Consider the following 72,089-nt stretch of genomic DNA (forward strand, 5'->3'; position numbering starts at 1 on the left):
TCTCGACTGCGAGCCCAACGCGCTAACCACTCGGCCACTGGTGCCGACTTACATCAAATAACAACGGGAAAAACTATGCGGTTGGTCAAAAGCCTTATCTATCACTTCAATCAATTTATTTCGAAAAATATATTCGTGATTGTGCATTTTAGGTTAGAAAAGGTGATAAAGACTCGGTTTTTGACCTATTTTCGCCATTTCTTGGTCAAATTTCTCAGTTCACATTTTATTTTGAAAGTCTTCTTGCATTGAACACAGAATTTCATCAATTTTGTTTTTCCGTTTCTGTGCAAACAGTATTCCATGCACTTTTTGCACTACAAAGCAATTTACGCAAATAACAAATTACCTTCCTAATTATTGTCTGCCAGCAAAGAATGACTGACATCGCCTCAGAGACCGACTCCCTACCCAGACAGCAAAATCGACGTTGAATTAATGTAAATATGACAGATTTTGCTGCCTGAGTACAGAATGGAATTTTAGCGCCGTCGCGTTATAAATGACCAGGCATGGGAGTCGATAGTGGAAAAGTAAAGAATATTCCGATATTCGATAGTGCCAAAAAAAGTAAAGAATTAACCGATTTCGATACTAGAAAAAAAAGTAAAGAATAAAGAATGTAGTAATCGATATATTCCACCACTCTTTCTGAATGCTCAAGGCAGTAATAAATTGAAAAAAAATTCAAAGAAGTGAAAAATACTTCCCACTCAAATGACTAGGAGTAACAAAACATAGTTTTAAATGCAGTCATGCAATAATAATCCTTCTGAGAAGAGTCACAAACACAGTTTTAAATGCAGTCATGTTGTAGCGATCCATTATTTCATCATGTAAGTTTTCCTTCCTTTTACTAAAGTGAACTAGTTTAACTTAAATTTATTTCCTAGTGTTTCTGTAACTTTCCATGTAAACTGCTCCCGAAGTAAATAAGAAAAAGGGAACACAAAATAAAATGGTTTGTTCGTCCTTTGACGGGAGCTCACATCAAACCAGCTCAATTTGACGACAGCTCAGTTAGACCAGTTCAGCTCTCAGAAAACATTAAATTGATTGTTTAGTTAAAAATGTAATAATTCGTAATAACGTTTCCCTGTTCTGCAATTTCACTATTCTGTAGGCTAATGTTTAAATTCAATTTGTGTTATAGACCTACAATATTATATGAACACCTTCTGATAACTTAAAATTATAATTCGAATAATAATTGTATGGAAATTAGTTCATGGAGTCAGATAGCCAAACTATATAAATTAGATAGATAGAAATTTCATCAGACAGTCAGACAGACTTAATATTAAATTCAAATCATAAACAAACACCGTTTTATAATTCAAATATAAATTATCCTTACACGTAAAATAAATATTACAACATTTTTATAAGTTAAGTAAAATAGATATTAGCCTACCACAATGTAATGTGCCTAACTGCTGAAGCAAGCATTACCATTTTCTAACTCGGTTAGTATGGCTAATCTAAAACGCTACCAGTAACTCTTAAAACCAAAAAAAACTTGACCTTAGTCTTAGCTGCAACTCTTAACCTCAATCTTTTCGATCCTACAGCATCGGCATGCTTTAACAATTACGACCCTTTCTAACAAACTGCATGAACGCCTGGACCTGGCCTAAACCAAAGAACGCAGGGTTCGAGTTGAATGCGATCAACCAGGGTTTCCCGCAAAAAAAATTTGCTCCTTCTTTCAATAGAATTTCAAAGTCTGCCTAATAAAATTGTGGAATTCGGTTAATATTTTACGTTGTTTATTTGTAAACTTTACAGAAAAGTGCCGAATATCGAATAACGGATTCAACGCACGAAAAAGTGAAGACTAGCAGCTAATCGATACTTATTTGAAAAAGAAAAGAAAACACGGATGCGATAGTGACAAAGTAAAGAATAACGCTATCGAATATCGATTCGTAATCGATAGTCCCAACCCTGTAAATGACATACACAAAATGAAAACGCACGCTAATAGTAAACTGTCAATCAAGCTATTGAATATCAGCAAATTTCTTGCATTTCATAACTGGCTGTGACAAAAGGTTCATTGTCAACTTCACAATTATCCGATACCAACATAATCGGGATTAAAAGTTGGGGCAAGAAAAAAAAGTAAAAGTCAAGAAATCTCAGGTTTCTAGCAGCACTGCTTCTATGTGAAATTGCTGAATTAGCAGAGGGTGAGACCATAGGGTCTACGCCAGTAACAGGTACGGTTAAGCTTTCAAACAAGCTTTTCCAGTCCGAGAATAATGATTCAATCAACCTTTCTTGTTAATTCTATGGTCATGCCTGATGGAAAAATAATAATGTAATGCGTATTGTCCTCTGCAACTAAAAATTTAGTAGTGTTGCCAGATGTACAAATTTGTTCCGAATTTAGGATACCTTTAAGATTGTTGAAGACCAAAATTGGGAAATTTTTGAGGTCCCAAAAAAAAATGGAATGAAAACTGAAAAACGTAGGTTACTAGAAACCTGTTTTGTAAGATTTGGCAAAAGAAAGCCTCTAATAAACGTGAAAATTTCTTTCGGAGAAAAGCGGATAAAACCAAGCAACGACACGACATTTAGTATAATTTAAAAAATAATTATAATAGAAATTGCAAACGGTTTTGGTTTTCCTGCCGAAAGCGTTTGAATTTCAACCTTTTTGTTATGCTAATGCCGTGTTGTTGCTTGATTTATCTGCTAATGGTTTAACAAGATTAGGCTACCTTTTTAGAGATTACTTTTAAGTTTACAGGATTTTATTCTATTCAATCAATCAATCGTTTATTTATCAAAAAACAAAACACAAAAGTGACATAATACAATAAAACATACAATGAGAGAGAGAGAGAAAACTTTTATTTTGTCTGTTGCAACAATAGCAAGGTAGAATTATACACAATGTTTAGGTTTTGTTATTGATATTCAGCTTTGTTTTACATTTCTGGCCCAAAAATGTAAAGAAAGATAAAGTAAACACATCAATTTGGAACCAAAAAATGTAAAAAATGACAAAAAAAGTATTATTATTGACGATTTGGGTAAAAAAATGCTAGTGAAGTTCCGATTGAGGATTTTCTAGGTAAGGCAGTTACAGTATATAGAAATTGAATTTTTAGTCTCTGGCAATACTGCAACGAATTTGTTTAGCTTTTGGATGAGCTTAGAGCTTGAATTCAGCACAGATGCAAACGCGAACCCAGTTTAGTTTGTTTTTGTTTCTAATCATCACAACAAAAACAATATACGCCAAACAAAGCAGAGGTCTAGAAAAGTAGAAAGGACAAACCATTACATTATACTGTAATGTGCTTGATACCGAAACAGAGCTACATGTTTAAAATATGGCACGGTTGCAACACCTTATCCTTTAATTTGATTTCTGAATCTTGATTTAGGAAAGGAAAGTCTTGTTTAGGAAAGTCAGTCAGAAAGATTATTTTCGGTGCGCAAAAACAGCAATCCGTTCACCATTACACTGCCCCAACTTTTTTACTAAAAAAATAAAAGACAATCCAGTTCTCATAGGTAGGCCATAGCCTACACTGTTGAAATTTGTTAGATGTTTTGCAGCACACTGTTTTCTAATCGTGTATTGGTGGAGTTCTGAGAAACGTAAGTAAACTAGATTAGCAAAATGATAGAACTTTAACAGGAAAGGCTGAAATGGTAGAATGTTGTGTGAATTTGTGAAGATTAAGTGAAGTACAGTAGAATTCGCCTATAACGGCACCTCTAGGGGATTGCAAAAACTGACGTTATAGCCGAATTGACGTTATAAACGAACTACCACAAACTATTCCAAAACTGTCTTTTAATTAAAGAAAGAGGTGTATAACCCAGTCAGGTTTACTGTGTACCACCAAACTGACAAAAGTCACGCAGAAAATACAGTAAATAAAGAAATTGTTTAAAAACCTGTTAATTTTGCTTCAGAGATCTCTTTCGACAACTGTAGGTAACTGCGGCTTCTAGTTTATACAGTAGGCTACTGCACGTACAACTGTTGCTTTGAGTTGTTTAAAGGTCAGCTGTAGAGCTGCTTTTTACACGTGATAGTTTTTCACGCGGAAAAAAGTTGATTCAGGTAATTAAAGTCCCTGCTGCGAACGACGTAGCAAAATAAAGTGAAAACATTTTGCAAGCAGCAGCGCTAACTGGATTAAAACACTGACCGTTCGTGGTGAAGGTGATGGCTTTAAGTGACGTTATAAACGAACAAAAGACGTCTGGGAACCAATAAAGGGTGCTGTTACATGCGAATTGACGTTATAGGCGATGCTGTTGTAGCCGAACTACAATGTACGTATAAGATAGGAATTCTGCCGGGACCAAGCGAAATGTGACGTAATAGGCGAATTGACGTTATAAACGAAGCCGTTATAGGCGAATTCTACTGTAGTTCAATTTCTTTGCTATTCCAAGGCTTTCACTTAGACTTAGGTAAATTTTCTTGTTTGAAAAATGCAAAATATTTAGCCTAAATGCAAAAATGGGAAAAAAGCGAACAATTTTGCAGAATCGTCCGTGCAATTTTAACTTGGGAAATTAAGCTAAATGTGCTATAAGGTACCTGTTGCAATCAAGAACAAAGATATTTAAATGCTGCTTCATCATGTAAAAGTGAAATACAGGAATTCTATGAAACAAACTTTAAATTTATAAATATCCACAGTCTTCAAACTTTTACATAAAAGAGATGCAACAATTTACTATTGCTTACAAGTGTAACATAAATCAATATCAATCAGTTATTTAGTTTTGCATAACCTATGATCAATAAGTTTGTTGATGATTCTGGACGGAAAAATAACTCGATGGATTGATTGTTGCTTCGAGGAATTTATTTCTGTGCTAAAATCAACCAACCTACTGAACTGGCAGTTTTAATACGGTAGTGGGCATTTTTTGAATAGGCTATATCTTTGTCTCTGACAAATTTTGTTTATTGATTGATGCAGTAGTAATTGCCAATCTGTATTCTGTATGTTAACTTATTTTCCTGCAAATACCCAATACTGCAGTAGAAATGATGCAGGACCAGGAACGAGTCATATGCTGGACAGGAAAAATTGGTTTGCCTGCTTCAAGACCACAAATGCTTCTTGCAGTCGTTTTAGTGTTGTGTATTGTAACATTGTGTATGTTGAATATTGAGTTGCAAGGTAAGTTAATTGGTTTTGAATTTTTATCCCCATCTAACAAAGCCTCTGATAGGTGATTCCTGATAGTTTCGTATACTTGTAGAGGCTTTGAACCACTGATGCAGGGCCAGTTACCAAGATTGATAGTGAAGCTTCCGATTGTTGTTGCTGGAATGCTGGGGAACAATTCCATCCACTAGGACTAAGTGCTGCTGAATGGAGAGCAGTCCTGAAATGCATTGCTCAAGCAAATACCTTGATAGCCGAACCAGTGCCACTTGGTCTTGAGTTGAACGCTTAACCACTGAGATAATGGAGTGGATAATCTTAGTCAAAATGCATCAGTTAATTGCAAATGTGTGTTAGCTAAATTTGCTAATCAGTAAAAGTTGCTTTGGATGAACAAAGATTAAAGGAGATGAACAAAGATTTAATTAGCCAGTACAAGTTAGTTTGAATTGAACTGTAGAAGTATCTAAAGTTAAAAATTTGTGCTACCGTACTTAAATTATTTGCAATAATTTATTCAATTGTAATTTGAAGAATTAATTTCTATATGGAGTTAATTTCTACTTTAAAGCAAGCTGGATATCAATATCAGATCTTAATCTGTTTCTCGGCAGCCGATTTGTAGCAAGAATTGACAGCGGCTGCCGAGAAACATATTGTTGATTGGATGGTCTGAATGGCTAGCGTGGAAGCTATACCGTTATAGTTAGCGAATCGCAACTGCTCGCTGTACTAGTGAGTGCTCAGCCTTGTGCTGATAGCCGGGAAGAACGCCCCTTTCTTCACAATCAGATCTTAATCATTAAGTTTTTTTGTTCACTGGCATTGCAGTGCATCAGTAAATACATACAAATGTAGAAAAATTTAGTGCTTAATAGCCTGTTTAATTATACAGTTGTTTATTATAAGCCACCCTCATAGTACAAATCTCACAAAAGTACAACAAAATTAACTGTTGATACCTGCTACATACTGATTACTGATACATACCAAACCTCTTGAGCAACAAAAATTTTATCAAAATATCAAATGCAGAAATATCTTTGGTTAATATACGGTAACTAAAAATATCAAGAACTTCAATTTTCAAGAGTTTCTCTGAGATTACTGTGAATGCTTTTATACAGCATTTAAAGTAAGTCACTCAAGAACAACAAAACAATAAGCAGTTTTGTTTTGTGCATTTGAAACTGTGTTACAAAAATATGCATTGCTATGGCAGTATGGCACCTAAATCAAAATACAAGAAAATTTAACCAAAAAAAAAATGTATAACAAAAGCAGTTCTAGTGTCCATCCACTACAAAAACTAGTTATTTAAGAATATATTAAAACATAACAAAACATAAATCAACAGTTAAGGAAAATTATTCGGAAACCAGCTTACAACTTTATTGCAGACAAAGCTTTGTTCATCATAATAGTATACTGTCGATAGTATAAAACTACCTGCAAAACTTATGCACTTGAAATAATTACAACTGAGTATGGAAAAACTACAAAACTGTTTTATTTTTCCCTGCAAATTAAAACTCAGACACTAAAATGGAGCTTTGATGTTGCAAGAACTGATTTTTGTAACTGTTTTAGAAGATAAGGTTGCAAAAAATAAAAACTGATAAATGGTTTCAGGAATCTGGAAAGCTACATTTGGTATCTCTTCTGATTAAAAGAGTTAGTTTGAAAGTGTGTGTAAGCTACTTGTTTTAAGATATTCAATTGGCTATGGGTTTATGAGATAAGGTTTTATTAGTGTTTTATCATGTTTTTAATTAAATTGTAGCCTACGTGTTGGTAGATAATGACTTATATATTTTCATTGGTTTCTTTAACTGCAGATGTGAAACAGCGCCAAGCACATATGCTTCACTTGATGAACAAAAGGATGCAGACTTTAGCCCCCAAAACCAGAACCCTTGAAAGCAAAATTCAACCAAATAAAACTAAATTGGGTAGGATTTTAAATTGAATAACAATAAATTTACTTTAAATGCGTTTCTCTAAATTATAAATAATTAATGTTACTCTGCTGTATTCTCATATGCTATCAATAGCATGCTTTCTGTTTGTATGAGCCCATCAGCATGATATCCATAATCTACTAATGAGATTTTATTAGAAAAGTAAAATCATAACAGTTCTCATGCAAAGATACAAAACAGATGCTATTTTAAGATTTGAATACTTTTTGCTAAAACCTGCGTGTACTGGATCTTTCCTAATGTAGTCTTTAATCATAATAAGACAAAGCTTGAAACATGTCTTAAATTGAATCAATAACATGCAGAGAAAGTGCATAAGCCTACTTGATGTCACACGAAAGAGAAGCGAAACTTACGTTGGTTTTGAATGATTGGTAAAACAAAATATTGTAGAACTTCTGTTTAGCGAGTAGCCGAGTACTTTGCATCAGAATTATTACACTTTTGCGTCTGTATCTAAAAGAAAAAAATCTCACTAGCGGAGATCGCTCTGATAGGTCTTTTACTACAGGAAAGCACACAATTGGTAGGGTACAGCACCCTCTATTCTCTATTGCACATTTCATAAGGCTACCTCTACCAACAGCCGTAACGTTCATCTGATGAATGCAAAACATAGGCCTGCGAGTCAGGGTTGGTTGATTTAAATCAAACAATAAAAATCAAAAAAATCAAATGATTTTTTATTTGCTAAAATAAAAATAAATACATCAACAAACGTTTCACTGCTTCTCTGTAATACAAAAGTTATATTTAAATACTTAAGGCTATGCATGTTTTGAAAGGCAACTTAGTTTACTTGGCAGTTCACAAACAGTGTTGTTCACTAAACATAGTTTTTGAGCGAGTTTTTTCCGCTTTTGGTCTGGTTCAATCAGAAGTTCGAAATCGATTGGGCACTGCAAAAGCTGGCGAGCTTGTATTTATGTACAAACTTCTCAATGCAAAATAAACTGCAATTTTGTGTCATCTGAACTTTTATTGTTTTGGTATGGTACGTCGGTAACATAATTATATTACACAGTTAAACTTTCTTTGCAAAAAGTCTGGTTGTAGGCTATGCATCAGTTGAGCAAAAAAGCAAAGTGATGTGTGCTCAAACGTAAGGAAAGATCTTAGTGTAGTGAGATGACAGTCTGAGACGTACCTCAATCTCGATATCGTCGTTAATAAGCTGAACTATCGTAAGTCCAAATTTTTCAAAATTGCATTTTTGATTGATTTGGTATTTTTATAGACTACAGTTTATTTTGTTAAAGCATCGTAACTGTATCTACTTTAGTTTTGATGATACAGAACGATGAACTACCGCAAACGGGAGTTACGATAGTTTTGCAAAAAAAAATTAATAAAATGGGACTTACGATACTCTGCTCTGAAAGTTATTTTACACGTTTCACGTTAACACTCCCTTTCCTTTTAGTTAATTTTTCTTTCAATCGGTTTTTGCATGTGATGGTTAAGGCTTAGTTATATTTCTTTCTATTTCGCATAGGCTACAACAATTTTGCTGTATTATTGTAACTACATTTCGTCAAATTTTTTTTTTGTTAAACTATCTTATGTCCATATTCATTTTTCTAACGTTCAATTTTTGCAAAAAAGAATTATCTTTTTTTTCTACAACAAAGCTCCATGAAAAGCAATGTTTAGTTTTTATGTTTTTTCGTTAGAAAACTTTTAGAAAGATCAAACAATGTACAGCAAACACAGCGTAAACTTTAAAATTCAATTTTCTCAAAACTGTATTTTTGGAGTTACGATAGTTCAGCTTATTAGCGACGATATGCACATTATGATTTAGTATAAAGCAACATATCACACCTACTTAAAAATATGTGCAATAGACAGGCTAGCCTACAATATGATGATGAAAATGATTAAACACTTGCAAAGCAAAGCCTTTCAATCAATCAAGGCGTTAAAAATAATTCTGCTATCTTACTAAAATGATCTCTTCCCCCAAGTAGACTTGACGCTTTTTTATATAAAAAAAATCTGATTTAAATCAAAAAAATCCGATTTAAATCAAAAAAATCCGATTTTTTTGATTTTATTAAAAAAATCATGATTTTTTCCAACCCTGCTGCGAGTTGTTGTTGCTTCACTGACACTTCGCACACCATGGCAAATTGGCAGTGTGCAATGTGCATCCTCACAGCCAATAAAAGGCAATAGCCTATAAGTTTCTGAAATTGAGCTCAAAGGCAAGTGAAATGTTAATTAAAAAAACTTATTGAGAATGGTAAATAAGAGATGCGAAAACAATTACCTTTTTCGTAAAATAACATAAAACTTTGAAGAATTACCTTATAATCATTCAGAGTTACCGTAGTTATTAAAGAAATGTTATTATATTCTGACAGACTCTCATTGAGATGCATAAAGTACTAGCCGAAGTATCTCATTGGTGCAGCGATAATTTGTATTACGTAAAGTTAATTTAGTACTGCTGCTTAGTGGATGTGTGGTTTCAAACCTAACATTTTTCATTTAAACTTGGTTTGATTTATCGAATCTTTATCCTCGGACTGGGAAAGCTTCTTACAGAGCTTAATCTTGGCACTTTGTGACTTTCGCATACTGTACTTGTAGAATGTAGAAGCTTTGAATCACTGACGCAGGCCAGGTCACCGAGATTGACAGAGTGAAGTTTCCGATTGTTGAAGTATTGTTGCCGGAGAATTATTCCATCCATTAGATGCCGCTGAATGGAGAGGAGAGCAGTCATTAACGTGCGTTGCTCAAGTGCACACCCCGAGAGTCGAACAAGCGCCGCTTGATGCTGAAATTTCTTCGTTCCAGAAGTCACGCGCTAACCAACGGAGCAATCGGGGCAGATTGAAGGAAGTCAGTGATTTGTATTCGTTTTAAATTTTTTTCATGCTATACGAGTAAGCCAAACAGATGTTTGAAGACGCACATCAAGTACTTCTACAGTATTCTAAAACAGTGATTTTTTTCCGGTGTTTCGCGGAACACTGTAAGATGTTTCACTGTAAGATTGGAACACTGTAAGATTGAATCTGGCAGTTTAGATTACTTTGTTTAAACCACTGACGCAGATCAGCGAGAATAGAGTAAAGTCGCTTAAATGTTGTTACCTATATTGCTCAATATCCCACTTGATACCATTGGATAGACAGCTGTCAGCCTATTTTATTTGTGTTGCTCAAGTGCACGCCATGTCCATGACAGTTAAACCACCATAGCTTGATCATGCACTCATGCAGTTCTTTCGTTTACAAAGATAATATAGTATAATATTAATAATAATAATATATGATAATATGCCAATATAGTAGCCAGAAAATAGTTGATCAGATGTAATACTAATATTTAGTCAATGCAGTGACGTTTGTGTGAAAAATAACAGCCTCTTTTTAGATTTAAAGCCAGTTGTGACAAAGTTTGAGTGCACCATTCCGTCATTTGAAGGGTATCCAGCATGTACGTCAAAGATAAAGGTATCATAACCAGAAACATCAACTTTTGACAACTTTGCGTTTTTAAAAGTATTATACTTTCCAATTAAGAATAGAATGAAAAGACTTAGTATTGCCCACAAGTTTTGTCTTTATAATTTTTACTGCAGTCTTGTTAAGTTTAAATTCCTGTGTTGTGTAGCAAGTGGCAACGGTTGATTTCTTTATTGTTTTTTTTTTCAAAATAGTGGATGGAAAAGAGATGGAGGGCAGAATCTTGCTATGCTGATTGGGGTGTTGATGGATCACAATGTTCTATTGTTAGATATTTGAGTGAAATTGAGCGTTGGTGTCCACCTGTGGTTTATCATAATTACTCTGATAGCGACTTCTTGAGAAACAAGCACGTCTCCCACAATGTACTGTACATGGTTTTGTACTAACTGCTATACTTGAAGTGTGCAAATATGTCGATTAAAGAGCTGATTTTCAGTTTGTGTTGAATTATATTCGTGAGATTGTAGCCTACTTAGCTGTGTAGTTTAATTTCTCTGAACTGTTGGTGTTTTTGTTTGTTTTTTTCTTCAATGACATCTCAAGTAGAACAAGATAAACAATGCATCAAATAGAACATTTAACTATTTTAACCCGGTTATTTTGAATGCCATTAGCAGTTGGTGGATTGCTGCAGTTCAAGTCTGAAGGAATAGTAGAACCAACTTCAGCTTCGGCCATTCTTGGTGTGTGTAAGATGAAACAATTGCTGATTATTTGGTCTGGGGTTTGTTCTTACACCTAGTTTTACATTTCTTTTCACCAGATAAGCATTCAAGATGATTTTGAGCCTTTATACAAAAAGTTCAAACATGGCATCTATTTCAAATGGATCCAACAAAGAATTGAACTTATGAAAAAGAAGTGGGTTAATGCCAGCAAAGCACTCACAGAAGAGCCCTATTACAACAAAACTTTTCACAAAAAAAGAGTAAGTGCTGTGGCCTACTTTGTAGGCCTATTTATCTATTCCAGTCATTGTTGTTTTGGGGAGTGTTACATAATTTTGTGTAAAAAGGTCTTTTTCCGTTTGGTTTGTTCAGTTTCTTTTTTAGTTCACTTGTGCACAACGTTTGTAGTTGCTCAAACAGCCTCGTGAACTGTCGTGGAAGTGTAGGATTTATTTCAATCTTTCAGTAATTTTTACGTTGTTGTAATTGTAATATAGACCTAGTAGTAGTATGTGACGAGCGCAGAAAATAATCTAAACTGAATTTTTCACGAGGATCTTTTAGATGAAAAAAATCAAAGATTATATTTTAAAATGATAAATAATTTAGCTGAATAAATCTTACACCCAAAACAAATACACTAAAAGAGTCGTCATCGCAAAGTCGTGTTTCCGCCAGGAAACCTTCCTGGTTTCCCTTCGTTAATGACATTTTCAAAGTGTGTTATCACGCTAATGAGATGTGAAACCACTTGTGTTACATTGGGTTTCATTTTTAAGGAATTTTGTTCAAAAAATGCTTTCTTCTCAGAATTTCATTGCTAAAGTATATTTTTTGCCCATCAAACGTCTCTATAACTGGGCTTTATTTTTCTAAGTCGGCCTTTCTAACTCAACTCACTCCTAAGTTGTTGGGACATGAAATTAATAACATTTAATTGTTTATTCTTAAGATTCTTTTGCACCTCAGTTTGCTAGCGGATGATAATAATCATTGGAAGATTGCTGATATGGCGTTTAAAGGAGGTCCATTGGGAGAACTAGTTCAGTGGTCAGATATAATTGCATCTCTCTACGTTCTTGGCCATGAAATTACTTTAACTGTTTCAACTGTGGATTTACGACAGTAGGTATTTTGAGATATTTTTTGTACATTACTTATGTTTGTAAATTGTAATTAGTGTTTGGTTGTAGCCTACTGATACTTTCCGTATGGGCTCCAACAAATTTTTGTTGAATTTTGATTATGTGCGTATTGAATGTATCAACAGAAGTAACCATAAATTAACAATTAAAAGAAAACATAGGCTAAATTCCACTGCAGATAGTAGAATTTTCTTCAATTGGTGATTAATTACAAGAACATTTAAGCTATTTGTTGCATTACTTTATCAAGTATAAGCTTTCAACTCGTTTGTCTAAATAGTGACAATTGATCTCGCAAAGTTTATTAGGTTACTTAATGGTATGTTTACATTAAAAGAAGTTACAATTTCGTTAAATCGTCCTTATCCTATTTGAATAAGCACCTTTTAGTGATCTCAACAGGATGGAAACAGTCGTAAAGGTTTTTAGAGACTAGTAACTGCATTTGATGTAATACGCTTTGTTTGGCTTTTTTGCTTGGCATTGAGCACTTTTTGTAGTACAGTATTGATGGATTGATTGAATCTTTATCCTCGGACTGGGAAAGCTTCTTGCAGAGCTTAATCCTGGCAGTTTTGCATAAATACTTGTAGAGGCATCTGACGCAGGGCCAGTCACTGAGATTGACAGAGTGAAGTTTGCGATTGTCTAAGTCTTGTTGCCGAGGAATTATTCCATCCATTAGATGCCGCTGATTGGACAGCAGTCCTTAACGTGCGTTGCTCAAGCGCACACCCCGAGAGTCGAACCGCCGCTTGATCTTGAAGCTTCTTCGTCCCAGAAGTCACGCGCTAACCAACTCAGCTATCCAACTGTATTAATAGTATTTATTGTTCAATTAAATTTTTATGTTTAATAAATAAATTACATGTGCTTCACCTTTGATTTACATCTGCGTTTAAATGATTTATTGCTGTACGAGTGTACGGTCATAACGAAGTTCTTTAATTTGATGCTGACTACCTACCTAGCCTCGACAAGTGAATTATAAGCCAGGCAATGTAGCCTTGGTGAATATGTTTACGATACTGTGATTGTGTTACAGGGAACTTCAAAGCTTTTTTAATTCCATGACAAGTTTCAATTGTCCGGTCCGAAACAGGCCATTTGATCTAATCTATACCGACATTCGAGGAATGAAAATTCTGAGAAGTCTATCAGCTAGCAAACTTCACTTGATAAAGTAAATTAACCGATACATCTAAAATGCAAAAATTTAATAGTTAAAATGTCGAAACTTATTTTTCTACAGTTTTTTTGTTTTTTTAAAAAAAAACCTAATATGAAAAATTGTGATCCGTCCATTTTATACAGGTGCATGCTGCGTGTTGTGGATAGCTTTGGCACCGAGCCGGCTTACAATAATGTTCGTTATGCAATACGAAGGAAATTAGCCGGAACCTGGGGGAGATGGGAACTTAACACTAAGCAGTTCTACACAATGTTTCGTAAGTTTTAAACCAATTCTACATGTGCTGATGAAATATTTCGTTTCGAAATGTGCATCTACGACTCCACCCGACATGCATTTATAAGCAAACAGTAAGCTATCTAAGTGTAGGTTTCCCGAATAGTGAGGATGGACGGTGATTTAAGCAATGAGTTCTGTCTTGCGGACACAGGAACTCTTGCTCTGTATTTTAACAATCATTTTTCTTTCAATTTGCAGCTCATACTCCAGATAACAGCTTTATTGGATTTGTAATTGACAAAATGGATGAATCTGAAATCACAAAAGTAGTTGTGAAACAACACCTAGCTGTTGTTTATGGAAAAGATGAAAATTTTTGGAAAGAAAGTATAATTATAAAATACCTTAAAAACTGATAATTTTGTATAGCCTATAATTTATTTTCTTTTATAATTTTCTATAATAAAGAACAATAGAAAGAGCAAGAGCGTTTTATTAAAACCTCTATCCTAGCAGTCAACAACTAAGGGTGACCGGTATATACCACGACGAAAATTAAAGTTTTACAAACATTATAGAAGTGAATGTTCCAGAATTTAAACATACAATTAATCAGATGAAGCACCCTGCGAAGACAACATCACCTTTAATATTATGAAAGATGCAGAAGAAACAATTTCACCACTTTTTGCCCGCCTGTTCACCGAATACATTAAAAAAAATCAAATTCCACCCCGCTGGCAAAATTCTATCATCACACTTTTACATAAAAAAGATCAAGAAAACTTCAAAAACTATCGTTCGATTAGTTTACAAGCTTTTTATCAGTGGGATAGGAGGGGAGTTAAGTTTAATGTCAACTTTAGTCTTGATTTTAGGATACAACAGTATACTCTAAGACCTCTGGCATAATTATTTTTTTTAATTTTTATCCAACAACTCCCCCACCTTAAAATTTACTTTTCGCGTGGATTTGCCTTGTATTGACGTCATTTTTTGTTTATGGCATTTAGCCTAAAGTTCAAATATTGTTAGCTACTGCACCAAAAAGGTTGCAACTGCACCAAAACGGTTGCTACTGTACTAAAACAAAAAACTGTTGAAAGGATTCGAAATCAAACAAAATACGAGATATTGTGATAACTATAGTCAAGGGCAGGTCATATAGAAAGACATCAGGACAACAAATGGGCTAACAAATCAACAACTTGGACACTCTGGAAAAAACGCAAGCGAGGAAAGCCAAAACTGAGACGGAGAAACGAGATTGACAAAGAATATGGAATAAAAACTGGTACATACAAACACGAGATCGACGATAGGCAAGAAAAGAGGAGGGCCTTCGCTCAGCAGTGGACTACCACAGGCTGAATAATGATAATGATCATTTCTTTGGTAAAAACTGAGAACGTATTTTTAAAACGATTTAATATCAACCATTAAGACGCGTTATTAATTATAATGGTGATGTTCGCACTTTGTTTTCGAAAGTGGCCAAGCAAATTTAAAGCTGTGTGGTTGGTGTGCATGGGGGCAAAGATGACTGGGTAGTAGGGTGGGTCGAAATTTGGACTTTTTCTCCGATTTCATTGCTACAAACTTTTTTTCTTGCGAATAGTCATAAAACGACATTCCTGAAAATTTGAGCTTGATCGGACATCCTCTTCATTTCTAAACATCGCGATTTATAAAGGTACCTGAAGCGATTTTTTCGAGGCTAGAAAATGCATTGTTTTTAATAGGAAGTTGTTTTCACGAGATTTGAAAACGTCATAACTTACTTAATTCTTATTGTAAAAAGATGATTTATGCGTCAACAGATTCAATATAATTAGGAGAATCCAATTCATTGTGTACTGACTCCGAAAAATGATGACGTCAGCAATGACGTCATTAAACAGTAATTTGCAAATAACGACAAAACTGATAATCCTACATGCTTCATCTCTAAGTTATTTGATAATGAATTGATGTACTTTCTAAACATAAACATCATACTGGTGATTGATGACGTCATATACATTATTAAATTACATTTCACTATGATAACTTCTGGAAAATATTGCGTGTTTCTGATAATGGATCGTTATCAATTAGTTATGATTCGCTTGATTTTAAATAACAATATTGCTCTTTAAAGATTTGTTCCACACTGCCTTTCCGGGTGTGCAAAATAGGCATTCTTTTTAACATATTTCAACGCAATGTCTCGAATTTTATCAGGCAAAAGTGAACAGCACTGCAATGATTTAAGGATATGCTTTGGTCTATTTTTGTACAATGGTTCACATTTTATATTGAACCAACATGAGGCATATTGAATGACTATATGCGCAACAATTATTTTCTAGTTTTCTGCAATGTCACTTGGCAATTTATGATCACTGATGTATAGTTTGTAGCAACGTGAAGCGAAAGTTGGCCACCACGAATGATTTAACGGACCAATCTTTTCGTACATTAGTTTAGATGAAATATAACCATTCCTAATGGCATTGGTAATCTCGTACAGATACCTTTGATCAGTCGATAGATCTTTTACTATGTGCTCCGGTAGCAAACGATTTCCTGGCCCCATATTCACAGGCACAAATAAAGGGTTGACTTCTTCAAATTCAACTCTACTTAGAAGCTTCCCTATTGGCCCTTTAAATGGTCTGTCACCACTGGTAGGTCCATCTAATGTAGCGAAGACGTGTCGAAGGGGTAACTCATTGGCTGCGACTGTGCAACATGCATAGCCTATAAACCAACTCACCACGATGACCTATAAACCAACTCACACGAAGGGCGGAAGGCGTTGTTCCAGTCCAGTTATCACACCTGATTTAAATCCAGTGTTTACATTCACGTAATCACACCCAACTACTTTGACACAATGCACCATATTATATTTTTTGATACAGTCCATGAGAGCAGTTGTAATATCTTCAGCTGTTCCTGATATTGGACTGACAACAGTTAAATACTGATTTCCAGGTTTCTGAACAACACTGTAGTGTTCTTCGCAAACAAAAATCTTGCCACCTGTTCTTGATGCTATCTTAACAGTTTCATCTTAATAAATTGGATGACGTCATCAATTACGTCATCAAGTACCAGCATGATGTTTATGTTTGGAAAGTACATCAATTCATTATCAAATAACTTAGAGATGAAGCATGTAGGATTATCAGTTTTATCGCTATTTTCAAATTACTGTTTAATGACGTCATTGATGACGTCATCATTTTTCGGAGTCAGTACACAATGAATTGGATTCTCCTAATTATATTGAATCTGTTGACGTATAAATCATCTTTTTACAATAAGAATTAAGTAAGTTATGACGTTTTCAAATCTCGTGAAAACTACTCCCTATTAAAAACAATGCATTTTTAAGCCTCGAAAAAATCGCTTCAGGTACCTTTATAAATCGCGATTTTTAGAAATGAAGAGGATGTCCGATCAAGCTCAAATTTTCAGGAATGTCGTTTTATGACTATTCGCAAGAAAAAAAGTTTGTAGCAATGAAATCGGAGAAAAAGTCCAAATTTCGACCCACCCTACTGGGTAGCCAATCTGTGCTGTAATGCTCTGTTGCATCATAGACAATAGACATATGCTATACTCACCAATAGAACGAACAATAGTATGATATTCGTGATCGGTGGGTTTCGACGAGCTCTTTCATACTGTACGTAGTTTTAGTTCAGAATCTTTTATTATTTTTTTAACTGATCATACTAGTAAATAGTTTCAAGTAAATTGTTTCTGTAGCTACTATGCTGTAGGTGGAGACTGAGGCAGGGTTCTTCTTCTTGCGCTTGAGACCGCCGCAGATCACGTTATTCTACTAGGCGCAAGAATAACTGTATTGATTGATTGTGAGAATTTTTATCATTGTAGGCTACTGAGAAAGCTTCTATTAAAGCTCAATCAGCTGGTGGTTTCACATATTTGTAGAGACTTTGAACTACTGACGCAGCCCTGGTCACCGACATTGACAGCATGAAGTTTCCACTTGATAAAGTGTTTTTAACATGATGGCTTTTAAGAAATTTTATCACCGCGGTCAGTAGTAATAAACCGTTCGCAAAGGATAAACACAAAACATCAATGTTCTAACTTTTCCCAATCTCTTTCTGGGTTGTTCGAGCTACATCTTCACTAGCACATTTTTTGTGAATAATGTGTTATTTTTTTAATATGGGCATTCTTGTCTGATGCAAATAATAACATGTAGCCTACGTGAATTCATTTTAGAACACGCTTGAAAGCAAAGTTGCTTTATTTTGTGCAGGGCAAAAAAGATTATTTAAATGCAATACAAGATCTCATTCCTTTGCATGCGACTGTCAACATCGTCAATGCTTCCAAAATACCAGATTACATTGTCAACCACGGTGTTTTGGCAGCGAACAAATACCATGACCTGCTTCGGTCTGCAAAGGTGTGTTTTGTAACTCTTATTTTTTTCTATCGACCATAATTTAAATAATGTTAGGTTACAGTACCGGTACAAAAAAAAAAAAACACAATTAGAAAAGTTTCAAATTTGTGTATTTTTATTATCAATTATAATTTGGAGTGTCTTGTGATTTTGATATTATTATCAATAACAATTCGGCCTTGTTAGCATTAATTTTCATGTTAAATTCTTTATCAACTGAATTAACATTGTCCAACCTTTGTGAAGATTTTTCTGCAATTCAGCTAACATTCTGCAGTATCATCAGCACACCGTAACATTTTATGTTTAAACCGCCAACTTTTATCCCATTTATATTTCACCAATGCGTTGAAAAATCGTTTCCTAATATAAATTAAAAAGACCTTGAGAAAGTACAAGTTCTTGGTGGACTCCACGCTGGATGTTAATTCTCCAAACAGCCACTTTATCTTGCCCAGATCTGGTCAAATCCGTACTCGATCTGGTGAAGACCTGGACCAGATAAAGTGTCTCTGTAGGGCCATTATTAGAAAAATATTTTCCATGCGAAAATGCTTTTTAATTTCACTGGGCCTGCGAAGGTTAGACTAATATCTTGCTTGTCCAAATTAACCCTATATGTGTAGTGCATTTTAAGTTTTTCTCAGTGTATAGTAAAATACTGTGATTGCCCGACTAGCACACATCCAAAATTCAACCGGCCACCTGGAAATTTCCGGTGGGCTAATCCGCCCTTGCCGAGACCAGGTCCGTATAAGGCGTCAGTCAAGTGTTGGACGGGTGTGGTGACACACGACCTATACCCCCATTCAAACAAACATATATTTCAGATATTTGTTGGCTTGGGATTTCCTTATGAGGGCCCCGCACCATTAGAAGCAATGGCAAGCGGAGCAGTTTTTCTCAATCCTGTGTTTGAAAACAGCTCTCCAATGGAACAAGATGCGAAGACTTTTTTCCGTGTACGGTTACTTTCTGTTTATCATTAATAAACCTGTCAATTCTTGGTACACTCGACTGCCAAGAAACATATGTTTTTGAAAAAGTCTTGATGGCTAGCGTGGAGGCTACACCGGTAAGGTAAGGCGAAACGCAATGCTCGCTGTTCAAAAGAGAGTTCGCTCTTGCGCTGACGCCAGGTAGATCGCTCCTAAACAAACTAGATTTTCACAAAGTATTGTAACTTTGATGAAGCAAAATTTATGTGGACGACACGTTGCTGATATGCCATAGAACTTAGTGACTGCTCTTTACAAAGGCACATTGTAATGTCTGATATGAAGTCTCCCTTTTCAGACGAAGCCAACTAGCAGAAGACTTACGTCACAGAACTCTTACGCTCAAGACTTTGTCGGCAAGTATTACTTTTTCTCAAAATTGTTGAGACGTGGAAACTTTTAGTGCTATGTGAAAAATGTTTGAAAATTAAGTGTAATACTTACTCGTGATCAAAGTTATTCTCTCTTAGATTAACTGTTTTACAATAGATTGAGTTTCGCTTTTGGCAACATGATCGTTGTTTACTTCACAAATGTAGATGCAAACGGTTGGCTGGTTTGCAAACCGCTACTACCACAGAGAACCCGCAGCATCACACTAAAACAGGTTATTTCTATCTAATTTTGCGAAGCTAACTTGTGGTTAATTGCTTGTTTTTCTTGTGATATTTAAACTGAGATTGTGATGTCACATACATCACTGTCTATCGCCACGTGTTCCATCACACCTTTTAAGAGGTACTGCTTTTGTAGGGCCTCCCCTCTCCAGAACGGTTCATTTGGACAACGTTGAGGAAGTACGACATGTGGTGAATGAAATTCTTTCCGAACCACGGGTAAGCGATACACGTTACAAAATTACCACGTGGGCTAACACACAACCGGTGTATTTTCAATTTGTGCAATGCTCATTGTTAGCTTACCCTTACAACTAACACGATTATTTCTTCACCTTTTCAGGTAGCCGGTTACATACCTTACGAATTCACTGCTTTGGGCATGCTGGAAAGAATCTTTTTCTTCGTGGAGAATCAGGAATTTTGCTTCAAAAGCGAGCCATGGCCTCCGTTGACAGCGTTACAGGTTTGGAACAACGTCATAAAAGTAGTAACAATAATTTCTGCATTTCCTGCTGCATTAAATGCAATTCATTGCTACAATATAACAATATCGTTGTCGTGTGAGCCTCTGGGGCCGAGGGTCTATCCTGTTACCACACCGGATTCACGATGTTTCCGGACTAGGCTGGAAAGCTTTTATAGAGCATCCAATCTTTGGTTTCATCATCCAAGACGCGCGGTCCTGTCACTCCATTAGGTGACTTAAAGATGGTACAGTCGTTGATGATGTGGTCTGCGGTCTGTTCCCAGCACCACGTTAAAAAAAAGGAAGAGGTCATTCCCCATTGGTGCATGGTTGACCATAAAAGCCCGACGCCTGTACGCAGACGGTTGAGGCGCACCCATGCCTGTCTTTGTAGTATCAGGCCAGTGGGACGATGTGTTGTGTAGGCATAGAAGATGAACGAATGGAGATCTGGTAGTGCTTTGACTTTTGTTGAGAGTTCCATCTATAGTCCGCCAAATTAAGCGCAGATATGTTTTGTCCATCAGCTTCGTTGAGCAGAAGTTGAGCGACTGGCACGAATGGGTGTCTTGATTTTCGTCGACGGGTTGCTCGCTTGGGGAGCAAAGATCTTGAAATGAATAAGATGGTTGGGATCCAATGCCCGTCGACCGAGAGACAGAGTGACTTCTTCGCGACGAAGCTCACCAGGTTGGATGCCAACTAGAATGGGAAGATGGTCCAATGATGTAGGACGCAAGCACCCAGTCACTGTGCGCAAAGCACTGTTGATGGCAGTGTCGATGTTGTGGCAGGGAGCACTGCGGCACCAAACAGTAGGCTACTCTGCTGAGGAATAGATAAGAGCTAGGGCAGTTATATGCAAAGTGTCAGCCCTCGTTCCCCAACTGGAGCCTGCCAAGCGTTTGATGAGCGCAGTGCGCGATGTCAGTTTCTTGTGCAGTGACACCAAATCGTTTCGCTGCGTGAGCGATCTGTCTAATACCACCGACGATAGATGCGTGGGTCCTCTGGTGGCTTGTGAGGCTTAGGAATCACAATCAATAAAGCTCTTCTTGGTGTGCTTAACATGGCGAGACAAAAAAACTACTGAATGGATTCGAAATCATACAAAATTATGGGATATTGTGATAACTATCAAAACACTAAAACGGTCATGAGCAGGTCATATAGTTAGACATCAGGACAACAGAAAAGAAAGATCTTGTCAGGACATGGATTTGAGACACCCAATATATGGCCAAACTCCAGCACACAGTTGATTGAAGTCAAGAAAAAGTTCCCTTGCTTCAGTTGTCCCATTGGGTCAAGATGTAGTTGCCGCCAATATGTGGGTCCAACTATGGTAGGAAGAGCTGGCAGCCGGGCTGACACCGCCCAATATGGAGCTTTCTTTCACAGAAAGTCTTCCTCCCGGAAATCGTGAACCCTGGAAGTATTGGCGATGCCTCAACCGCTGGTATTGGAAGATGTAAAACGTTGATGCGACATTGGGGATATTCTTTGGGAGGCACAAGTTGTAAATGTGGGCAGGAGCAAACAATGCAACATCTCCTCGAATGCTCTGCACAGGACTTAGCCGAGTTCAACGATAGACCAACAGCTTGCGTGATGCTCTGGGCTACGGCTCTGTCACACAATGAAGAAGAAGATCAGGACAACAGATGGACTAACAAATTAACAACTTGGACACCCTGGAAAAACAAACAAACAAGGAAAGCCAAAAATGAGATGGAGAGACGAGATAGACAAAGAATGTGGAACAACACACTGGTGCATAAAACACACGATTGACTGAATTGGCAAGAAAATGTGAAGGCTTTCATTCAGCACTGGGCTACCACAGGCTGAATATGATGATGATGATGAAAGCTCTTCTCCGGATTTTTGAGATTGTGAGGTAGTGCAAGCAGGAAGAAAGGAATCTACGTAGCCAGGACGTGAGGGCAGGGCCAGCATGGATCACAAACTCAGGACAGATCTTATCGGGCCCTGAAGACTTGTGTGGGTTCACTAGGCGGAAGGTAGTGGTGAACTCCTCTGAGGTGAAATCTTTGGATATTGTTTCATCTAGTTGTGCTTTTACTCGCCACAGGGCAGACACTTCCTTTGCGACAAGGCGAGATGCTCTATCCTGCACTAGCTGAGAAGCGATGGCTTCTGTAGAAACGGGCACTGGCAAAGGGAGTTTGCTAAGCGCCCAGTGAGGTTGTTGGAGCGTCCCTCGAAGCTGTTGAAGAACACTTTACGATACGTTCAATCAGCTTGTTTAACTGAGTTTCCCTATCCTGTTCTAGCAGCCTTGACATCATCACCAAATTTTCTTCATGCTTTGTTTTGTTTTCTGACTTGGGATTAAAAATAGATTTTTACACCACCAAATTATTGCACAAAGTCGCAACCATCCGGATGGCATCCAACATTGCACTAAACTGCAGAAATCTAAAAAGTGTTATTTTTTTTGAGAAGGCTCCTTTCCTGCAGATAATGACGCAAGCAAAAATTTAGCAAGGCGCGAGCACGCAACAAACTATGCCTAGAGCAGCCCAACGAGCAGATTTGACGCAGCGCTTAAAGGGATACTAAAGGAAAAACCTGACTTGGCGATTTTCCACGTTCTTTCTGTTTAACATGCTACCATAAAACGATTTTCAATAAAATTTTGCCCCATTGCGGTCTCACCACCATTGCGCGCGTGCTTTTGTCAGAGCTTTCAAAACTAGATTGGGCTTGAGCAGCGAAGCGTGCGACTGTACAGTCTGCATCACTAGAGACTAGCAATCAGCTGATCTCGCAATAATTGTTACTGCGGGCGATTTGACTGTAGGCTATGTATGTATGTACATCAAAACATCAGACAGTTTGCTCAAAACATCAGATGTGGTAACGTGGCTTTTGTTATTGCTGTCTTTTGTGACGTATTCTCGAGCAGTGTTTGCACTTTTGGTTATTTTGAAAAAAAAAAGAAAATAAATGAAACATTGAACTTTGGGCCTTGCCAGCGCCATTGAAAACATTTTGTTTTTCGGTAATTTTTCTTGAAATGTATTCTTGAATGTTCAGTTTACGCATTTTAATGCTTAATTCCCGTTTGAAATTTTCATTTCGTAGGCCTTTAAGGCAAATGAGCCTCCGGAACAATTGTTAATGTTGCTCCATGTTTTGCGGCTTGAGTGTGAGAAGTCGATGGTTTGGATGACTTCGTTCCATTGCTCAAGCTTCTTTGCATCCAGCCGCTCAAGTAATCTGGTGGCGGCGGATAATACATTTAGGTTTCATGAGCTCCTCAAAAAATATCTGTTGTAATGATAACAGCAAATTAATACAGTTTCTAACTTTCTAAAAACTTTTACAACCTGTTTCACCTTGATTGGGATAATTGTTTTATCCTTGAAAACTAGAGCTGGTGGGAAACAGTTGATTGCATTTTTGGATTCAGAGTCCCAAATATGCCCCAAACTAGGTCTAACTTTCCAGGCACCAAGTTACAGTGTATGTTCGGAATGGCCCGTTTCGGCGAGTTTCCTATTCGGCGACAGCCTTTTTCGGCGAGTTCCCTATTCGGCGATTTTTTGAAAATCCAACGACACCTTCTGTTTATTTAGAGAATTTTGTATTTTATTTCACAATATCGTTTCTTTTGCATTCTGACAAAGAAAAATAATTTAAAATGAAATTTAGCGAAAATGTTTGAACTATTAAATTAAAATGTTTGCTCACATAAAATTGACTACGTCATCCACCTTCTTTGCGTCATGTTTATGTCATTCGTCATGTCATTCATTTTTTAAATAAGCTATTTGTTGATTTTATATGATATTTCAAATATATTTTACATCAAAACAACCTTTTTCACAAAAAGATGCTCTAACTCAAAACAGTCAAAGAATTTTTGATGTCAACAAAACTTTTGAATGTAATGTAAAGGCAATTATATCGTTTTAACGTCGCCAGACGTTGAAATCGTGTACAAAAGGGAACTTTTGCTGACCAGGTATAGGTTGTACCTGAGAAACATTTACAAAAGCCATTCGATTTGTTCAAAGAACCCAATTAGCCTAACAGTTCGTATTTACATTGATTCAATGTCTGAATATTGAATAATATTCAATCGTTGGATTTACAGAAGGCGTCGTTGGATTTTCAAAAAATCGCCGAATAGTGAACTCGCCGAAAAAGGCTGTCGCCGAATAGTAGCAGACCCGTGTATGTTGGCTTATATAGGATTTATGCCACAGCAGTGGTGACACTCTGAAGTATACTTTCAACTAACATAGCTAGTTACGATTGTCATTAGTCGAAATTGCCATTTTTTGCAGATTGTTGCGGCAAATGGGTCACTTACATGCATCGACGCATGTCTGAACAAGGGTCTCATTTGTGAAAGAGAGTTTTTTCCTCAAATAAACAAACGCTCGACTTTTATCACTTTAGACGTAAAGTGTGACACCATCGAAACCCCAGTGGGACAGTTTGAAGAAATTGATTACCCGTCGTATGATGGAAATAGGTAAGATCTCAAGACGTTATTGGGCATAGGCTAATCCTTTCGTAAAAAGTTTAAAATCTGCTTGTCTTCAATCGCTATTGGTAACTAGCCTGTAGACTACACGTGGCTTTATAGTTGTGATTGAAATCCGCGCAGTCTTTGCTGTACAATAGCTCGTGTGGTATATTGAACAAGGTACCTGCATCACACTGTAAACTTAGTATAAAGTATATTTTAATAACCTATAACTATAGGCCTACCTGATTATTTGAAGTAGCAAAACGTGAAGTAGTTTTATTAGAAGTGCGAAGAATTAAAAAAGGCATCTTGACATTACATAGTACAACTGGCAAATTCATTAAATAAATTTTTGTATAACTTTTGTAACCATCGACCCGAAAAACGTATTAATCACTAACAGCCTCAGGCCTGGTTCGGTTGTATTTGCTCAAGTAGTGGTTTGCCAGACAGCCACTTTATCTGGTCCAGATCTTTACCAGATCGGGTACGGATCTGACCAGTGACCATATCTAGACCAGATAAAGTGACTGTCTGGGTTGCCTGTTTGTTTGAAAATCATTCGGCCAGTTTACTTTTTATTTTAGGTGTTATCTTCAAGGCAACCATGAACTGTTTAGTTGTACTGGTCGATATACGAATACCGTCAGAGTTTGTCCATGTAGAGACGCCGTGAAAGGACAAGTTGCTTTGTGCAAAGATTGCTATGTCACATCATGAAGGATTGCAATACGCTTCTCCATTTCTGAATGAATGATATAATTTTAGAACTCTGACTCTTCCACTTTGAGCCTTATGCCTGGAAATTGAATACTTAGGGGGCAAGAAAGCTAATCTCTGAAACCACCTTCAAGCATGTCATGAAGTGTCTTGTTAACGTACACTTACGTACGGACTTTTTTAAGTGGATGTGACGGACAATTTTCCTCAACGAAACTTTTGCCCCCCACTAGATTTGTTAAGTTACTTTAACCTGGAGTTTATAAAAAATGTTTTATTGATGACATATCGTGAAAGATGGCTTCTGACAACTGAATTATTGGATGATCTACTTCGCGTTTATTCCGACAGGCGTATTTTATACCTATAATTCACTCACCGTGGGGTGTGGCAAAATGTAGGTGGTGGAAGATGGTTAAAAACGTGATGAACTAAGTTATTGACTATACCATGTTATTGATTGATAATGTAAAGTATAAATTGCATACGGTAAATACCAGCAATTATCATGCCTTTTCGTTACTACTTGAACTTTTCGTTATGTAGCCTACTTTGCGAGGCGAAATTGTACTTTTTTTTCACTTAGACCTGTCATGTCGCTGTAGAGAATAGCCGACAACAGCTTTTTTTGTTCTAGTGATAAGTTTAACGGTCTTACGTTGTGCGTTTTGTTGCAGATATTGCGATCATTTTTCTTTTGTTAATACATTTAAGCAATATAACCGTCTTTGTTCATAAGCTGCTGACAACTGATATTGAGTGTGCTTCTTAAAAACATGTAGCCTAATACTTTTATTACACTTAGGCCCGTTCTTCATAATACGCACCAACCACTAACTGTTTATCAAAAGCACTTGATACTCAAGCGCCTGGTTGGCTTCAGCTGGGGAGCGAGGGCTGACACTTTGCGTATAGCAGCCTTATCCCTTGTCTACTCTTCAGTAGAGTACTGTGTACCTGTTTGGTGCCGCAGTGCTCACTGTCATAAACAGCGCCCTGCACACAGTGACCGGATGCCTGCGTCCCATCCCATTGGATAATCTCCCCATTGGAGCCTAACCATCTTCCCCACCACAACATCTCTGCTCTCCCAAACGAGCACCCCCGTTGACTGAAATCATGACACCCATTCGTGCCAGCCGCTCAACTTCTGATCAACGAAGCTGATGAACAAGACATCTCTGTGGCTACTTGGGCGGACCATAAATGGAGTTCTGAATGGAAGTCAAGTACCACCAGCCTCCATTGGGTCATCTCCGACGGCGACACACGCCCCATCGGCTTGACACAACACCGGCATGGGTGCGCCTCAACCGTCTCCGTATGGGCGTCGGGCTTTTCCGCTCAACCATGCACCGATTGGGAATGGGGTCTTCCTGTAAATGTGGTGCCGAGGAGCAGAACGCATACCACATCATCAATGACTGTACCATCTTCAAGCCACCTAACGGAGGATGATGAAATCAAAGACTGCCTGCTCTCTAGTAGCCTTCCAGAGTGGTCCGGGAACATCGTGAATCTGGGGTGGTAAAAGGATAGACCCTCGGCCCAAGAGGCTCACACGACGACGACAAGCTATCTATTACTTTCCTCGGGAAGGTGATATTGCTGACAATTCAAATGCAATGGTAACAATATATGTGAGCATGAACATTGAACAAGTATGATTTTTTCTGCAGTTAACATCGTATGTTAACGTGGCAATCTTTTCTATTTTGCTGTATTGATGTTAAACCTGGACGTTAAAGAAAGAAACGCAGAAGTATATAAACGTCGTTTGAGGGTGATTTCTACGTAGAATGTAACGAATATCATACCTTCAGTTCAGGCGCGGATCTAGGAGTTTTTTTTTGGGGGGGGGCCAGAAAATTTGAAAATGAATTAAAAAGTAATAAAAAGATATGAACAATCAGTGGCGTAGCCAGGAATTTGGGGGTTTTGACGGCCGTCGGGCTACCCAGCGGCGGGGGGACTCCCCCCAGGAAGTTTTGAAAAATTACTTTGAATTTGGTGCATTCTGAGAGCATCTTCAACAAAAACATATGGGTATAAATATTCCTGTAAAATGGTGCTGTCCGGTGGCATAGCAAAAAGATAAGATCATGTTTTCTTCGGCATTTTTTCGGGAATAAAGCTAAGTCTCTATGTTTTCTTGTTGCTAATTCCTGGCTGAGATGTTTGAATGTTTGGTATTGGCAAAACTCGCTCCTTTAATGCAGTTTCTTTTAAAATTAGGCAAACTTTGTTTTAGGGACATAAAGACTGATAGCATCATTCTCAATATCGTGACATCACACGCGTGCCAAATGGGGGGTTGTAAGTCCGCTGTGGGACTAATATCAGCTGTTTAGAAGCATATCAAACCATTCAACAATTTCTCACAAAATTTCGGGGGGGAGGCGGGCCCCTTGGGCCCCCCCATAGATCCGCGCCTGCCTCAGTCACAAAACCAATGAACGTGTGCTAGTTCAAAGCAGAACTTTCTGGAACAACATCATCAAACGACAGAAGTTTTTTGGCCATATCATGAGGAAGGAAAAATTAAAACAAACTGCTTTTTGTGAAAAGACCAAAGGAAAACGATGACGTGAAAAACAGCGTCTCAAGTTTCTCAATAACTTCAAGATTAACCTTCTTGTTACAACCAGAACAATTTTAATACAGTCAAATATAAAGAACTATGCAAGAATGCCTAAGCCTAAACAGGCATGTCACACGAAGAATACGTTCGTTCATTTATACTGAAAATTTTGGGTGTTCATCAGGACAATTATCGTTTCTAGCACTTGTTGTAAAGTTCATCTGATGAAAGTGAAAGCAACAACAAACAGGTTGATTTATTGCTTCACTGACGTTTCGCGCACCATGACAATGCGCATCCTCATAGTGAATAACATACAAAATAAAATTTTACAAAGTTATAGCCTATAGTCTAACTACTGCAGTGCGGTTGAAGGCAAGAAAAAATGTAACACACATCGTTTTAAGGGTTGGCCAAAAATTGGTGATCGGTTACTTTTCACGTTAAATTACGTAAAAACTTCCATTATTAAACAGTGAAGACTAACAGAAATTCGAGACAAAATTAAATTACAATACCGTCTCTAACTGTAGGCTAGGCATGAAGCCTGCGTGTCAAGACAATAAACTTTCGGTAATAGATTTTCGTCGTTCCGGTTGAGTGCATTGCATTGTTTTGACGTAATGTTGATGAAGCAACTTTCTGCCGTGGTGCGTTGATAATTATTTCATTTTTCAAAATTTTTGTTTCTGACAAGTTAATTCTATGATCTTCAGCTTGTGTGAACGAAGAGCTGACTTTTCATTTTCCATATTTTTGACAGCTCTGCTATGTTCAGTGACACGAAAATTTATGCTGCGTTCAGTTCGGCCAATATAAACTGCGCCACAATCGTTGCACGGAATTACATAAACAACACACGTTCATTGTAAAAAGGGGTTGGGTTTTTCGGTGGTGATAAAATATTGCCGATGGTTCGAAACGGTTTCATATAGCGACTTTACCTCCGGCGCGATTCAATGCTCGCCTTAAGTATCGACTCAGAAACTCCCTGTATGTATGGAATGGTGGTGAAACTGTTATAAGTTTTGCTGGTTGTTTGTTTGACGTGACGATTTGTCGAGAACGAGAAGTGAGTGTGTCATTTTGCCATTTTCTTGGGAAATCCGTTGTAAAGTGTTACAAATCTGTTTGTTTTCTCTTTATTTGTGAAGGTAACTAAGTTGTTGGCGCGGTTGTAGAGTGTTTTGGGAATAGATAATTTGTGTTGAAGTGGGTGGTGTGATGTGTAGGCTACTACATGTACCTGTAGGTGTGTGTCGGTTTTTTGTAAATCTCTGTGTCTAATTTAGCATTGGTTTGTCTAGTGAAATCAACGGTACATTAGCTACAGAGGTGTTGCAACTAGTGCTAGAAACGATTCGTTTATTTATGTTGCTGAAATCTGTAGAACAACTGTATTTATCCCTGAATTGCGTCTTATTAGTCCAATTCCTGCTTTAAGTTTTCGAAAGGTCTCCCGAAATGTTTCACAACTACAGTAGTTGTTTTTCCTTTTACCAAGAAATCAACAAAAATAAAGTCCAAAGCATCCTAAATAAAACAATGTAACAATAATTTTTCGAAATGGCTCCTGGAGCTGTCGCGCCTTCTGTTTAGTTTTTCGCAGCAATTAACTCTTTCAGTTTTGTATTCATCTGTGAGCAATCGTGGAACCTGGTAGGCAGGCAAGCCTATATTCTCCAGATATCAGAGCGTATTAAAAAGGCAGTGCTTTTTATTACATAAAAAAGTGCTCAACAGTAACGTTTAAAATAACAAACATGTTAACAATAGTGCATGTAACAAACGTCATTTTGTTAAGTCTTTTCACAATGCTCCGTGTTCAATAAAGCGATGTAACTAGGCCCACTATAGAACTATATATTTGAAATCCCGAAACTTCAGCGCTGTAGCAGATGGAGCCTGATGCACAAAGGTTAACCACTTAACCAGCTGAACTGATGTGAAGCAAGTCGCTTAGTATTGCAATCCCCCACTTACTTTACCATCGACATGAACTGCAATTTCTACCAAATGAAGTTTGTCGGAACAACATTTCCTCAAAGGTGTTAAAAAAAAGATGACACGCTACGGAGCAGTTCAAATGTCATGACACTCTTTCCTTGCCTTTTTCTTTTTTCTTCCATATGACATCAAATCTGACTTTTGCCGTCAATGTGCATAAAGCAATAAGGTCATTCCAACAAAAACGTTGTGCAATATTTGAATAGCCCATAAATAGTCACAGTGGAAACGAAAAAATAAAAATAAATTATAAAAGAAATAACTACAGAACTAAACCCGTAAATCATCTTTCATAGCAACCTTTGCACAAGGCAACTTGTCCTTTGATGAAGTTTCTGCAAGGACATAGACGATTTTTCTCTGTATATCGACCAGCACAACTGAATAGCTTGGGGTTGCCTTGCAAGTAGCACCTGAAAAATAAAAAGACTAGACATGTAAAGTTCTAAAGCTCTTCTGCCATTCTGGTGCACGCTAAAGAAAGACCAGATTCTTTTGACAGAAGGCTACAATATGTTGCAGGGGGTTCAATTACAGCCGAAATGATGATTTTATCGCACAAATTCTACTGCTGGAATATAAATAAAACTGTTTGTAAAGCAACTTGCACAAACCAACTATGTGCGTCTTAGGTCTTAAACATACCAAAAGAGCAAGGCTATTGACGGCGATAACTTTTTTTTATAATACTTGAAATTTGAGGTAACTTGTCGTCCCAAAAAAATATTTCTCCAGCTTGCGTGTTGTTTTTAAGGATATAAATTTAGCGATTACGTTTAGTCCGCTGTGAGAGATTAGCGTCTAAAATCCGCTTGAAGTAGGCCTACTTTTTTACACACATTTGATTACTGTTTGCCGCCTCCTCAGTCCAAAGTGTGAGAACTGTGATGTGAGCAGAGTTTTACTTCTCTGAGGCGCGATCATTGAATGCAAAGCTGGTTCGAATCCCAGCGGCTATTTTTTGGAAGGTTCGTGCGGACTACATGTGTTGTTTTGCAGCACCTTCAATGTTTAGAAATCAAACTTGTTAATTTGCTTTCAACTACTCACGTTGTCCCTGAGAAAGCCGGATAATCTATTTCCTCCTGTTTTCCTTCAGGCGTAACGTAGCTATTGCATTCGATATCTAATCGTAGAAAAGTCGATCGTCTGTTGATGTCGGGAAAAAAATGCGGCTCGCAGACCAGCCCTTTCTCTGTACACGCGTCAGAGCAGGTCGTAGATCCCCTGGCAATGGTGACCTGAACAACATGACATATTCTTGTAACATTGGAAAGAATCGGTTTGTCAAAACGTAAAACCTGCCACAGCATTTCCTAAGTGTTTCCTCCAAACAGTTTCTTGCTCTTCGCTTTGAACGATTGCAATGTTGCAATTGAAAGCATAACTTCTTCCATCATTAACATCGGCTGTGCCCAAAGTGGACACTATCTGGGCTATAGAGTATACAATCTTAAAGCTTAGGTCAAACTTCAAAGAGATAACTAATGAAAATTTTGCAGCGGCAGCCAAGACTCGCGAAATGCAGCATGTGTCTAAACAAAAAAAAATGGGCATTTATTGTCAAGACAACTAACTAAGGAAGTTAGGCGCGGTTTGTGCTTTAATAGCCTGCACACATCAAAAATAGACCTATATAATTTGCCAACCCTACATGAAGAGTAGATATGGGAGGCCATGCTTTTCTTTTGAAGCAAAATTCGTATTCCTCTGTGTAGAAGCCAACTCTTTCAATCATTCCCAAAGCAGTGAATTCGTGTGGCAAGTAGCCTTCCACCTGAAGCAATAGAATTTAATCCCAATATGAACATAATATCGACTAAGCAGGGTTTATCTCTGTTATAAAACACTCACCGGTGAGCTTGCAAGGATATCTTTCACTATAGCTTGGACATCCGTAATGTTTCCAATATGAACCGTTCTTACATGGGGATAGCCTGCAGAGTAAAGATTGTCATGATAGACTTCAGCATCGTACGTTGAGCCGACTCAACATAGTGTCTGTTTATAACACCACACGAAAATATTGAATTTTAATTTATTCACTTGCTTCCTCAGGATCAAAATAACTTTCAATATAGTCTAAAGCTTATGCTTTCTTGTTATTTTCGAGCAAGATGTGGCTGACCGAAAGTGTTTGTAGGCTTGGTTCATTTGACCCGATACATAACCTCGGCACATTTTGTTGCAGCAATGACGTTTCTAGATTGTTCTTACCAGGCAAAATGCAAATCATTGCAGATATACAAAAGCACTAATGAGAGACATACATTTATACACAAATATCCTAAGTGTACTGACAAGAACAACTGGTCCAAACAACTCCAACATTGACCAATGACCCACTAACTTGTGTCCATGACGTCACTTTCGCAACCTGTGCAAACCTAGTGAATTGTCAAAATTAAAAACACCAATTACACTCAAAGTATGAAAGAATTAATTACTGAACACTCCTTCTCACCGATAAACTTTTGTGCGTAAGAATTCTGCGACTCCAACCTTCTACTTGTCGGTTTGTTCTGAAAACACATGTTCGTGTAGGACCCATACAGCAAATCAGTCGTTCTTTTCATTGATTACAGACGTTGAATTAATGTAAAAAATGACTGATTTGCTGTATGGGGACTTGCCCGACTAGCAAAATTTATTTTTTACATTGTTTCAACGTGAAAAAGACAACTCTCCTGCGTGGGTAATTGCAAGATTTAAACCATTGACTGAAAATCTTACATGAACTAACCATATGCCAAACAACAATTAATCACCATTAAATAACATTTCCTTGCTTTTACCAGGCTACATAATTTAGGTAGAATCCAATTATGACAAAAGCTGTTGAAAAATAGCTTCACAAGATACCAAACAAAGACATTCAATAGGTGTCAATTTAGTGTCACCTGCACTTGGCTTAGGCAAGCAACGCAGATGCAACATTAAAGTTTTTGACGTCTACTTTTTTGTGACTAGCTACTGCTACATGATACACAGTCTAAACAAGTCATCATGAAACAAAACAAAAAATTATCAATGCTTAATTGCATTCCTAATCAGAGTTTTAATTGAATGTAGGCTAATTAAATACAGGTTTTCATGTAATTGTAATTGAGATTTTTTATTGTGTAATTGTAATTTCAAAAAATTTGGTCCAAATTACAAGTACAAAGTGGTAAGTTGCACGCATGGCCGCTAATTGGGGTTCAAAAGGGATCAACCTCTACATAGCAATCACATCTTTATCAAATGATACTTGCCTTTGATAAAATTTAACTGCAAAAAATCATCAATGAACATAAATATTTAATATTTGTAATCGAAACGGATAATTAATCACATTTGAAAGTAGGCTAATTGTAATTTGAATATTTCAGAAGCGTACTTGTACTGTAGGCTAATTATGATTTTTGATAGTGTAGGCTACTTGTAATGTAATTGAACTGAAAACTATGCAATTTGTCTAACTCTGAACCAAATGTAATGGAATATTACTTCAAAATAGTTGTCGACTTCGATTTTAGTGGGAGAATCTTTTTCAAATAAAGGGTTTAGAAAAACAGTCCCAGCAGCAATAGCTTCCAGCGCTGCTGGGCCTTCGACCGGGAATCCAAGTCCTACAAATATCTGTGAAAAAGTTACGGAGGATTATTTTTCATACTTTAGCAAAGATGATACGTCACCAAAAAATAGTTAAGTGTCAAAAAACTCACGTTTTCTGAGATATCTTTGCACAAAACAGTAGAGTGAAGTTCTTTTCATTTCTTTTAAGGTAACTTTAAAAGAAACTTATTTTACTTTGGTATATGAAACCTGTTTACTCACGTAGACACAACACTTAGGTATGCAGTAATTTATTCTAATAATGAATATTTAAAACCTTAGCAGAGCGCAGGAGTTCGTGGTAGTCTTTTTCTGGTAACGGTCCATGATTAATGACGTATTTTGGGATATCAGATCTAAAGCTTTTGCTTTGAGCTGCAGCATGCAAAGGGATTAGTTCCTGGATAGCATCCAAGTAGTCCTGTCTTCCCTGTAAATAACAACGTCAATGATTAAACAGCCGCTAATTTGAGGAATTCAATGGACTACGCTATAAATATGATTCGGCCTACAAAAGTGGCAAGCTAAGTCAGGGCTTCCCAAACTTTTTTGCTCGCGACCCCTTTTAATCTCCTAAAATTTTCCGCGATCCTTTACGGTTAAAAAGATAAGCAATGCAAAATATACGTTTGTGATATTTATTGAAAACTTTAATTTAAATTAAAACTAAAAACAAGCTATCCGTACTCGAAGCCTACTACTTTACCATACTTCAGTGGCGTAGCTAGGGAACGTGCCGCCCGGGGCGGATTCAGATTTTGCCGCCCCTTCAAGAAAAAGCATGTGAAAATGAAATGCGTTTTTTATCAGATTACGGTATAATCAAAATCAAAAATCGTAGTCTGAAAGTGCCGCCCCCAGACGTGCCGCCCGGGGCGGTCCGCCCCCCCCCCAGCTACGCCACTGCTATACTTGTAGCCTGCTGGAAACAAAACCAAAAAGTAAACATATTTATTCAGTGTGATGGGTGCGACTGCTTTCTGCTACAAAGCAAGTCTAGCCGTCACTCGATGTTTGTCAATAGCCTACGTGGTTTCAATGTTACTTACGCTGGAACAGTATTTTATCAACGTTGAAAACACTGACACGCACAACGTGGAGATTAATGGCAGGAGTGCGGTTACTGTTAATATAAGCTACATAATGAAATAATGGTGAATATTCCGCTCCAACGTTGGGCTAAGCCAAAAAGTGTAAAACTTTTTCCCAGAAAATTCAAGCCACAACTTAAAAGTCAAAGATAGACCTGCAAATTTTTCCTGAGATTTGAAAGAGAGGTGCTCGGTACTTTGTTTTGCATTGCAGATGAGTTTTGGATCCAATCTAAATTGGTAAGTATGGACACTTGGCATATATGGGTGACGCGGCAGTCAATGTGTTAAACTCTTTCAACAGTCTTGCCAAGTGTCCATAACCAAAGGCTTAATAACGCTTGATTCCACGCCACTGTTAGCCAAAAACTTTTCAGTAGGCCTAAATGAAAATGTTTCAAATAAATCGTTTTCAATATTTTGTTTCTAGATGCTTAATTTTTTTATCCAACTTTAGATTTCAATGTAAAAACATAAATGTTTTCTCCTTGGAAGGACAAATCAAATTCGTTCCCCCTTTTCAAGCAAACCTGACAAATAGCATAATTTAAAGCCTTTCCAAAAACGTCTTTGCAAAAACGGCGGACAAAGTCTACACTTTTTTCCGTTGGAAAAATCACGACTTAATTTTTTAACATTAATAACTTTCTAAAGCATTGGCTTTAGTTTTGAAATCCACGTTTATAATGCAGCAAAGAGGGTTTTAAACTCCTATTTCATATTTTATTATATAAATTTACAAAATACGGGTAGCCTATTGAGTGCACGGCTCTTAATAAAGTTAATAACTTTCACAGCATCTTGCACATAAGTGTTAATATGCAGTGCTTTGTGTAAAATTTGTATACTTTCTGCGACCCCCACTTTGGGAAGCCCTGAGCTAAGTGACTTTTATATTCTCATCCGACGAGCCCAAACTATTCGAATGTAAAATAGAAGTTCTTTCCCTTGACTCTTAAGGAGGTGAAGAGATGCTGAGACTATTAACAATATAGGTAATGGGTAATTGGGTATGTACCACGAAAGAATGGGGAGCAGGACATTTGACGGGGCCAATTCACCACGGTTAACTCGCCGCAAAAGGCGGCTTCATATACACAGTTTCCGATTTGTTTGACCCATCCTTCGCTTGACAGGTAGTTGAATATTCCGTACTTAACTATGAATCCCTGAGCGGATACAGAGAGTAAATAACAAAAAAAATGAGCTAAAAAAACATCCACGGCGTTGGATGGAAAAAACATGAAGAATGTCGAGTCTGATGAAAGAAAACAACTCGAAGCGACAACGCCCAAACGACATCGTAATTGGGGAAAACTGTTGAAAAAAAGAGAAGCAGAAACGCTTAAACCTGACTGTTTGTCTCCATTTTAAGGACAACAAAAGCATAGATTTAATTCTATTCTATCCCAATACCCACAATGTTCGTACCGTGTAGCTTAATACTAACAACTGACGTTCTGTTGATCTTCCGTAAAATCATTACCAGTGCACAGTGAACAAGAGTTATTTTTAATCGTAATGGCATCGTTTTGCAAGAGTGACTACTAGTTACTAAAGGTGTAGCAGACAATTGCAGCACATGCCAATCTTATAGCTATGTTTTAAGTTGAAGGATTCTATAAGGTGATTTTTCAGTCTCAGTCCGCTAATCGAATTGTTTTTGGTGGCATTGCCTTTGAACTACTAGGCTACCATACACAAGTTGAAATCACATACTTTCCAGTAGTGGTTTTCTTTTCCGTAAACCAATGCTATGTGTTCTTTGGTTGTATTCATGGCGGTGTTTGATTCGATATCAGATCTTTCTATTACAAATCCAAGAAACGTGTTGTCCGGAGTATGAGCTGCAAATGCAGGCAACGATTAGCTTATTTGAGCTGAAGGAAAACCGTGTAGGCCTACAGTTTTAAACTGGATCTCAAGAAACACAATCAAGGTTACAGTTGTAACCACGATCAAAGATGTATGTCCAATCATGTGAGGGATTATAACAGAGTACCGGTAGCATACAATTTCTATTAAAGCAACACGATCAAGGTTAAAGTTTAATAGAAATTGTAAGCTACTCTGTTACAATCCCTCACATGATTGGACATAAACCTTTTTGTGGATGAAATAGAGAAATAAACTTATCTCATAAGGAAATTGAATAGGTTTGTACTCTTTCTCAGTTAAGGGTACTCTATGTTCACTACTCCGTGTTTCTTTTATAATCATAACCTAATCAAACCTGAAGTAAAACAAAACTTCAATTTGATTGTATTTAACCTAACTTGTGCATGTGTGCATCTTGTTTTATGTATGTTACTGCACATTGTTGTATATAGGCTACAAAACTTTGCAGCATTCAATCGGCATTCTCCTTGCCATAATGACTGGCAATAATGGCTTGGTATATTGCTCCATCCTCAATCAGTCATGATACTTTTATCCATGGATAATCTCGAGTACAGCGTACAAAAAAGTTAGTTATTTCTGTTTTAGAGCTTCTTACGAAACATTGTGTTGAACTGCTTGAGATTTAAATTCCAGCTTCCCCATCCTGTCAGTGTAGTTTTCCGAAGGATATATCTTGGATGATTGTACGCTGCCTCGGTACCAAAGCAGTCTAAAACTCGTAGATTACATCGGTAATGTCTGAAAACACATTAAAAAAAGCACTAACGTAGAATTCATTCTGCTGATTGAGCAATCAATTGTTTATCTGTTACAGGCAAATAAATGAAATCGATCAATTATTCAATTAACAAACCATGTAAAATAAGGTAATAAAATGGGAAATACTATCAACACAAAAAGTACTTGAGGACATTGAAATTCCGTCTCGACAATTGTTCTACTCCTCTCAATCCTATGATGTCTGTGTACAGTATGTCAAGTGTCTTTTTGATTGGACATTTCTCGCTCCACTGGATGTCTTCCTTTCCAAACATCCTGTCAAATAAACACGGTACTTTTCATCAAACCAACTTGAATTCCACCGAATGTTGAATCATCGCTGGTTGAAAACAACCAGTACGAAGTCCGAAACATGGTTTAACGCTTGGGTATTAGCTGACTCTAAAAAGCGCAGGTGTTATTGTCCGAGCGAGTAAATTTGTCCTTTTTGCAATGATACAACGTCTGCTGACATTGAATCCATTGCAAAAGAAAACTAACTTGCTGTGTTAAAAATTTGCCACCAGTTAGGTATAATCGAACGCCATATTCAAGAAAAACAAGAAAGAAAAGGAAGATTGAACCTTAGCAAAAACCTGTGCAGAAATATTTTAGAGTCAATGGCTCGATTGCGCTGCCTGTCACTCATCGGAAAATTATATTGTGGTCAGCAGACCTATGTGCAAATGTATTACTTGTTTGTATTGTGGTTCATTGTAGTTCACTGAAAGTTGTTACATTGAACTAATGATAAAAATATTACGCAGCATTTAGTTTTGACTTACTCCAACAATTCTTTACGAGAATGCACCAAAATAACATCATGGCCGAGAACGAACAAAGCTGCAATAAGATCTGACCATTGCACTAGTTCACCAAGGGGTCCACCACTGAATGCACCTTTTACAAAGTCTGTTTTCTCATCTTCTATAACGATTCCTGGATTGATCAGAATCTTAAAACGTCACGAGTCTTGTTAAAAATGTCGTTACATCAAATCACAAGAAAATCGGGTTTTTTAAAGAGATTTAAAAAAATAATAACCAGATTATATACTATACAGTATGTTGCTGTTTCTTGCAAAGAATACACCCAGCCGGCAATACTCATCCTTTTAAAGCAGGCGATGAATCATTAACAAAGAATGAGTTTTGCAAACTAGGTTCTACCTGATAAGTTCCACCACATGCAGAATGCAGATGTGCCTCTTAACAATCTCAAGGCCACGGTACAAAATTGGATAACGAAATGCTTGCATCAAAGTGAAATTTGAATACAATGATGAGTGCATTTATTAAATTCTCGTCTTAATTTTCACAATCTTTATAATTCTAGGCATGAATCAATTGCACGGTGAGTAGGCTATGCTATAAAATTGTCCGTATTCTCATAGGCTACTCAAAAATCTTCACTTCCATTTTCTAAAAAAAAATTCCTTTTTATACCTCTTCCAATTTTTTAAATTAGAAATAGCCTATCAGAAAAGTTTTCAAACTGCAAACACCAAAAGACGCGATTAAAGTGGACAAGTGCATGGTGGAAGCCATTAGAAGATTCCTTCCTCATCTTGGGATACCCCAGTAGTGAGAAAACCTGGACAGTGGACACTCAAAAGAATCTTGGTTCGACACTATTCTACAACATGTGGGTGTGATTTGGCATGGCAAGAAATGACATGATTGAAGGTAAACAAAGACTGGCTTTTTTGTCATTGCGCCCACTTTACCGTAATCTCCAGCTACCAGGCATGAAACTGGATAGCATGGACAGTTGGACACACTAACAAAACTGCTAGCATTTTGTAACAAATCCTAGAATTCAAAATATGTTCTTTAATCGAATTTTTTCTATTTTAAGTTGGCAACCCTGGTCTTGGCCGTATCATGATCAAAAATCATTTTACAATGCTGAACCAATTCTTTTGATTAAAAATCAAATCATTTTACAGTGCTGAACCAATTCTTTTGATTAAAAATCAAATGCAATGGCTTAATATATCCACAATTCCACGATACATAGATGTTCAAAAATTTGAAATAGAATGATATTTTTAAAAGTTTGGAAAAACGACACTATAATTCCATAGCCTACCAACGCTTATCTAGACATGACTTTTAAGTACGGTAATCTATAAAGCGATATGAACGGCTGAGCTATAAGGCAGATGTTACGCAAGTCAAATGTTTATGGTCTTTGCAGGATCACACTTGGTACTGATCACTTAAAAATACTGTGACACTGGGGGTCAGTCGTTCCACGAACAGCATCTCACCTTTTTCTTCGACCATTGTTTAAAATATGGCTTTGTAGATATTTTACGGCCAGCTTCAATCCACTTCTTCTCCATTCTTTCAATCCTGTGCTCAATCCACGCATATAGATCATCAAACATTTCATATAAAGGACGGAAGTCACTGCGAACTTGCAGCTGTTGAAAAACTATTACTAGTTCACATAAATTCTCTCGTTCTGAATACTTTCAATCACAGCCGTAGGGGCGTAGGAAAATAAAATATTTTGGGGAAGCGAACAAAAGTTGTCCAACTTTTGTCTTTGCAAATATATTTTAAAACAGTCAGCAATTTAGCCTACAATATTTTACAATTTGCCTTAATAACAGAATATTTTCCCCAAACTTGCGATGTTTTTGCTTGCGGGGGCCGACTGATCCCCCTACACCCCATCTTATACGGGTATGCTTTCAATTCTTTTAATGTTTAGTTGTTTACTGCATTTGAATTTGTAACAGTAGATGTTCAGTGAGCTCTTTAACTGACGACATCAAAAGTAGTTTTTTGAAATTTTTGTGCTTTTGTAGCTTGTGTATTATTTTGTAGCTTTGGATATGGACTGCTTTGTCAGGTGCAAATAAATAATGATAACAAAGAGTTCATTTTGAAGGAAAACATATCATTGTAGTTGTCAATGCCACGATTCCGAATAAAATATCGGTAAAGACAACACGCTTTTACTTACCTATTAGCATGTTTTTGAAAATAACGAATGGCAAAACTGCAGCTAGACTTTTGGTTGAGATGAGTAACTACAATGAGCTTATTAATTTACTTCATTTAAATTTTAAAATAATACTAAGTTTGGCTGATGTACACTGTACAGTATCTACCAAAGAATTATAGAAGCGCAAGATGGAGAAACTACACGTAAGAATAGAATGTGTTGAAGTATAACTTCTAAAGGTGAACCAATGCTTTCATTTTCCAATAAATAGCAGCCTACTGTTTATTGTTAAGCTTGTGTTTACTTTACTGTACACTTAAAAAAATATTTTCATGTTTATATCAATCGTCTAACCAAAACATTTTTCCATGATTAGATTAGATATAATAAGTACAATCTTACACGTTCATCGGCCTTGTGTTGAATCACTTTGTCAATCACCGATGGACACACGTCTTTCACTTCACTTAAATATCTCACTAATGAACAATCCGAACCATCAACACCCCATTGGGCATAGCAGGGATCCTGGTGCCACGTAGCGTTCAATCTCTGTAAATGCGTAAGTCAATTTTTGACAAATGCTACGAAGCAATCAGGTACAAAAAATAACTGCTACAATGACTGTTGGTAGAGAAAATTCTTTTGATGAACTTGAAGACTTAAGTAGTTGAAAAGTTTTGTAGAGAAGTAAAGTAGATATGTGCACATTGTGCAGGGGTGAGTGAAAGTCCAGCGTCAACAGAAAAAAAAAAAGCAGTGAAATGAGATAAATTTGACAAAGGTACTGAAAACATAAAGCCTAGAAAATTCATCTGTGATTATGATGGATGATAAAACAAAAATAATAATAAATAACTATTTCTCTATATGATGCATATTTCACTGTCCCTAATAAATACATCTTTCAATATAGTTATTAGGCCTATAGGAGGCTTCACTCAGTATGGCTTTCACTTAATGCAGACAATTTTTGCAAAACAAAAATGTAATTTTCCATTTTGTATTTTTAGATATGACTACCATCATCCTCCATTTAACATAGACAAAGATGAAGAATTGTTCTTTAATACTGCTGTGTTAAATAGACTTTGTGGAAGAGCTTATAGCATGGCGATCTATACTACTGGCCATCCCAACGTGGCAAAAGCCAAATAATGTGGGGGCCTATACGAAATTTCAATTTACCGACTGAGATAAGTGTTACAACGTGAAATCAGCAATTTTTATTGGTCAATAATGTTTTTTAGCCTAAAAATTGTAAATACAGTGCCAAAACGTAATTAAGATGTAATATTATTAAATAAGTGGCAAGAAAGCAGGACAATAGCTACATGTTAAGAATACCATGAGAATCAAGATATCAACAGAATCAAGGTACACGAAATCAAGAGTGACCCAACTTTCAAAACACTCAGTATGTTAAAAAATCGTTTTCTAATCCAGAAGTATTTGTTTTTAGTAATAATTCATGCAAAAACGCCTTTTTTACGCCTAATGCTTGTTAGTTGTCAAAACTTAATAGGCCTCCACATTGTTTGGCTGTTGCCACGTTGGGAAGGCCAGTAGTATATATCGCCATGGCTTATAGCCAATACACAGTACACACATGTCACTACACAATCCTATAATGCTCATTAATTCATTTTTTTATCTATTTTTTAAGTGATAATATTTTGCTTCGGAAAAGCAAGAGAAATATAACAGAATAAGAGATAAGTAACAAAGGCCTACACAGTACACAGTATGTATAAAATAAAAGATTTTGTACACTCAAAATTTAACAATATATACGGTATTATATATAATCAACAATATTAGTATCACAATGACTTTTATTACTCAATTACACAAAATATCTAATCTTTGACTTACCTTTACTTCTTCTTTACATTTACTTTGAAGAAATGGAACTAGACATGTAGCAGAATTGCTTTTTTCTTTAGAGTGCCGCTGCTGTACAAAAAATTCTGAAAAAAATGAGTACCGGTATACAAAAATAAATGAAGTCTAATACAGTAGTATTGGATATAATTAATATCCATAGAGGGAAAATTTAAATAATGAGCATGTACACAAGGAAACATAGGATACAGTAACAGGTAATAAAATTTTGGTATGAATATGGCAGTGAGATGCCACAGTGAAGAAGGCACTGGCTTTCCAATAATACAGACTGCACTTACGACTTAAGTTGGTTGTTAAATTACTGCACAGTGCACACCTTACCCAAGGTGTAATAAGTTAGGTGGGTAAAGTTACAGAATGGAACTAGCCGCTTCGCTCTCATTAGTGCCATAGCCTTAGTACAATGATCACTTTTTCTTCCATTCTACGAGGCACAGTAAATCAGTACGGCAGTTTTACCTTACCTACATGGACAAAAATCACATGAATTGCTATAGCCTATTAAAGCTAACACATGTTTTGGCAATAGTTAATAACTTGACGGATTATTACATACTTCTATGTTTGTCAATTTCAACAGTTGACATGATGATAAATGTTGTAGTGTTGTAATGAAACATTCTTCTTTAAATTTTGTCATACAAGACATGTTTTAAACTTTGATGAGTGGAATCACATTATTGCATTAGCCATTAACTGGGTCACACTTTCAGTACAAATTGCTTTTCAGAACAGCAAACACAAAATTAAGTAACACTTTACAATAAGCTAGCCTAATTACCACTGGTAGAACTTTTACATCAACAAAAGTCAATTTTAAAACCTAACTTACCAAATTTACGTGCATTCCAGTGAACATGCACAAAAGCGTAAACAAAGAAACATGATGATATAAAGATAACAACTCTAGCTGTACCATGAAATGGAACTGCTTGAAATCTTTTCTTGGACCCAACTCCCATTTATTGCAAGGGTTACTGTAACAAAACTTTTAAATGCTATAGTACTAAGGATAATAAACCAATTCTATAAGAATATATATCGTTGAGGTAAAACCAAACCAGGTTATGTCCACTTTTAGGTTTTTTTTGTTTTATTGCAGTTTCTCGGTTTTTGAACATAGCTCTTTCCAGCACTCCGGGTTTCAGCCTTGTATGTAATCAAATTCAAGATGAAGCTATGGACATACTCCCAAATATCTCGCATACTTTGCAAGCTAAACTGGGCTATGTGCAATTCTGTGGACATAGCCCTTTTCTAGCTTGATAGTATAAATAGGTCTATGTCTAATGCTACCATAAATTATGGACATAACCCCCTTATTATGGAATCGTGCCAAGGATTCAATTTTCCATTCAGGTCATGATGCAAATTTTAAAAAAAATGCAAAAGATTTAGTCCTTTCTATAGAATTGTAACATATTTGAATTGCCAAACAACATTCATGTGAAAATAACTTGTGCAGTGCACCTGAATTAATATGGTATGATAACTGGTGTATCATCGTGCATTCATGTTATTGTTAATCCTTCCTTTTCTGGTCAGGTGGTTAATGACCACTGACCAGTCTGGTTGACAGTCACTATACTGATATTCCTGCGCTCATGGTTCGCTTCTTGCTTAAGTCACACTTGTGGTAGAGTGACAGAAAACCTATTGCTACATTAAGACTTTAGCTGATACAAAGCGACATTTAATATAACTTATCAAACAGTTTTTTCTTTGTCAATTGTGAAATGGTATTGACACTAAAAACTTCACTTGTTTCAGATGGCAATTTAGGTATTGATAGAAGCTGCGTTTCTCCTTGATATAAGAAGCTAGTAGGCCTATAGCAAGGCAGTTGACACTTTTTTTCGAAGTGTCTTACTGTCTATGAACAAGCGCCACTCTTGAGCTCTATATTGTGGTACTTCCATTTTCAGCAGAAACCCTTTGATGTCTTTGCAGTAAACAAATTCATCTTGTTGGCAAAAATATGGAAGCAATTCTTTTTCTCTAGTGTGGTAAAATGTTATGGAAGCTCCGATTCCAAGACAGTTTTTGTCTTTAAGTCGACATGCCAACATTTCTGCTGCTTCTTTGGATAGGCTAAGATCCCTGATGAGATCACTCAGCTCCTTCCTGTCTGAATGTCTCTGGAATAGCTGAACTACTTTCAAACACACTTCCACCGCTGTTACTTGCAGAACTTTCTACCTCTTCATGAAACTCATTATACTCCATGGCCATGCACTTCCTCACAGTGAGGAACAGGTCATTGAGCAGATTCTAAATCTAGGTAATTCGAACTGCTTTTCTTGTGACGATTAAACCCCTGTATGTCTACCAAACAGAAGTACCGTAGCAGTCATTGAAATGGCTTTTTGGTTCTCTCCGAACCATTGGTACACCAAAATTAAAATTTTTAAGTGTACCTTTAGTCCACTTTCTCAGGCTTTCTACACATGCTTTGCAGACAATATGAGTTGCCCACGGCCTATCTTGGTCACCAAGTTTAACTTTAAAACTTAGCAAACGTTAAACTTATCTAATTTTCTCTAGCCAAAATTTGAAAATATTGATATCTCAAAAACTGGAGCCAATTGAAAGAAACAGATGTTAATTTTAAATTCAGAGGCAAAAATTGCCCAGAAACCGTTAAAATATCTTCGGCACTCGAAAACAAAAATTTTTGTTGGCCAGTGTAATTTAAACACTGTAAAAGTAATATCACTATATCATTTATCCAATGCAAAACAAAGCATAATTATTGCAATCTGCCGAGGATTACACTTACGAAGTGATATGCTACCATACAACAATTTGCGTTTGAAGGCACCAGCTCTTCACCACAACACTAATTGTTGAAATAGGCTACAAAACTCCATTTGCAGATGACTACATGATTGCAAACAATGCCATGCTCTTTAAAAAGCACCACATCAAATCCAATCCTGGCAGTATAATGGGCTATGTCCAGTTTTTGTTTTACAACCGGTTGTTACTTTGAGAACCTCACTGGGCTATGTCCAAAAAAGGGGTGTAAAAAAATGGGAGGTGGTACACAATTTTGAAAAACATCTAGTTGTGTGCAAACCAAGGAGAGCATGGTGTGGTTGTAAGTATGCGGCACTGGTGTTTGATCCATTTGAGATATCAAAAATATTCAAAAAAATAAATGTTTTTTTGCGTTTATCTCAGTTTGATCAGTTTGGACATAACACCATTTGGTTTTACGTCAACGATATATGCTACTAGCCTAGGCCTATACACTGAATTGTAACAGTCCAGTCCAATTGTTCAGTAATATTTTCTCAATTATGATATCTACAATACAATATTTACTGCAGTAAAGACGTAGCCGGTCGTTTGGTCGACAGACACTAGGTCAACAGACATTTGGTCGACAAGACATTTGGTCGACAAGACATTTGGTCGACAAGACATTTGGTCGACAGGACATTTGGTTGACAGGACAATTGGGTTAGGGTTGGTCACAGCGGTAAACCATAATCTCTTCGTGGGAAAATTGTAACATAAGATTCCCAGATCCGTTCGTATGTATGTAATGACCGAAAAGAAACACTCTTCAGGAAACGTCTATTCGAGAATTGTATTTCTGTAAAAATAGCCTCAAAGCTGTCGAAAATGGGGTGCAACGCGATACACCACTAAAAACTTGTCACTACAGAACAGATTACTTGGATAAAAGACGGAAATTTTCGTCCAGCTGACAAGCATTAAGCAAAACAGTTAAACATGCGACCAACCTCTTCAAGCAACAATTTTAAAATGACTAGAATAATTTGCGATATCTCAAACTCAGGTAAACAGTAACTGTGACGCAATAATGAAAGACATTGTCACGCAATTCTAACAGGTGTTCAAAATTGGTGATGCAATGTTTCATGTTTAAACAGGTTTGACACAAGTCTTACGAACAATGGTGCAATTTTGGCTCATTTTTTAGGAAAAATTCCATGACGTAATACGCTAAGATTCAGTAGACCTGAACGGTTTTTATATGACGTTTGATTAGGTGAACAATTGTCTGGAACATAGCGGCCCCTAGTTATGACAGTCTGACATGGCATAACTAAAAAAGAATTGACGACAATTGTGAGCCAATGAATAAAAACACATGATACACAAATTGTTTGAGTCACTCACGTTTAAGTTAATACGCAAATACAAAGGGCATGCAAAGAATGACCAGCAATACGAATAATACACGACGATACATGAAATTGGTACCATAGGTACACGCTAAAATGACGCTATGTACAATGGTTGCGATAATAACCGACTGTTCTGGGCTCAGACAAGTATCGGCCACCACAGACAAAACCAGGCTCAAACCCTAACACTTAGGTGTTCTTTACGGGGGCGAGGCACGAAATATCCCTCAACACGTAGTCTACTTTCACTTTCCCCGTACTCTCATCATAGTTGCAGACTTTGGCTCTACGAACCACAGGCTGCCCTTTCCTTGTGGAACTACCTCATGCACCCTCCCAAGTTGATACTTCTCACGTTTACCAATGTCTTGGAGAGAACCCACCACTACAAGTTGACCAGGCTCCAAATTCTCGGCCATTTTTAACCATTTTTTTCGGCCCTGAAGCCCTGGCAAGTAAAAATCGATCCATTTACTCCAAAACTGCTGAGAAAGTGACAAATTGAACCGATAATCCCTTCTTAATTGGTCACGATCATGTGGTTGCCCAACAGCACAGTATGGGTCTAAGTATGGGGTCAAAAGTGAGGCAGGGGTGATGACAGTAAAATCCCTAGGGTCGTCACTCAAAGGTACCAAAGAGCGTTCGTTCACGATCCGAACGGCACTGCCTGTGTACGTAAGCAGTTCAATAAAATTGGGCTTACGAATTGAAGAGTCCAAAATGTGAAAAAAGTACTTGGTCATATCGGCCACGAAACCAAATCTACCAAGCCGAAATCTAGCCAAGACATCTGCCAGAGGGTTTAACAAATCAGGACACGAAAACATTACATCATTAACACAAGTTCCTCGAAATTCAGACTTGCCATCGTAAACAATACGCTTTTTTAATTGTGACGTCACAAAGTATGGTAAATACCATTCAAATCTCTTTACATTTTCTGCTTCACCAGCACGCTCAATATAGCCATTAGATTTAAGATCCTTCATGGTGTCAGTAAGGAAATCACAAAGTTCAGGTTGTTTTAAAGCCTTCTTCCTTAAAGCAGCAGCTCTATCTGACGCCAACACAAAATTGTTAGGTAGATCAATATCTTCCTTCAACGGAACAGGTATCTCAAATCGACCATCTTTTAACTCAATATTCAGTTCGACAAGTTCTCTAGCCAAAATATCATTGCGAGACAATTCACAGGTTTCATTTTGCAAAGTCAAATCCTGAATGACTTTATTCAGGTCTGCTATTTCCATATCACGAGACTCAATTTTACGCTGAAAGCCAGAGATGACATCCGACTATGAAGACGTCTGCACTCTGCACACATTTGCAACGCTTTCATCTAAGGGTGACTTACCACCACAAGCCAACCAACTGAGAGGAGTGAGTAAAGCATGCGGTTCACTACGATTTTCACCAACACGTTCTTCTTTTGCCCACATCAAATAAGCGTTGTCATTGCCAATCAGCACATCTACAGTACTACAATCATTCAAATGAAACATATTCACGTCATGAAAATGACGGAAACCACTTAAATCCTGTTTATGCGGTAAAGTTTTAACATCGTCAGCCCAAGCTGGGTTAACCACCGAAGTTATATCACAAAACAGTTCATCCGTCTCTAACGACTGGATGTTGAGTTTAACAAGGTTAGCACAAGTAGGTTTCTGACCAGCCAGAGTATCCATTTTAAACGACGCTTTATCATACGGTTTAAGACCAAGTTCGCACGCCAAATCACTCGAAACAAAAGTCAACTGCGAACCAGGATCATGCTGACAATACACCAACTTCGATTTGCCAGTCATTGGATTCAAAACACGAGCAGCAGTAACGCGGTTAAAGGTTGCTTTAACATTTCCAATCTTAACATTACGCACAGGAACTCTGGCACCAGCATCATCTTTGCCGATCGAATCCAGAGAATCACGTGACGTCACATAAAAATCATGCAGAAGAAAATAGTGTTTCCTATCGTTGTTAGGCCCACACTTACGACAGTTATTTGCATTAACGCAATCCCTAACCATATGCTGGTGTGGCGTTCCCCTTTACAATTCTGCCTGCGTCTGAATAGTTCTGTCCGCTAGAGGCGCCAAGGCTGGAACGTGGCCGCGGATGAATACTAAACAGAACTTTTTGGAAAACAACAACTCAGCGATCGGACGTGAAGGAAAGCGATGCACAAAAGACAATAAAGAAATGACATTCGGAAATCGGAACAGGGCTACAAGGTTGAACCCGGACTATTGATTAAGGACATTTATTCTATTAAGTAATATTACTGTGTGTGTAACCTGGTCTGCCCTGGTGACCTTCATTTGTATTAGCTTCTACCATTGTTAATTAATGTTAAATTGTGTGTACTTTGAATTATTATACTACTTCTACAATGCTTGCTTTTGTGTGGTATTAATAGACAGTGCACTCTAGAAGAGATAAGGTTAGAACATCGCCCCTTCTGAGCTAGGAGTCGCATGTCGGTAGTGCTTAGCGTACACTATTCGACCACCTACAACCAATACGCCAAACTGGCGCAAACAATTCAAGCATTTGCCAGCTTTCACAATAACATCTCTCCGATCTTTAGGTGTCAAGCACAAAAATTCTTTACAATTATACAAAAAATGATATTCAACTTGACCACGTGACGAACAATAAAAACATGCCGGTATGTCACTACGTCTGGCCACACCACCGCGCGGTGCGCCAACAGCAGTCGAGTACTGCGAACTCCCTGACATCACATCATCATGGGGTTTTACGGACGTCTGCCTAACCGGACATGAAGGCAATTTTCCTTTGCCAAACTTTTTAAAATGCTGCGACTCACCAGAATCGCCCATTAGCATAATGCTAAAATCAGTCGACTTGCGCGTTTCCTCTCGTACTACAAATTCAAACAAACTCTGAAAAGTAGGCTCATCAGTGCCACCATACTGATCACCTAAAAAGTCAAGATAACGCTGCTTAGCGTCAAACGGGAGTCGCTTAGCCAAATCCAAAACAAAACGTCCTTCCAATTTGTCACGCTGACCATAAGCTTGCGCATAAAGCAGACACTGCGACAATTCATCTTTAAACTCTTTCAAATCACTGGAAAAGATCGAAGTCAATTTGCTACCATAGCGATACTTTCTAATTTCCGGTTCGGCGAAAAGACCTCCACGAACTCCAAAACGCTGGGACAAGCAAGCTAACGACATTTCTATCCTGTCTTCTTCTGACAAGCCAGGAGTGTCGGAAACCAAATTAGCAATCGTTTGCGCAGCTGTTCTAACACAAGCTGCTTGTAACAAAGTCAAACGAGTCCCTTTAAAGGGCGAAGCTGCCATCAAGGCCGTAACACGATTTTTAAAGAAGATAAATTGCATATTATTACCATTGTAACCAATCAAGGCCGCCTTATCGAAAAACGTCCTACTATTTTGGTATTCAAAACAGCTATCCTGTTGTTGAGAACTCGATTTAGCGGAAGAAGACAAGCTATATCCCTTAAGGGGCTGAGGGGGCTCAGTCACGTGCACAGCACGATCAACATCCTCACAAACGTTAAAATCAGTAGACGCGACACGCCTCTCACAACCACCCAAATTACGTGTAGCTGGGCGATTAAAACCTAGCGGCGCAGAAAACTGTGAAGAGGGCAAAGCATTACTGCTAATGGCGGCCCCGTGACCTGTACGCTCTGGGGGAGGAGTTCTGTTGTAATTCGCAGGCCTTGGCTCTACAGCCTTCGGAAGACCCTTAGCCGCGGCCCCGAGACCTCCTGAAACAGCTGGGAACCGTGTGGATTGGACTGGGCCACTTACGGATTGAACAGGTGTCTGGAAAAGGTTATCTAAATTTAACCGAGATTGATGTTCACTTCTGGAATGCCTAGAAGATCCCTTCTTAGAGCTACGCCGGGAGCCCAACTCTGAACGATATTCAGCTAAAACTACTTCTTTACGTTGTTCAGCCCTCAACTGTGCGTCTTTGAGTGCGAACTCAGCAGCTCTCGCTTCAGCTTTCGCGGCAGCCTCAGTTCGTATGGCCTCAGCTCTCGCGGCGGCCTCAGCTCTCGAGGCAGCCTCAGCTGGTATGGCCTCAGCTCTCGCGGCAGCCTCAGCTCGTATGGCCTCCGCTCTCATGGCAGCCTCAGCAGCTCTCGCTTCGGCTTCGGCTTGTATCTGGAGTTCCTCTCGTCTTAGCTGTAGGTTAATTTGTGCCACTATCCGAGACGAACTCCTAGACATCCTAGTGCTTACATTTGAGGCGCTATCCTCAGGATGTATGTCAGCATCCAACATATCTGAGAACTCACTTTCTTTTTGTTTGAAGTTATTTTTTAACGAGTTAAATTCGGGATCTACCCTATCACGAAGTTCTGCCAAGATTGCAGAGTTAAAAATTTTAGTCAAAAGAGCATGGAAATGCCGTAAATCCTCTTCCAAAGTAGAGAACTTAGATCTAAAAATTAACAGTTCCTGCTTATCACTCAAAGAACCTAGGGCTACAGAAAGTTCCCCAATTTGAGTCAAAATATCCCTTCTAAGATGCCGGACCTCTCGAACTGACTTAGCCTCATCGTTACTGGGTCCCTCCCCAGAATGGCCTGCCCGACTGCAAAGAACATCATCAGGCTTAAACTCAGTCGAGTCGACGGCGGCCGAGTCCCTGTCGCCACCGAGTGTAGACATATTAAATGTTGAGGCTAATTTAACAATTAAGAAAAAAAATACGTTACACAAACACACAAAATATTAAGTTATAAAAAACTTAACTGCAAAGACCGTAAAAATACAAAAAGAATTTAAATGCACAATACCGTAGTTGTACGGGTATATGAAGTCCTAAAGTTCCACAAAACTTGCTTGGATTCGTTCACTTGAATCTTCAAGCACAGATCGATTGTCTTTAATCTTTTATCTTGCCAATGAATGTCAATGTAGTTTTTTCTTCAGAACCGACAAAGAAACGCCTTTAATTTTTAGCTTGAAGTTCTTCAGTACCAACTGAGAAGAAATGTCTTTAATTTTCTTTTGCTTCTGCACCAAACACTAGACAGAGTAACGTCTTTTATTCTTTATGTGCTTCTAGTGCTTCTTGGCCTACCAGCTAACAAGTCACGTCTTTTATTCTTTATGTGCTTCTAGTGCTTCTTGGCCTACCAGCTAACAAGTCACGTCTTTTATTTTTTATGGTCACAGCGGTAAACCATAATCTCTTCGTGGGAAAATTGTAACATAAGATTCCCAGATCCGTTCGTCTGTATGTAATGACCGAAAAGAAACACTCTTCAGGAAACGTCTATTCGAGAATTGTATTTCTGTAAAAATAGCCTCAAAGCTGTCGAAAATGGGGTGCAACGCGATACACCACTAAAAACTTGTCACTACAGAACAGATTACTTGGATAAAAGACGGAAATTTTCGTCCAGCTGACAAGCATTAAGCAAAACAGTTAAACATGCGACCAACCTCTTCAAGCAACAATTTTAAAATGACTAGAATAATTTGCGATATCTCAAACTCAGGTAAACAGTAACTGTGACGCAATAATGCAAGACATTGTCACGCAATTCTAACAGGTGTTCAAAATTGGTGATGCAATGTTTCATGTTTAAACAGGTTTGACACAAGTCTTACGAACAATGGTGCAATTTTGGCTCATTTTTTAGGAAAAATTCCATGACGTAATACGCTAAGATTCAGTAGACCTGAACGGTTTTTATATGACGTTTGATTAGGTGAACAATTGTCTGGAACAAGGGTTACAGTTAGGTTAGGGTTAAGGTTAGTTAACTAACCCTAAAATGAATCGTTCTGTCGACCAAATGTCCTGTCAACCAAATGTCTTGTCGACCAAATGTCTGTCGACCAAATGTCTGTCGACCAAACGTCCTGTCGACCAAATGACCGGGTACCAGTAATGATACCATAAGGACTAGAAGGGTCTCAAACTCAAATTGCTCCGAGGGCCAAATGAATACTTGTAAGTAAACCCAAGGGCCACAATACCTTTTTGCATTTTGGAAAGTTAAGTCTGTCTCCCTGGCCTGTTTCGATTTTTTAATTTTGCGGAAGGGTCTTACAGAGTTTTTGATCCACACTCTCCTTCCACAGGTATATACAGTAGAACTTGGTTAATCCGGATTCGATTTGATCGGCGATTCCATCCAGATTAGGCGAAGATCCGGATTAACCGGTGTCCGACGTTTTCTTCGTCAACAGTTTTTCGTAAAACAATTGTTCGTAAGCAATTCTTCGTAAAAGCAATTCTTCGTAAAGCAATTCTTCGTAAAGCAATTCTTCGGGCATGCAATTGACCGTAATACTAATTGTTCGTAAACAAATGTTCATAAAAGTTAGGCTACAGCTTTTTTTTTAAAAAACAGTTACAATTGTTTACGAACAATCAATTAGGGTAGCCTATATGCTAGAGATGTGCTAATTGTGCTTAAACACATAATTGTGCCACTGAAAGAAATCTGCAGCTCCTTGCCCATTCAAAGCACTGGTATGCTGACGGCACCTTCAAGACAGTGCCTTCACTGTTTGAACAGCTTTACACAATACACGGACTGACGGAAAACACTTCAGTGCCTCTGGTGTATGCCCTGCTGGGGGACAAAAGGAGATGGACATACATTCATGGAGTTGTTACCTGCTGTTGCTGTTCCAGAGACAATCATGACTGACTTTGAGATGGCCATGGTCAATGCAGTAAGCAGAGAGTACCCACTTTCAACTCACCGTGGCTGGTTCTTCCATTTGTGCCAGTGCATTTGGAGAAAAACGATGGGAATGTATTACCAGATGTTGCTCAGCCAGTAATTGACTACTTTGAAGACACTTGGGTTGGGCGCCCAGATCGTCGTCAAGGGCGCCGTCCTCCAATGTTTGCAATTCAAATGTGGAACTGCTATGATGGCGTCCTCAGTGGCCTTCCCAAAACTAATAATAGCATTGAAGGATGGCACAGAGGGTTCATGTTCCAGGTATCTGCAAATCATCCAGATATTTGGAAGTTCATATCTGCAATCAAGCGAGAGCAAAACCTAAATGAGGTTCGCATTGAACAGTAGGCTATGTCAGTGGCCAGGCAGGACCCCCTCCAAAGAAGAAGTACAAGGACAGTGCAGAAAGACTAACTAGAGTCGTCCGAACCTGGCGTCAAGACTTTCAAGATGATGAAATTTGTGATTAGCCTACTTGTGTGGAATTGCACACAATACTTCATACTAAACTTGGCTTGTGGACAATTTGTACGAAGTTACTTAAAGTAGTATTGGTAGTGTTAGCAAAGAATTGCTAAACACAGACAATTGTTGTATTCCAATAAATAACAAAAAATGCGCTTTTTCATTGTGCTTATTTGTTTATGTCTCGTAACTTGGTTATTCAGGAAAATTTGCATTATGCACCTTCATCGGAAATTGCAAGACAAACCTTGCTGTTGCGAAAAATTGTTCACGAACAATTGACCTATCACCTGTTTACGAACAATTCACCTATACGAAGAATTGATGTATACGAAGAATTGCTTTACGAAGAATTGCTTTTACGAACAATTGTTTACGAACAATTGTTTTACGAAAAACTGTTTACGAACAATTCACCTATAACCGGATTAACCGATGACGGTTACCTAGATAGAAGGGTATCGGTAAAAATCACCGAAATTAAACGCATTAGTGTGGTCATCTGCCAATTCCGAGACGCGCAATCACCACATTAGCGACTCAGTGATAGAGTTCTTTTGAAATGCAGTATGCATGTAAAATGAATGTATTTGTAGACTCTGCGTCTAACGCAAGAACACACTGGCAAAAGTTACATCTTCAGACATGCGTGTCGGAATAATCTGTAGTTACTCAAAACTTTTGAAAACAGTTACCGAAGACAAGTTTCTATGGAAAACTTACAAAAAAACACGGTCAAACAAAGCAAATCCGGATAAAGCGATAGAGAAAGCGCAACTTTTGTCCGGAATAGGAGAAGATCCGGATTAAATAATCCGGATAATCCAAAGCTGTTTCTCAAGAAAAAGATTACAAATCATTTGTATTTCCAGTTTTATCCGGATTAACCAAATCCGGATTAACCGAGTTCTACTGTACCTCGACTCCCCAACCTAAGCTGGTGGACCTCTTCCCCGGGTGTATCGCTACTGCCAAAACACGTCGCTCCTAGCCACCACGAGTGTGGCATTCCAGTTCTTTGAAGTGTCTAACCTGGCTGCATAGGCGCTGACTTTTCAAAAAACCTTGGGGGGCAAGAAAGGTGATGACGTCGTTGCCTTAACGCTATTTTACTCAATTAAAACAGTCTTTGATTAAGCTTACTGTCTTGTTTATATTGACACCTGGGTCGCAAACCGAATTTATTTGAACCGCTGCTTGAAACGATTAGTTTTACGCATGCAGTACGCCTAGTCATAAAAATTTTGATGTTGTTAGATAATAATTGGAACAGTTGGAAAACAAGCCAATTCATTTTCTTTTCGTGCGAGTGAATAACAACGATCAAGACAGTGAAGTTATCAAAATAAAATGCGAAAATACATGATCTCAAGCAGAGTGGAAACCCGCTATCAGTTTTATTAACATCGTATTGCTGAACTTGCTAATTCCTTACCTTCAAAGCATTAACAATGGCAAAGTGTTTTCTCTTCTGTTTTTTATCGAAAGTCTTTATAGTCTTTTATCGAATACGATAGTGCAGGATAGATGAATGTATGAGATGTATATATTTTTACAATATATATATATACATCAATACAGTGCTTCTTGAAGTAAAACACTGATGACAGTTTTTAAAAATGCACTTTTTCTTTAAGCTGTATTCACGTAATTGTTCGTTGTGTCGTAGTTTCAACTCGATAAAGTTTACTAAGGTCGATTTCATGTTTGAAGTCACAAAAAAATCTAACGGACGTCTGGATAGCTCGTGAAATGAGAATAAACATTCAACCTCGCATTCGCTTTTTCGCTACAACGCGTTTTGACTTTGAAGTTGCTCCTCACGCGCGGGAAGATAAGCAGTGTGTGACTGTAAGCGTGCGTGCCGTGCGCACTGCGCATCTCAGTAGTAATTCATGTTCCAGAGAAAGCCATGCGATCAACTGCTGTTTTGTGGGCAAGAACAACGTAGGCGGTTTTTTGCTTACGGCATTCTTTAAATCCGTTTAATAAATAATCTAAATCTCTTTCGCAAAGTATTTTATCTTTGAAACACCACTTGTAATAGCCATTTTTGTTGCCCCTCAACCATAAATTTACAGGGGGCGCCCCCCCCCCCAAGTCGGCGCGTATGCCTGGCTGTGTATGTTGAGCTTTTCTCGCGTGTCAATTATTTGTACCTTTACGTTGTCAATGCTAATAAAACAGTTCATCACCGTTCAATAAACAAAAAAAACACTGTAAAAACGCAATAAAAGAAGTAAGAACAACAAAGAGATAGAAAACACTGCAAAAACAAAAAATGCAATCGGAACGACTTGGACCTGGAGAGCAAACATCTTGCAACCACCTTTCAAAAAGCACGAAAAAACAAAATCCTTGAAGAACTGACTGACGCAAATAGGCTGCCAACGTTTCCATTGCGACCATGGCACAAAAAGTGACAAGGCAAAGTGATTGTAATATAACAATATGGCTTTCTCGCAAGCAATAACATATTAACATTGTGTAACATCAGGCTAATGCAGTGGTTCCCAACCTTTTTGTTGTCACAGACCCCTTTAAACAAATTATCAATTCTGCGAACCCCTACTTAAATTTTGCCTGAAACTCAATTAACATACTAGTATGTTAATTGAGTTTCAATAGTTATTGACTATTGTAAATATGCTACTCAACTACCGTACTGTGTCATATTGCATTGCCGCTATGACTCCTGCGGCAAATATTAGGTTAAACAGTTGCTCAAATAAGAAAATGAATGAATTGATCAAGAAATGTTAACAGTATTTGAATATTAAGGTGACCCAAAGTGCCATGCCGAAACTTTTTCAACGTAAGCAAATTTAATGAGAGGGCTGATTGTTGCATTTCCTGAACTAAACGACTGAACTGTGGTTGAGTTTTTGACAATGCAACACGCATGTCATCTTCAACGTCCAGACAATAATAGACAGCCAATCCTGATTTGACTGTAATCGACATGCGTTGTGGTAGATGTATAGTTTAAGGTCAATGTACACACTGTAGACAGCAGTTAGATTTATTTTAATGCATACCGGTACCGGTACAGTTCATCTTGCGGGCTTGAGTTTGACACATTTGAATTTAAAAAGAGAAATGAAAGTAAAAAGTTTGCTTTTTTTTCCAAAATTCATCAAGGTAATCATGGACCCCCAAATGCTTTCTCACGGACCCCCAAGGGGTCCGCGAACCCCACGTTGGGAACCACTGGGCTAGTGCTTAAAAGTTGGGCAAAGTATGATGGCATTTTCAGATATTTTAAGCAATATAAAAATGAATTTTATCTTAAAAAGTGGATAGGCTAGTGAATAAGATTAAATTTCTATTGTTGTAATTATTTGAAAGTTTAAAAAGGAAGTGGCTACACTTACGGCGCCGTAAATACAGCCGTTCCATGCCTTTTTTTAATCTTTACGTCGCCATTACTGTGCATGCGCGCTGTTGCTGTGTCTGCGCGCTTGCTGAGTATTTTTTTCTTTTTTTACCTTCTCTTTCTAAGCAAAACACGAAAGAACAAATGAAAAAAAGTGCATATATAACTTCTAAATTCAACTGTTTTTGCCAAGTGAATCTGTGGCGTGTGCGATCTTTGTCTGGCTTGCACTCACAAGGATGTGAGTTCGATACCACCAGTAGCGATTTTTTTTTTGAACTAAGTTCTAACCCGAAGTGACTCAATCGTTAGGCTACGCGTTTTTGTGGCCGTATTTAGTTCTGACCATCTCAACGAAAAACAGTATCATATATGACAAACATAGAAGGATCTAGAAAAAGGTAGAAGCAACAAAACGCGGAGGCTATAGCGTGCATGATACCAAGGCAGGACAATCAGTTTGAAATATGGCACGGTAGTAACCATGGTGTCGTCGTAACACCTTAACAAAATTTTTATAAATTTAAAACAAAGAAAAAAAAAGGCTAGTGAGTTTTTTTTTTCTTTAACAATTAAAATGAGTAACAAAAATTCTAAATTTATAAAATTTTGAGGTGTTACAACCGTGCCATATTTTAAACTAATTGTCTTGCTTTGCTATCATACACGCTATAACCTCCGCGTTTTGTCGCTTCTACCTTTTTCTATACCTCTACTATGTTTGTCATATACAGCTTTTGGGTCATTCCATGCCAAATGAGCAAATTTTTTGGAAAAATTACACCACATGTCATAGATTTTATTGAAATTTGGCATACTTGTAGATGTCAAAGAAATATTAAAAATGCAAAAAAATTTTTGAAAAATTTTAAACATTGGTGGAGTTATGGTCGTTAGAAAAATCACCAGTTTTGCCTGTTCCGCTTCAGTGATTTTGTCCAATTTCTTGTCATATTTCTAATTTCTTAACCTACGATCATACAATATGGCTGAAAATTGCTAGACAGACATTTTAAGACCCAAGGAATCCAAAAATATAGATTAAAAAGCCGTCAGAGAAATGCTTGATATGATTATAGAGGTTTCAATTTGATACATGCATTTTTTGGAGGCCAAACTTTAGGGGCCTATAAAAAAAATGGGTATAAAACTTAAGAACTGAAATTCACATATTTTATACTTATATCAATACTCTTTCATGTCAAATAAAAAATATGAATTAATTTTGATAACTACTATGATAAAAGCAAAATTTTCTGACTTGCAAATTTTGTACTTTTATACACTCATTGTACAACATTTTTGTCTATGACATCACAATTTACATTATTGCTTGTTGATGACATCACAATTTACATATGGTTTGTCATGACAATTGTTATGTAGCTCATCAATGAATTGAATACTGGTACAGTATATAATGCACTTAGGTTTAGTGTTGTAGGCCATGCACCATAGTAATATTAGTGGTAACTTGTAGAGTTAATTACCGTACTCTTTTAATTGTGATTTCAATTTTAGGTTGTCCTATTAGTAATGTATTATATTATTCCTAACATACTCGACAGATCTTGCAACCAAGAAATATACTTTTCCCAGTGTTCAAGTGTTCAAAGCCCATCTATCAGCTTGAAGCAGAGAAATGTCAATGTTCATAATAAACATGTTCATCTGTTTCTGCAAGTCCAACTGCTTCTAGCAAAGTGAATTTTATGGCACAATCTCTCCATTTTTTTGCAATGTCGCATTGCTGTGATGAATAATTGTGTTATTGTAGAAGTAAAACTAATGTAGTACTAATAGGACAACCTAAAATTGAACACTAAAGTTAAATGCATTATCAGCATTCAATTCATTCATGAGCTACATAACAATTGTCATGATAAACAATATGTAAATTGTGGTGTCATCAACAAGCAATAATGTAAATTGTGATGTCATAGACAAAAATTTTGAACAATGAGTGTAAAAAAGTACAAAATTTGCAAGTCAGAAAATTTAGCTTTTATCATAGTAGTTATCAAAATTAATTCATATTTTTTATTTGACATGAAAGAGTATTGATATAAGTATAAAATATGTGAATTTCAGTTCTTAATTTTTATACCCATTTTTTTTATAGGCCCCCAAAGTTTGGCCTCCAAACTATGCATGTAGCAAATTGAAACCTTTATAATCATATAAAGAAGTTCTCTGTCAACGTTTTAATTTACATTTTTGGATTCCTTGGGTCTTAAAATGTCTGTCTAGCAATTTTCAGCCATTTTGTTTGATCACAGGTTAAGAAATTAGAAACATAATAAGAAATTGGACAAAATCACTGAAGCGGAACAGGCAAAAATGGTGATTTTTCTAATGACCATAACTCTACTAATATTTAAAAATTTTCAAATTTTTTTTTTGCATTCTTAATATTTCTTTGACATCTACAAGTATGCCAAATTTCAATAAAATCTATGACATGTGGTGTAACCCATTTGCTCATTTGGCATGGAATGACCCTTTTTTGTTGTGATGGTCAAAACTAAAAACAAACTAAACTGAACGGCCACAAAAATGCGTAGCCTAACGATTGAATCACTTCGAGTTAGAATTGAGTTTTTAAAAAAATCACCTTTTGGTGGAATCAAACTCATATCCTTGAGAATACAAGCCACACAAAGATCACACGCACCACAGATTCACTTGACAAAAACAGTTGAATTTAGAAGTTATATACGCACTTTTTTTTCCAGCAACAGCGCGCATGCACAGTAAAAGCGACATAAAGATTAAAAAAAAGGCATGGAACGGCTGTATTTACAGCGCCGTAAATGTAGTCACTTCCGTTCAAAAACGCATCGCGACCACGTATACAGTGTACAGGACTAGATGGTACAGTGTATGGAGGCCTTACAGTATCAAAATTTAGTACAAGTTGTGACATATTCTCATAATTGCTTTTGTTGTACCAAAAAAGTAAGTGTTAAATAGCCTTGCATACAGTGGTAGTTGCGGCCTTTTCTGCTATGAGCTAGTTTTGTTGTTTTTCTTCCACATAAGAATTCAATCGACACGAAGGTGCAGCAGTGTCTGTGGTGTGATACTGATGAGCCAGGCCTCATAAGAGAAACATGTGTCTACGACTGTTAACTGTTACTACGCTCGTCTGCTAAGAAACAACTGGTGAGAACATTTTGTTAATTGGATAGTCTCAATGGCAAATGTCAAGTCTACACTGGTATGTTCAGCAAAACTCAACGCTCACTGTTCTTGACCAATGTCCATACACACTACACAGTCTTTGTTAATAACAAGGATCACTGTTGTGCTGCATCACCAGTGATGTGCGTTGATGGTCCTAGATGGTCAAGTCACTTTTACAATAAAATTTTTAACCACAAAAATGGTATCATACTAATCAAAAAAATTAGCAGCATGCTTTCACATTTATTAAAAATAAAATCCATGTGCCTATCCTTTTGGACTAAAACATTTGTGACTTTGTTGTATAGACCCTTCTTTAGTCCTAACATTATCACTAGATACTGAAAACAAGAGACAGGGAAAGCAGAAAAGGCAATTTTTAAAGCATAGCCACACAGCCACTTCTTTTTTGAGTAGCAATCTCTTTGAAAGTTGCAAGTTATTTTTTTTTGTTCAATTGTTTGATGCAAACCTTATAAATTTAGAACCGGTCTTTCTTTATTTATGACTTCAACTTTGGATTGAAAGTTTTTTTTTTAAATCTCTCAGATTTGATACTAAATCTTCCTCTATTTTTTAGTTAGATTTTATAAGAAAAATCCTTTACACTGCAAGAAATCACATACCACGTACTATGCGGGCATTCCAGCTTGACGAAAAAAGTTTCATAGCTGTGACGTCACATTTGAGGCAAACCTCAAATCGTAGCTAAATCGTTCATGATGATTTCTGGGCGACTTTGCAAAAGAAAAAGGCACGCATAATGCACTGTATGGAGGTTTTCTAATCTGAAGTGAGGCACAGCTTGGCGTTGCCTCTCCTTGCGTATTTCAACGATTTTGACCATGTGAACGCTCGATATGAATATCGCCACAGAAACAAAAAAAATTAAAGCACAGTTTGTGTGTAAAAACGTAAAATTTGAGGAAAAGGGGGCACGACTAGCCTACAGCGATTCACACAAATAAAAGCACCTAAAAACGTGCAATATTTACTACTTTTTAACAAATAATATTTATTCTGTGATAACCATATCTTTGATATAAATTTTGCTTTGCCAGATGTTGGCAGGTGAGGCACTGCCTCACCTGCCTCTCCTGACCGCACCTCCCTGTGCAACACTGCATATAAACAAACACATATCGTAATACCTAGGGATGGTAGAAGTAGGAGATTGCTCACTCAAAAGTAAGGTGGACAACTGGAGGGTCATAATGTTATGACAAAATCTGATGCAACTATAGCTTGAGGTCTACTGCCATAATGTCGCATACTCAAGTGCAGTTTATATGACCTGCCCACATGTGTACAAAGTGTGTATCGCCAAAATAAATGTAGGAAATATGTGATATCATGTTTATTTTATAGTATTCAAGTCGTGATAATTCAGGGGTACGGTAGACTTCATGTAACACCGGTAACGGTAAATAGCTTCACACTGCTGCAGTAAGGTTTTGAAGATTTTCTAGCACCCAAAATTTTAACCAAATATAGCAATTCATTTGATGAGAATGAATTTACCTAAAAGCAAAGAAAACGTTGTGCAGTTCTTCTAATTTTTGAACTTCTTAGTGACCCTCCAGCTGTCCATTTCTCAAGAAAAATCAATAAAGTGAGTCGTCCCGGTATTCCACTGTCCCTAGTAATACCAAGTCAATCTTTAGGCTACTATATTGGATAAGCTATATTATATTGTTGGACTGATGTAAGATAAGTCACCTTGATATCAATCACAGTGCAATTAAATTTGACACAGCACAATGGCTGCAGCACAGCTGTAACCTATAATTATGTGAAATAGGTTACATTTCACCATTAAAAACCAAGAAATCTTATATTAAATAAGTTGAATCAACAAAGTAATGTTTGCAAAATTGCCTTGCTTCTTAGAAGGAAAAGTTTTTCATATCACCAAATGGCTGGTTTAGCACCAAATGGCTGGGTTCTAACATTTTCCATTCAAACAAAACTACGACTAAAACTTATAGCAACCACCAATGCAGTAGCCTAAGTCATTTAAAAACAGTTTGTTTTATTTCTGATGATAAATAGTTAAAAAATGCCTCGGCTACCTGTAGTCTAGCTCAATATAATTGTAAATGGTACAAAAACACCACATAGCCTACAAATTAAAAAAGTGGAAAAACGTTTTGGAAAATAAGCTAAAAAAAATTTCCAGCAAAGGCCTACAAAGTTACAACTTTACGCCCTTGTTTCACTGGCAAGTGTTGATTGTAATTGTAGCCTATTTTTGTAGTATTTTCACATTAATTTCTTTTATCTTTTTCATCTCTTTTCTAGGTTTGGTTCCTGTGCAAATTAAAAACAGTGACATCCAAACACTGTTTTTGCATATTTTAAACCTTTTGGTTTTGCCATCTTTCCCTTTTGTTGGTGCCAAATTTGTGTGTTTACTTTGCCGTTCTCAACATGTTCGAGCCAGCAATGAAAAAAAATAAACCGAATTTAAAAAAATTGAAAATTGGGTGCTCTTCCACAAGACGCCATGTTGGTCAGGCCGTCTTTAAATGTAGCAAACCTAGCAAACCTCGCAAACCTAGCAAACGTAGCAAACCTCGCAAACGTCGCAAACCTAGCAAACCTCGCAAACCACAAGGTTGCCAGATGGTATTTTTTATTGTATTCTTTTAAATTTCTTGGCTTTTTATTTATCGAGTGCATGTTTTTTAAAACCCTTTTATACTTGTTTAGTGTTGATGTTGCAGAAGTTCTATTCTCATCTATAAAAAGATATCAAAATCTCTGCTTTGTTGGGTATGGTTAGTTTTGATATAAATACATTTGTGAGATAGCCTATTGCAAGTTAATATTAACGCAATATTTGGTAGTCAGACATTCGGGAATCAGTACTCCATCCCTTAGTTAGACCATGGTTGGGTGAGTTCACTAATTACTGGTTTTCTAAAAACAGGGCTGCAGACGATAAATAAAACTTAACTTTTGCAGACGACCGTACTTCCAGCCCTGGGCTACGCAGTGTGACACAAAACGAATAAGTGCCTAATGACAAGTTTTTGTGTGTGTTTAGAAAGTAAAGGATATTTTGTGAACGAAACCGGTTTTTCCAAGGTTTGGTCATTTGAAGTGTGTTTAAAATACCTATATGCTTTGGCTCTTTTTTGGGCTACTTGCAAAAAAATGGTTTGTTTTTGGGATTGGTTTGAAACGTGTTTTGGTTGGGTAATTTTGTGGAATCTGGCAACTCTGCAAGGTTTGCTTCTTCAAATGTAGCAAACCTAGCAAACCTCGCAAACCTCACAAGGTTTGTACATTTGTACAATTACGGGAAAATATTTTTTGTGTTATGAGGTTTTCTCAGCGGGCGTCTTTAAATGTCGCAAACTCCGAATTCCTCGCAAAGCTTGAGAAGGTTTCTGCATTTGAAAGCCTACCGCAATAGGTTTTCATAGTCTCCCTAAAGATGATAGATTTAGACTAGCAGCAAGTAATGATAAGGTTGTCTGTAGTCTAGGCCTATCTATTTGGTGCAAACTATGAACAGTTGAAAACCTCATCGGCCATCAATTGTAGAAACCTTTCTCAAGATTTGCGAGGTTTGCTAGGTTTGCTATATTTAAAGAAGCAAACTTTGTAAAGTTGCCAGATTCCACAAAATTACCCAGCTAAAAACACGTTTCAAACCAATTTTTTTTGCAAGTACCGTAGCCCAAAAAGGAGCCAAAGCATATAGGCATTTTAAACACACTTCAAATGACCAAAACTTTTGGAAAAACCGGTTTCGTTTACAAAATATTCCTTACATTCTAAACACACACAAAAACTTGTCATTAGGAACTTCTTGCTTTTGTGTCACACGGCGTAGCCCAGGAACTACGGTCACCTGCAAAAGTTAAGTTTTATTTATCGTCTGCAGCCCGGTTTTTAGAGAACCACTGATCAGTGAACTCACCCAACCATGGTCTAAAGGATTAAGTACTGATTCTCGAATGTCTGACTACCAAATATAAATTGCGTTAATATTGCCTTTCAAGTTTCAACATCTCACAAATGTTGATCGCAAAGGCATTGCTTTAAACGTATTTACATCAAAACTAACCATAACCAACAAAGCAGAGATTTTGATATCTTTTTACTGATAAAAATAAGACATCAACACTAAACAAATAAGATAATCAAAAGGGTTTTTAAAAAAATGCACTCGATAAATAAAACGCCAAGAAATAAAAAAAATACATATAAAAAAAATACCATCTGGCAACCTTGTGATTTGCGAGGTTTGCTAGGTTTGCGAGGTTTGCTAGGTTTGCTACATTTAAAGACAGCCGTTGGTCAACCGAACAAAATGATGACGTCATAAAACGTCACACACATTGGAATGGACTATTATGAAGGAGGAAATGCGGGGTGAAAATGCAATGAAACACACCAGAAGGAAATTGTCTCCCATTTACTGATTTGTTTTTCAATTTAAACAAATTTGCGATCGTTCAAAAGCACAAGCATAGATCTAACCAACTAAGTTAATACCAAGTCCCAAAATACTACTAGCTCCATCTGGTGGCCACCTAAACTTGACCAAATTCAAACCATTATCAAAAGTTTATTTGCAATGATAAAAACATTAAACGACAGCCAATTAAAAGAACATGTTACTGTTTATTGAAGGGCTAACTTTCATTGTTATACCTTATTTAATATATGAGCAATCGTTGTTCGAAGACAGCCCCCCAACGAAGCTTTTGCCCAATGCATTTCAATGGCGAATCGATCGTCTTCCAGTTCACGCCCTGCGTGATCAATGGCGAATCGATCGTCTTCCAGTTCAAGCCCTGCGTGATCACGATAATTATTCGTCTCCCATTTATTCATTTCTTGCTCAATTTCAACAGATTTGCTATCGTTGAAAAGCACAAGCATAGATCTAACCAACTAAGTTAATACCAAGTCCCAAAATACTACTAGCTCCATCTGGTGGCTACCTAAACTTGACCAAATTCAAACCATGATCAAAAGTTTATTTGCAATGATAAAAACATTAAACGACAGCCAATTAAAAGAACATGTTGCTGTTTATTGAAGTGCTAACTTTCATTTTTATATCTTATTCAATATGCGCGCAATCGTTGTTCGAAGACAGCCCCCCAACGAAGCTTTTGCCTAATGCATTTCAATGGCGAATCGATCGTCTTCCAGTTCACGCCCTGCGTGATCACGATAATTAATTATCTCCCATTTATTCATTTCTTGCTCAATTTCAAAAGATTTGCTATCGTTGAAAAGCACAAACATAGATCTAACCAACTAAGTTAATACCAAGTCCCAAAATACTACTATCTCCATCTGGTGGCCACCTAAACTTGACCAAATTCAAACCATTATCAAAAGTTTATTTGCAATGATAAAAACATTAAACGACAGCCAATTAAAAGAACATGTTATTGTTTATTGAAGTGCTAACTTTCATTTTTATATCTTATTCAATATGCGCGCAATCGTTGTTCGAAGACAGCCCCCCAACGAAGCTTTTGCCCAATGCATTTCAATGGCGAATCGATCGTCTTCCAGTTTACGCCCTGCGTGATCAATGGCGAATCGATCGTCTTCCAGTACACGCCCTGCGTGATCACGATAATTAAATTGTTTCCCATTTATTCATTTCTTGCTCAATTTCAACAGATTTGCTATCGTTGAAAAGCACAAGCATAGATCTAACCAACTAAATTAATACCAAGTCCCAAAATACTACTAGCTCCATCTGGTGGCCACCTAAACTTGACCAAATTCAAACCATTATCAAAAGTTTATTTGCAATGATAAAAACATTAAACGACAGCCAATTAAAAGAACATGTTACTGTTTATTGAAGGGCTAACTTTCATTGTTATACCTTATTTAATATATGAGCAATCGTTGTTCGAAGACAGCCCCCCAACGAAGCTTTTGCCCAATGCATTTCAATGGCGAATCGATCGTCTTCCAGTTCACGCCCTGCGTGATCAATGGCGAATCGATCGTCTTCCAGTTCAAGCCCTGCGTGATCACGATAATTATTCGTCTCCCATTTATTCATTTCTTGCTCAATTTCAAAAGATTTGCTATCGTTGAAAAGCACAAGCATAGATCTAACCAACTAAGTTAATACCAAGTCCCAAAATACTACTAGCTCCATCTGGTAGCCACCTAAACTTGACCAAATTCAAACCATTATCAAAAGTTTATTTGCAATGATAAAAACATTAAACGACAGCCAATTAAAAGAACATGTTATTGTTTATTGAAGTGCTAACTTTCATTTTTATATCTTATTCAATATGCGCGCAATCGTTGTTCGAAGACAGCCCCCCAACGAAGCTTTTGCCCAATGCATTTCAATGGCGAATCGATCGTCTTCCAGTTCAAGCCCTGCGTGATCACGATAATTAATTATCTCCCATTTATTCATTTCTTGCTCAATTTCAACAGATTTGCTATCGTTGAAAAGCACAAGCATAGATCTAACCAACTAAATTAATACCAAGTCCCAAAATACTACTAGCTCTATCTGGTGGCCACCTAAACTTAACCAAATTCAGACCATTATCAAAAGAAAAATTTTCAGTAGGGGTACGAAGAGTCATTCCGGGCCCCCCTCTCACTCCTGGCCCCCTTTGTTTTTGGCAAAGCGCGTGATTTTGCTTTGGCGAATTGCACACCATACAACATTTTACTGCAGAATTGGTCATCTGTGCGCAATAATAGCATCAGGCTGCAATAAAACTATTATTTTGTGTTGTGCATAGCCTATCATGTGATCTGTCCCTCGCCAATTTGCGTAGGCTATCCTGCATTGCATTCGTGTGTCAGTTGTTGATGCCGGTGCTGTTGAGAGGTGTCGCTTGTAGCTTACAGCTTTAATGCAAAATTTTCAAATTTTTTCATTTATTTCTCTTACATGTAGCCTATAATCAACCCTGATGAGGACACTATGATTTGGTGTCGAAAACGTTGGATTTAGTAGTTTTTTTCTTGTTTTTTTGTGTGTTTAATAAAAAATGTTAAATCCACTAACGTTACTGAGTGTTATATGTATCTGGTACTACAAGTCAAGCTCTCTACCAAGGCTCAAACATAACATCTTGTCAAAACATCATCAAATTAATCGTCTGACCAATAAGCTTTCTTCATTAACTTTTGTATTCACCACATGCCTAGCAGAGGTGAACGAAGTTACTTTTTTTTGACTCCGTTCCGTTCCTGCTCCGAAAGTATTGACTCCGGCTCTTGCTCCAACTCCGAAATTCATTTTGAAGTGAAATAAGCGTGAAACTACCTTTTTCAAATAATTTTAAAAAAACACAAAAAAGCCCAAAAACACCCGAGCTTTTTAAAAAAAGCCCGGGTGTTTCTCAACCCTGCTTTTGCTTCCCTATGTCCTCCTCCCCCGAACAGGAGAAAAACCAACTTTTACGATTTAATTTTGGGTGCTTTAAAACGGAACATTTTTGCACGTAAAGCAATAAATCACCACTTTGGGCCCCTAATTTGCGCGCAATGCACTCAATTACTTTTCCGGGCCCTTTTGCTACATTACGGGCCCCCAGGACTAAAGGATAACAACTTTTATGCTTGAATTTAGTCGATTAGGGTGGTTTTAACCATCATTTTTTCGCGTAAAGTATAAAATCACAATTTCGGGCCTCCCAACAATCACAGGCCTGGGCCCTCAAGGGTACGCCGTACCCTCAGTACCCCCCTCTCATAGGCCCTGGGTCTCCAAGCAAAATATTCAAACACAAACGGTTTTGGAACAACAAATATTCGTGCTTGTACGAAAAGCATACTATGTGGCTTCAGGCCACACCATCACTATTGATGAACACGAATATTCGCCATTTGTTGATAACGTACAGATCTGTTCGGAGGATTTGTTGAGGAATCAGCATCAAATCGGTGGACCTGGCCACATCGTCGCTATCGATGAGTCCTTGGTGGCCAGACGAAAACGAGGAAATTCACAAGGGCGCCCAGTGCCACAGCAGTGGATTTTTGGCGGGATTGACACCACAACAAAGTAAGTTATATATTATGTGCATGTTTACGCACAACAACTATACCTACGCCTAGTCAACTACGTTCGAGCAGGTGAGCAATATCACTTGGGCTTGGGATTTGAAGGAATATTTGACAACACTTTTATTTAACCCACCCTCCTTAGGGCACGTTCTTTTGCTTCTCAATGCCTGTAGATGTCCCTAGTAAAATTGTGCTATTAGAGAATGCTTCATCGTAATGGTATCGTGGCGGGACAGGGCTACACTGGAGGCAGAAATTCTACGCCACATCGCACCAGGAACAGAGATTCATTTCGATGAATGGGGTGGATACTCCAACTTGTCTAGTGAGTGTTTCTTGTAGTTCTATTTTAAAATGACATACACTAACATGTAAACACTTAACGTAGATTATGTTAAACATTAAATGGATTGGATGAAGTACATAAAGTGCATGTAGATTAAACATTTGTGTAGACTAGGTGTACTGAGAGTAAAAATGTGTAGGGGAGATGTGGCACCTATGGGACGAATATGACATTATTTCTAATAAAACGTTATTTTAAAGCAAATCATGAACTAAAGCAATTTTATTGCAAAGTTTAGTCATTGTTTCATAACATGAAATCAAAACAGTGATGACTGTAGGCTAATATTCTTTATTGTTTTTTTTTTCATTATTAAAAAGTGTCAGATAACTGTCCCATAGGTTGCTTACATACATGATCAATGGGACAAGGGGCTATGTCCCAGGGGACTCTTTGCTAGATACATCAATTGATTGTCAAGGGTATGATGGAATGAAAGAGACTCAAGAGAAAAAGAAGCAGAACTTGTTTTCTTGGTTTTCATCAATAAATAGACCCGCTTTTCTTTTCAGACATGATGAAATAAGACGCTTTAAAGGTTCAATGAATTAAAATCTAAAAAGGTAGCCTATATACTTTTGCCATGATCTATAGCAAAGTGTAGTGTAATAAGGCTTTTCAAGATTGTACAAAATAAAGCAGTAGCTCTTATCTACATCCCTAGTGAAAAATACTTTTTAAGTGAAAAAAATTCCTTTCAGCCTTAAAATAACGTAGGAATATGTCTCAAAAGTGATTGCTTGCACAGCCCATTGGTCATTCAAACACCAGTTTGTGTTTAGCTTGTCTGAAGACATATCACAGTACAATATGTACTTTTCTGTTGTGATAGCATCAGACCCAACCATATGGCTTAAACTGTCATGCCAGGTCCCACTTGATACAACTTATTCATAGTGTAAAAACTGTTAACAACAGTTAACCATTTAAAGTTACTTTGGGAGCAGAAAAAACAATCAACTGACCTCGCCACTTAACTGCACAGCTCCTTTTCAAAAAGCACGATGGCTCATGTCAAAAGAATTATGCATCCATTAAAAATAAATTTACCAATTTAACATGTTTTTGTTATTTCTATTTGGAAACCGTTGCAGCAAGCATTTTACGCTGAAATTTATTTAAAGTTGCTTTCGTATTTTTTTAGATCTTGGATATCGCCACCAAACGGTCAACCATCACCATCATTATGTTTCGGCCACAGGGGTTCATACGAACCACATTGAAAACCTGTGGCTGAATTCTAAACGGAAATTTAAAAGAATGGGTGGCACCACAAGGCACATGATACCTGGGTATCTTGATGAATTTATGTGGCGACATCAGTTTCCACGGGGACGACATTTTCCTGAAGTTCTATGCGCCATAAGGGAGTCCTACCCCTTACTGTAGCCGCCACATCGTCCATTTTCCAAAAAAAAACAGCCCTTTTCAGGGCTACCTAATGATGAAAAAGAGTTGCTGCCCACATACTTTGTGATATTTATTCTATAACAAACAAATTAGGCTAACAAAAGTGCAATGTCAGATGAAACAAAATAATTTTTTTAACTTACGTTTGTAACATGATTTTTGTGTGTCAACGTTTAAAATTTGGACCTAGGAATCATTTTGTTTACACACACGGATGCCTTTGGGAAAATGACTTCGTGTGGTAATGAAAGAACACGAGAATGCAAGCCCAAGTCATTTCATTACGGTTTCGTTACTTTCCTTTGATCCATATTTAAGCCTAGGTTTATTAGGCTTAGCCTATCTGTTGTGAAAAAATTTCTTGGCTAAGCATTGAACAAAACATAAGGATCCGCACCCACTGTCTCGCTGGTTGTTGTTGCTTTTTATTATTTGCAGAGGTTTCTCCATCCAAATAGGAACAATTTTCTGGCTCCTGCACTTGGAGCTGACATCACTTGCTTCCTCAACCGAGCTTTTCCAGTTGATGTCGACTGAGGGCCGAGTGACAAAAATTCTCCCACGACCTCACAAAGGATCAAAGTTCTACAACGCTCTAGAGCACACATCGCTTTTCTATTGATCAGTGTTTGTTACATTACTTGATTCGGACAAGCCATTACACCACCAATTAGGCTATTTGTGTGCCTGATCCTAATCCTTTTTATGACTTTAGCATTTTTTCAATATAAATGGGAGACAATTAATCATCGCGATCACGCAATGTGAATCCAGAAAGACGATCGATTTGTCATTGAAATGCATTGTGCAAAAGCTTCGTTGGGGGGCTGTCTTCGAACAACGATTGCTCATATATTAAATAAGATATAAAAATGAAAGTTAGCCCTTCAATAAACAGTAACATGTTCTTTTAATTGGTTGTCATTTAATGTTTTTATCATTGCAAATAGACTTTTGATAATTGTTTGAATTTGGTCAAGTTTAGGTGGCCACCAGGTGGAGCTAGTAGTATTTTGGGACTTGGTATTAACTTAGTTGGTTAGATCTATGCTTGTGCTTTTCAACGATAGCAAATCTTTTGAAATTGAGCAAGAAATGAATAAATGGGAGACGAATAATTATCGTGATCACGCAGGGCTTGAACTGGAAGACGATCGATTCGCAATTGATCACGCAGGGCGTGAACTGGAAGACGATCGATTCGCCATTGAAATGCATTGGGCAAAAGCTTCGTTGGGGGGCTGTCTTCGAACAACGATTGCGCGCATATTGAATAAGATATAAAAATGAAAGTTAGCACTTCAATAAACAGCAACATGTTCTTTTAATTGGCTGTCGTTTAATGTTTTTATCATTGCAAATAAACTTTTGATAATGGTTTGAATTTGGTCAAGTTTAGGTGGCCACCAGATGGAGCTAGTAGTATTTTGGGACTTGGTATTAACTTAGTTGGTTATATCTATGCCTGTGCTTTTCAACGATAGCAAATCTGTTGAAATTGAGCAAGAAATGAATAAATGGGAGACAATTAATTATTGTGATCACGCAGGGCGTGAACTGGAAGACGATCGATTCGCCATTGAAATGCATTGGGCAAAAGCTTCGTTGGGGGGCTGTCTTCGAACAACGATTGCGCGCATATTGAATAAGATATAAAAATGAAAGTTAGCACTTCAATAAACAGCAACATGTTCTTTTAATTGGCTGTCGTTTAATGTTTTTATCATTGCAAATAAACTTTTGATAATGGTTTGAATTTGGTCAAGTTTAGGTAGCCACCAGATGGAGCTAGTAGTATTTTGGGACTTGGTATTAACTTAGTTGGTTAGATCTATGCTTGTGCTTTTCAACGATAGCAAATCTTTTGAAATTGAGCAAGAAATGAATAAATGGGAGACGAATAATTATCGTGATCACGCAGGGCTTGAACTGGAAGACGATCGATTCGCCATTGATCACGCAGGGCGTGAACTGGAAGACGATCGATTCGCCATTGAA

At 37.4% G+C, this 72,089-nt stretch overlaps 1 protein-coding gene and 1 pseudogene across 4 annotated transcripts; one reads left to right on the forward strand and one right to left on the reverse strand.

Annotated features, from left to right (window-relative positions):
* Nucleotides 1-4,972: 4,972 nt before the first annotated feature.
* On the forward strand, nucleotides 4,973-26,308 carry LOC145778700 (alpha-1,6-mannosylglycoprotein 6-beta-N-acetylglucosaminyltransferase A-like; annotated as a pseudogene). The gene is made up of 16 exons (XR_014290457.1): nucleotides 4,973-5,168; nucleotides 6,995-7,108; nucleotides 10,526-10,605; nucleotides 10,812-10,982; nucleotides 11,384-11,548; nucleotides 12,241-12,413; nucleotides 13,479-13,616; nucleotides 13,748-13,881; nucleotides 14,103-14,231; nucleotides 18,127-18,276; nucleotides 19,107-19,238; nucleotides 19,573-19,630; nucleotides 20,028-20,110; nucleotides 20,235-20,357; nucleotides 24,680-24,870; nucleotides 25,455-26,308. The product of XR_014290457.1 is annotated as an alpha-1,6-mannosylglycoprotein 6-beta-N-acetylglucosaminyltransferase A-like (transcript).
* Nucleotides 26,309-29,873: 3,565 nt separating this feature from the next.
* On the reverse strand, nucleotides 29,874-43,410 carry LOC145778395 (alpha-1,6-mannosylglycoprotein 6-beta-N-acetylglucosaminyltransferase A-like). 3 transcript variants are annotated; one of them, XM_082589872.1, is made up of 15 exons: nucleotides 43,223-43,410; nucleotides 42,358-42,452; nucleotides 40,885-41,034; nucleotides 39,797-39,952; nucleotides 38,310-38,479; nucleotides 37,669-37,800; nucleotides 37,361-37,503; nucleotides 36,583-36,710; nucleotides 34,050-34,202; nucleotides 33,665-33,796; nucleotides 32,640-32,697; nucleotides 32,030-32,112; nucleotides 31,830-31,952; nucleotides 31,226-31,416; nucleotides 29,874-30,588 (listed from the first exon to the last, which is right to left on the reverse strand). In XM_082589872.1, the coding sequence occupies exons 1-15, from the start codon at nucleotides 43,350-43,352 to the stop codon at nucleotides 30,459-30,461; spliced, it is 1,974 nt and encodes a 657-aa protein (XP_082445998.1). In that variant the 5' UTR covers nucleotides 43,353-43,410; the 3' UTR covers nucleotides 29,874-30,458. The 3 variants fall into 3 exon arrangements, with proteins under 3 accessions (XP_082445998.1, XP_082445999.1, XP_082446000.1); XM_082589873.1 differs by lacking the exons at nucleotides 42,358-42,452; nucleotides 43,223-43,410 and having other exon boundaries at nucleotides 40,887-41,007; XM_082589874.1 differs by lacking the exons at nucleotides 42,358-42,452; nucleotides 43,223-43,410 and having other exon boundaries at nucleotides 39,797-39,963; nucleotides 40,885-41,006.
* Between the last annotated feature and the right edge of the window lie 28,679 nt (nucleotides 43,411-72,089).

This window comes from Aplidium turbinatum, chromosome 10 (genome assembly GCF_918807975.1).
Source record: "Aplidium turbinatum chromosome 10, kaAplTurb1.1, whole genome shotgun sequence".
NCBI classification, from domain to species: Eukaryota; Metazoa; Chordata; class Ascidiacea; order Aplousobranchia; family Polyclinidae; genus Aplidium; species Aplidium turbinatum.

Bases quoted from the DNA above. Each gene is read 5' to 3' on its own strand.
- LOC145778395 (XM_082589872.1), bottom strand. From the start codon at position 43,352: ATGGGAGTTGGGTCCAAGAAAAGATTTCAAGCAGTTCCATTTCATGGT. The intron at 38,480-39,796 runs GTGAGATGCTGT...TGACGTTTTAAG, and splicing joins AACAATGGTCGAAGAAAAAG to ATTCTGATCAATCCAGGAAT. The intron at 31,953-32,029 runs GTGAGTGTTTTA...CTATTGCTTCAG, and splicing joins ATATCCTTGCAAGCTCACCG to GTGGAAGGCTACTTGCCACA.